At 38.1% G+C, this 70,473-nt stretch overlaps 7 protein-coding genes across 7 annotated transcripts; 3 read left to right on the forward strand and 4 right to left on the reverse strand.

Moving 5' to 3' along the window:
• The first annotated feature begins 11,610 nt into the window (after window positions 1-11,610).
• Window positions 11,611-12,721, forward strand: LOC133831944 (secreted RxLR effector protein 161-like). The gene is made up of 3 exons (XM_062262346.1): window positions 11,611-11,881; window positions 11,996-12,129; window positions 12,584-12,721. Exons 1-3 carry the CDS (start codon window positions 11,611-11,613, stop codon window positions 12,719-12,721), a joined length of 543 nt encoding a protein of 180 aa, XP_062118330.1.
• A 5,277-nt stretch (window positions 12,722-17,998) lies between these two features.
• Window positions 17,999-23,135, reverse strand: LOC133830062 (probable inactive purple acid phosphatase 27). Its single transcript, XM_062259965.1, has 12 exons — window positions 22,687-23,135; window positions 22,176-22,267; window positions 21,937-22,006; window positions 21,726-21,848; window positions 21,495-21,587; window positions 20,594-20,723; window positions 20,247-20,328; window positions 20,019-20,151; window positions 19,624-19,829; window positions 19,410-19,535; window positions 18,749-19,058; window positions 17,999-18,501 (listed from the first exon to the last, which is right to left on the reverse strand). Exons 1-12 carry the CDS (start codon window positions 22,864-22,866, stop codon window positions 18,196-18,198), a joined length of 1,851 nt encoding a protein of 616 aa, XP_062115949.1. The 5' UTR covers window positions 22,867-23,135; the 3' UTR covers window positions 17,999-18,195.
• A 343-nt stretch (window positions 23,136-23,478) lies between these two features.
• LOC133831945 (uncharacterized) lies at window positions 23,479-25,669 on the forward strand. Its single transcript, XM_062262347.1, has 2 exons — window positions 23,479-23,927; window positions 24,794-25,669. The coding sequence occupies exons 1-2, from the start codon at window positions 23,517-23,519 to the stop codon at window positions 25,667-25,669; spliced, it is 1,287 nt and encodes a 428-aa protein (XP_062118331.1). The 5' UTR covers window positions 23,479-23,516.
• On the forward strand, window positions 25,619-28,627 carry LOC133830063 (uncharacterized). Its single transcript, XM_062259966.1, has 6 exons — window positions 25,619-26,357; window positions 26,831-26,968; window positions 27,066-27,355; window positions 27,450-27,573; window positions 27,659-28,185; window positions 28,284-28,627. The coding sequence occupies exons 1-6, from the start codon at window positions 25,806-25,808 to the stop codon at window positions 28,501-28,503; spliced, it is 1,851 nt and encodes a 616-aa protein (XP_062115950.1). The 5' UTR covers window positions 25,619-25,805; the 3' UTR covers window positions 28,504-28,627.
• A 543-nt stretch (window positions 28,628-29,170) lies between these two features.
• Window positions 29,171-31,637, reverse strand: LOC133831946 (uncharacterized). Its single transcript, XM_062262348.1, has 3 exons — window positions 29,811-31,637; window positions 29,357-29,658; window positions 29,171-29,222 (listed from the first exon to the last, which is right to left on the reverse strand). The coding sequence occupies exons 1-3, from the start codon at window positions 31,635-31,637 to the stop codon at window positions 29,171-29,173; spliced, it is 2,181 nt and encodes a 726-aa protein (XP_062118332.1).
• A 1,686-nt stretch (window positions 31,638-33,323) lies between these two features.
• LOC133830064 (probable inactive purple acid phosphatase 27) lies at window positions 33,324-37,592 on the reverse strand. Its single transcript, XM_062259967.1, has 12 exons — window positions 37,046-37,592; window positions 36,817-36,908; window positions 36,657-36,723; window positions 36,465-36,584; window positions 36,283-36,375; window positions 35,747-35,876; window positions 35,464-35,545; window positions 35,240-35,372; window positions 34,958-35,163; window positions 34,735-34,860; window positions 34,337-34,640; window positions 33,324-33,791 (listed from the first exon to the last, which is right to left on the reverse strand). The coding sequence occupies exons 1-12, from the start codon at window positions 37,343-37,345 to the stop codon at window positions 33,486-33,488; spliced, it is 1,959 nt and encodes a 652-aa protein (XP_062115951.1). The 5' UTR covers window positions 37,346-37,592; the 3' UTR covers window positions 33,324-33,485.
• Window positions 37,593-37,712: 120 nt separating this feature from the next.
• Window positions 37,713-40,452, reverse strand: LOC133830065 (uncharacterized). The gene is made up of 6 exons (XM_062259969.1): window positions 40,009-40,452; window positions 39,552-39,800; window positions 39,341-39,376; window positions 39,116-39,203; window positions 38,132-38,210; window positions 37,713-38,022 (listed from the first exon to the last, which is right to left on the reverse strand). Exons 1-6 carry the CDS (start codon window positions 40,321-40,323, stop codon window positions 37,962-37,964), a joined length of 828 nt encoding a protein of 275 aa, XP_062115953.1. The 5' UTR covers window positions 40,324-40,452; the 3' UTR covers window positions 37,713-37,961.
• Between the last annotated feature and the right edge of the window lie 30,021 nt (window positions 40,453-70,473).

The following is a 70,473-nucleotide window of genomic DNA, read 5'->3' on the forward strand; positions in this document are numbered from 1 at the left end:
ATCGTTGTATTGGTGTCCAGGGATGAAGAGAGATGTAGTGGAATATGTGGCTAAGTGCTTAACTTGTCAACAGGTCAAGGTTGAGCATCAGAGGCCGGCAAGGTTATTGCAGCCTCTGGATATCCCAAAGTGGAAATGGGAAGACATCACAATGGACTTTGTGGTGGGCTTACCCAGGACTGTTGGTCAGCATGATTCTATTTTGGTGATAGTGGATCGCTACACCAAGTCAGCTCACTTCTTGCCAGTGAGGACTACTTATACAGTTGACCAGTATGCAGATCTCTATGTGAGAGAGATCGTGCGCCTCCATGGAGCACCTAGGTCGATCGTGTCAGATCGGGACCCTACTTTTACTTCCAAGTTTTGGGGGAGTTTGCAGAAGGCCATGGGGACACAGCTGAAGTTTAGTATTGCTTATCATCCTCAGACAGATGGGCAATCTGAGAGGACGATCCAGATTCTGGAAGACATGCTGAGAGCATGTGTGCTGGACTTTGGTGGATTTTGGAGTAAGTATCTACCTTTGATAGAGTTTTCCTATAACAACAATTATCAGTCTACCATTGGAGTTGCACCTTATGAGATGTTGTATGGTAGGAAATGCAGATCTCTCATTCATTGGGATGAGACAGGTGAAAGGAGATACTTAGGTCCTGAGGCAGTTCAGAGGACCAATGAGGCCATTGAAAAGATTAGAGCTCGGATGCTCACTTCTCAGAGTAGACAGAAGAGCTCTGCAGATCCCAAGCGCAGGAACGTGGAGTTCCAAGTGGGAGACTATGTTTTCCTTAGAGTCTCGCCATGGAAAGGGGTGAGAAGGTTTGGGAAGAAGGGCAAGCTGAGTCCTAGATTTGTAGGTCCATTTGAGATCCTGGAGAGGATTGGTCAGGTGGCTTACAGATTGGCTTTGCCTCCGGCGTTGTCAGCCATGCATAATGTATTTCATGTATCAGCTCTTCGGAGGTATGTATCTGATGTGAGTCATATTTTGAGTTATGAAGATCTGGAGCTTGAACCAGATCTCTCCTTTGAGGAACAGCCAGTTCAGATACTTGGCAGAAAGGATAAAGTCCTCAGGAATAAGACGATACATTTGGTTAAGGTATTGTGGAGGAACAGCAAGGTCGAGGAAGCGACCTGGGAGCTAGAGTCAGTATCCCGAGTTGTTCAGGTAAATTTCGAGGACAAAATTTCTGTAAGGAGGGGATAGTTGTAATGCCCCAAATTCTCCGATATGGTTTAATGGCGGGATTAGTAGGCTGGGAGGGCCATACTTGCTTAATTATGCCATTAATTGATAGAATGCATGTATATGTAAATTATATTATAATATGATGTTAAATGCATGCATGTGGGTCCACATTTTAAATTACAAGGGTGTGATGATAATTTGGCCCGTTGAGGGTATAATTGTATATTTGTATGCATGTCGGTGATATATTGTTGAGACCACATTATAATGTGGGTTTGTTCGAGTTAATCAACATGAGACGATCTTGGAATATTGATTAGCGGTCTAGTCATAACAGGTTTAAGTTCGGGGCTCGGGATGAGTCTCGGGGTGATTATAATGATTAGAGCGTTACAGGGAGTTAAGGGGTAACGGGATGTGAATTATTAGTGTTTGAGATTATCGAGAATAGCGGGAATTGAAGAGCGTTAATTATGATTAATGAGATAGGTTGGAAAGGACAAATTTGCCCTTGGGAGCCTTTAGAAACCCTTAATTGACCTAGGGGTATAATGGTCTTTTTACCCCTAGGATAGATATAAACTACCTTTGGCTGTGAAACAGAGGGAAAATAGAGCAAGTTCTTGAGCTTACCCGTACCTTCCTTCTCCTTCATCTTCTTTGTGATTTTTGAGCACTTGTTGAGGATTCAAGCTTGGGAAGTAGACCTTGGGAGTTTGGGAGAGTGTTCTACCATTGAAGAGTATCACAACCTGAGTTTGAGGTAACTGCTAAGGGACCAAAAGGTTGATCGTTCTCAGGGGTCGTTCTTATATTAATTCTCGCTCGAACCTGAGGTAAGAAAACTGCACCCCATGAATATATGACATGAGTGATTGTTATTGAGGCATGTTGATTGATAAATGTGGACATGGATTTCCTATTAAATGCTAGCGAATGTTGTTTACTTGTATATGTACTGACTAGTCAGGGACACTGATCTAAGAGTAAAAAATGGCATAGCGTCATGAACGCAGGGCCAAATGAAGATTAGATCTAATCGATATCAGCGTTGAATGGCTCTAAGGCATTAACACTGGACCGACCCTAAGTTCGATGAACTTATAAGCGCTTGGCTAGTCTAAGACTAGTTACTAGAGTCAGGGCCTAAGGCCCAGGTGACCGTTTGTCACATGGCTAGGGAACGATGTTCTAAGGTTATGACTCTATGGTCATGAGGAGGGTTATGTTGGTGACTAGTCACCATGCACCTATCCTGTTTAAGCTTATAAAAGGTTCACCTATCTATTAAGCCTCGGTGACCCTATCGTCACAAGGCTAAAGGGAGCTAGACCCAACTTAGTGACTTTTGCGATTGTCACCTATTTGTTTGGACTGATAGTCCTGAATGATTATTATGATCATTGTTGATATTATATCATGTTTTATTGTGTTTTCTTGCTGGGCCTTGGCTCATGGGTGCTATGTGGTGCAGGTAAAGGGAAAGAAAAGCTCACCTAGCCTTGAGTGGAGAGCTTAGGTGGTGATCTGTACATATGCGGCTGCTTGACCACCACGGCCAAGGAGTTCTCAGAGGAACTAGGGTGTTTACCCTATTTTTGTCACTTAGGTCGGCGGGATTGTAATTTTGAAACAATAATGACCATTTTGAGTTGTAAATAACTTGTAAATGTTCTTGTGGGCCCATGAACAGTTTTATGTATTTAATAAAATATATCCTTCCCTTTTTATTGATTTTTTTCCACCTTAACCTGTTAATAACACTTAGAACACGTTTTTAACCAAAGGACTCGGGTAGCGGGTAAAATTTCCAGTTCACCATTCACCGTAACTGTTCTGGGGTAACCAGGGCGTAATAGTAACGGGGAACGTAGATTAGCCTAAAAATTTAGTAGGCAAATTAGTAATTTCAACTTACAGAATTTGTGAGAATGTCGTATATACCACATTTTCCTTCATCAAACACAATAATTGCATGTCTTCAAGTAAGGTCGAAAAATGTTGAGTATCTCCCTGTTGGAAATGGGAGAGCATATGGTGCAAGCGAAACATGTTGCCATAGGTGTGTTGGAATCTTGTCCCTCGTTGGGTCATAAGTATAAATCTCTATTTTGATATCGTCCAGTACTTTAAATGGGTTTATGTCCATAAGTTTGATTTTTTATTTGTGGCTTGGCCTCTATTTCACCCCGATGTTTTTGTAAGCTTAACGGGTAGTTTGATTCGATGCAATATCTTTTGCATTAAAATATTTATAAAAGTCATCTATTAGTAAGAGTAATCTCATCACGTTGTTCAGCACATAATCAAGTGTAACATTTGTAGGAGGTTAATATTAAAAATAACTTACCATTTGCTTAAAGTGACATATATATTTTGAACAAAGCCCATGGACCTTTTTTTATCTCCCTACATCAACAAGGGTAGAGATTTTTAGAACTTTTTAGGTAAATAATTGAAAGTAGTGTATACTGGGCTATGAAATTGAGGCCCACTTGACAAATAAAAGTATCATGGTAGTGACTAATCAATTTGCATGTATGATTAAAATGATGGGTTACCTTGTGTGAAATATTAGGACAATTGATTCATCACCGGAGGCATGAGTAGGGTGTTCGTGGTGCGGGTGGTGCGGTTTTTTGCCAATTTTTTTAACCAAACCGCACATGCGGTTTGAGCATTTTCCCAAACCGCACCCGCATCGCGTAGACCCTCAAACCGCACTACAAATTGCGGTTTGGTGCGGTGCGGTTTGGGCGATTTAGGCGGTTTATAGGTATCGCCAATTTGTTTATCATTAACATTAGAATACAATTTTCAACAAGCAATCTAATCAAGTTTCATACAACAAACTTATAAATTGTCAACAACATCATAAAGACATAACAAACTAATAATGATGCAACAAATAATAACACAATAAACTAAAAAAACTTTTAGAAAGATAATAAAATACAACAATCTGATAAAGTTTAGACAAACAATAATATATGATATATCAACTCTAACTTTCAGCTCCATCTTCTAGCAACCTATTCAAGGTTCACAATTTCAGATGTACTTGTTGAGTTATCTACAAAATGAAGAGAAAATATACATTAGATAGTAATGATTTGAAGAAAAAAATACAAATTAACAATAGTAAGTATATTTACCTAAATCAAAACATTGATATGCTTCTATCTCCTCTAATATTGAACTCATATCTAATGGCATAGAAGAAGATCTCAACCAATTCTGACAACATATCAAAGCTTGTACCATGGTAGGACTCAAAGAACTTCTAAAGGAATCAAGCACCCTCCCTCCAGGGCTAAAAGCAGACTCAGAAGCTACTGTTGAAACTTGAATAGCAAGAACATCACGAGCCATCTCTGCCAAGATAGGATATTTTGATGAATTCATTTTCCACCATACCAAGATATCAAAGTCCTTGTTTTTTCTATCCTCATTGCGTTCTACAAAGTACCTATCAAGCTCATTTTTCATATCTAAAGCATCATCTTCATCACACTCTTTATCAAAATCAGACTCAAACATGTTAACAGAATCATCATCATCTGAATCCACCATTGATACTTTTTCTTGAATGGATGAGCCACTTTGATTATTACTAACTTTTAGATTTTTCGATTTGAGTTCATTAGCATAGTGGCTAACTAGCTTTGACAAACAACTCTTCACAGACAAAATGATAATATCAACTTCATCCTCACTATATAGTTTCTTCAAACAACATGTTACAAATTTCAGCTTGTACCTAGGATCAAGAACAATAGCCACATAAAGAAGCAGATTTTGTTTTTCAATATTACCCCAATACTTGTCAAATTTGATCTTCATCCTAGTAGCCATATCCTTCAACATTGATTTGTCACTTGAACACCATTTCATTAGTTTCCCATGTATTAAACACACTTTGTGAAAATATGAATTAGAAGTAACAAACAAAGAGGCACTAAATTTTAGGGTGGCTTCATAAAATACTTTCAAAAACCTACAAAAAGTCACACAATTCTCCCAATCTTTAGAATTTGGTGGCCCTACTAATTTCCTTCCATTCCTATCTTCGTCACTAAAATAATGCATATAAAAATCATCTTCTTCTTCTAACAATTTGAAAGCATCAACATACTTTAATGCACGATCCAACATCATAAAGGTAGAGTTCCACCTTGTTGGCACATCCAAGCAAACAAAAGCCTTCTCCTCTTTAGAAGTATTTTTCACACAACTTTGAAATCTTGCCAACCTAGAGGGAGAAGCTCTAACATATCTAACTGCATTACGAACAGCTGCAATAGATTCATCCAAATCTTTCAATCCATCACCCACAATTAAATTAAGAATATGAGCTAAACACCTCATATGCAAGAATTCTCCATCACAAACAGCACTCTTCCAAATTTGCAATCTTTTCTTAATGTGAATAGTAGCCACATTATTAGAGGATGCATTATCAACTGTGATTGTAAACACCCTATCGATACCCCAATCTCTTAAACATGTCTCAATTGCTTTGCCTATTGTCTCTCCATTGTGATTAGCAATTTGACAAAAATTCAAAATCCTCAATTGCATTTTCCACTCATGATCTATAAAGTGTGATGTCAATACCATATAACAAACATTTTGAAGGGAAGTCCATGTGTCGGTGGTTAAGGAAACTCTTTGTGAATTTTTAACAAAGTAATCCCTCAATTTTTTCTTTTCATCATTATACAACTTCATAATATCCCTAGCAATTGTAATGCGTGAAGGAAGAACAAACTTGGGGCATGCAACACTACAAAATAACTTAAAACCTTCTTGCTCCACAAACCTAAAAGATAATTCGTCAATGATAATCATTTTTGTACACGCAAGCCTACAATCAGATTGACTAAATCCCATAGCCACCAAATTACTACCTCCTAACCTTTCAAATCCATTACAATTTTTCTTTTGAAAGCACAAAGTTTTTTGCTTTTTATCCTCCAATCTAAATGGATATTTTGGACACTGATTCATCAAATGACTCCTAATGGTACTAGTTCCATATTTTCTATGACCACCAGCATAATCCTTGTTACAGTAATTACAAATAGCTCTAGGATCAGTTGGGTCATCTTCATTTACAGTAAAATGCTCCCAAACATCAAAGGTTTGCCTAGAAGTTTTCTTAGAATTAGACTTAATAGGCAAAGGAGGTTTAGAAGTATTACTAGAATCAGGAGGAGTCGGGGACTGGTTTTCGCTTGTTTGGGTGATGGGAGTATCAATAGATTGTGAACTTTGCTCCATCTAAAAAAAACAAAATAGAATAGAACATTTAATATTAAAGTTAAAGACATTATTAATAAAAAAACATTAAATTTTGTCTAAATATATATATTTATAATTCTTTATTTCATATTATATATATTAAGTAGTAAGACAAAGTCAAGACTCAAAAATTGTTTAATTTCAACATATTACATATAAGTTATATAACATATTATATATAGTAAGACAAAGTCAAAAGCTGTGAACTTCATCTGTCTGTGTAACATTAATATTTTAAAAGTAAGACCTGAAAAGTTTACGAAGAAATTGTGTTAAATTGATTTTTTTAACAGTTTATTACAAATTATGATATTCACCAGTCAGTGTTGTTATTGGAACTCTTTAACAGTTTTACTGGTATGTTTTTATCTTCTTTTTGTTTTTTAGCTTCTCTTAAAATATTAAAATTTCTAAACAGTACTTAAGTCTCTTGTTATTCAGTGCTTATATATTTTACAAAGTCCATGGCATAATTTGACAATCTAATATCCTAAATAGCACCACATTCATTCTGATGTAAGAACGAAGAAGTAAGAAAAACATTATTGAAACACTATTCATCAAAAGAAGAAGTTTGAAGACACCATTTCAAATTCCAGGATGGAATAAACATGGTGTATACGTATATTTAAGTATATGATACAACATAATCTTTAATTTAAACATATTATATATATATACATATATACCTGCTCGTGAACCTGGAGCAGCAACTTGACGAATGTCTTGGAGCTCCTCGGCGGTGGCGAAAGAAACAACAAACAGCGAAGTGGGAGAAAGAGAAGGACAAAGAGAAGCCAAAAGTTGCAGAGGACGGTGAGGCTGAGGGTGAAGAAGGTTAGTAGTTCTTGAGGGAGTAGGAGTGTGTCGGCTAAGACTAAGAGACTAAGTGAAAAGACAGAGAACGTGAGTTTGAGACTTTGTTTCAGTAATAAGATGTTGCCCTAACAATAATGGGCTTGGATGTAATATTAAACATATATGGGTTGGGCTGGTGTGATATAAATAAAAACTATATTTAGAAAATTGGTATTTTTTTAAAGTGCGGTGCGGTTTGAAACCGCATTAATTAATTTCTAAACCACAAACCGCACCGCACCGCGCAGTTTGGAAAATATTCAAACCGCAACCACACCGCGAAAGGTTTCAAACCACATTTTGCGGTGTGGTGTGGTGCAGTGCGGTGTGGTGCGGTGCGGGCGGTTTATGCGGTGTAGGCGGTTTGATGAACACCCCTAGGCGTGAGCCTTGTTTGCAGAACTTGGTTTTGAAGACCATGTAGTACTCCAATGGAGAGGATTGTGTATTCATATTAATGGAGATTATTTATGCTCTTTTTGAGAAAGTTTTGAACCAAGTTTGTTGTATGATAATGAAAACTTTGCTGGTATAAATTAAGTTCAATAGTACACCTTCAAGTACCAGATACCAACCAATATTTATTGCTTCACTATTTTTTTGAATGCTTTTTGTCCATATGGTTAGGTGAACTGCTTCATGTAAATTTAATTGGTTGAGTTTAATATTAAAAGTTGATTTGGTATTTACTTGAGTTTCTTATTTTGAAATGTTGACTAAGTGTTGATGAGTTTGGTAATTTGTGTGCTCCTTCAATTTTTTTCTCTTTTTGTGTTTTATAAGTAATTGTTAGTTTAATAATTGACCAAGTACCACCTTCAACAAAGTTAGAATTATTATAGTGGTGAAATTGGTAAGAAATAGACAAGGGTTACAATAGTTGAAAAGAAGGGATTAAGTTCATTTTGTTTGCATTTGAAGTGACCTCACATACTTCTTCAGGAATTAGAAATTGAATTATTGAAGTGATGGTGTAACTCATTGAATTATTGAAGTGATGGTGTAACTCATTAAGTGACCTCACATACCCACCAATATTTATTGCTTCACTAATTTTTTTCAATGTGTTTTGTCCATACCTCATGCAAATTTAATTGGTTGAGTTTAATATTAAAATTTGTTTTGTTTTTTACTAATAAAATTTGAATTGGTATTTACCTAGGTTTCTTATTTTGAAACGATTACTATATTTTGATGAGTTTGCTAATTTGACTGCTACTTAATTTTATTTTTTTTGTGTTTTATAATTAATTTTAGTTTATTAATTGACCAAGTACGAGTTAAGAATTATTATAGTGGTGAAATTAGTAAGAACTAAACAAGGCTTACAATAGTTGAAAACAAGGGGGTAATTTAATTTTGTTTGCCTTTGCAGTGTTTAATTAAGTGGGCTCGCATACTTCTTTAGAAATTAGAAATCGAATTATTGAACTCATGGTGTAACACTTTGGGAATTGAGGGTGAAAAAACCATCAATATCTTGTTCATTTTTTAACCATGTTTGTGAAGGCCCTTTTTAAGAATAATAAGACATAAGATCATTTCCATTTACATTATTTTATGTTAAGCGACTTCATCGATGTTAGTGTCCCCAAAAAAATCAATTAATTACTCACTAGAGAACATTCATAGCACAAAATAAGAATTTTCTTAAAGACATTCATGAAAACAAATGCCTACTCGACTAATATTGGACATGATCACATACATGCATGTATGAGTTTCTGCCATTTCAAAAACACCAATTTAAGAAAATGGCCAACTTCATAGTTTTGTCCTATATAAAAAATGATATATTACAATAACAATTCACTTGCCTATTCAGAAAGTGCAGCTAAGACAAAATGACATCTTCACAAACATCCCTCACTTGTTTTTGGACGTCGGATGGGGTGGAGATGGGAGAACAACTTCCTTCATAATTGGTTTCTCCTGACAACATTGGCAACATCCTTTGTTCTTCAGCTCCTTCACATCAGTACAGAGATTGAACAACTATCACATACTTCAAGCACAAACTAAAGTCGAATAGAAATAGGCCAAGTTCAAAATTCTCCTTCGGCAGGGATGCTTTCAATTTGAACGCTCCCATCTTGTGGCCTTTGCTTTGTTCATATTTAGGAATCATATTCTGGAATGCCTTGTCCATTTTGCACAACTCTTTGTCTGTCCTTAGAATAACACGATCGATCTTCACGTTGTCATCGTCCTCTAATTCAAAAACCATTGAATGGTCCATGTTACCACACACACTTGGTGCAGACGCGATGACATCCTCAGCAACACCTTTACCCTTGCCCATTTATGCTTCTATGTTCTCCTTGTTAGCGGGTGGAAGTTTACAAGCATCCTCTTCCACACATTTCTCCTTTCGTATCATTATCTTCTCATTTTTTTAAAGAGGTTACGACGGTAGCAGAAATGTCTAAATCATTATAAGGTGCTGCATCATCAATAAAGTTCTCCAAAGTGGAAATTGTTGGTTCGCTGTCATTAGATTTGAAATCTTTTACATAAACCTTTGCATATGATGACCCTAATTCGTTAGGAAGTTGTACACCCAACTCAACCCACATTGGGTCAATTCGACAAGAAACCTGACTGCATTGCCTATTATCAATGGAAAAAATATTTCCCTGAATGGGGTCATTAATGGGTGTCCTTCCATGACCTAACTCAAAAGCCTTCTCACTACTATTAGCTGGTGAAACACCCTCCACCACCATTGATCTGACTGCACTAATAAAAGTAAGATGTAAACGATCAAATCCCATTTCCAACTGCAACTTCACATCCTCCTTAAATTTAACTATTTCATTATCCTTGGCAATCAATTTCTTCTCCAACGAACATACTATACCACACAAAGAGGAGATAGTGGCTGGCAACCTCAATGCATCCACACCTTCGTCCAATTCTAACATAGGTATCTGTAAATGAAGGGGAAACATATTATTAAATTCCACAAATATTGTTAGTCGATATAAGCATAGGATTATAAATTATGAAATGCATCCCATACTTACATTGTCTGACTCAAACCCCCTTGCTCGTCCACCCATTGAAGTACAGACTTGAAATTATCTTCACACCAAACGCTTAAAGGGCATATGGTCCTATCAACGTAGCCTTCCTTCCAAACAATATGGTGACAATAAAAAACCTACAACATTGACAGCGATTTTTATGCACCAATAACCAAAAACAAATGTGATTAATGAAAATAAGAATAAAGTATATACCTGAAAAAAAACATATGCATCCTCCTACGAACATGGCTAGTACGGCATAATGGTGCCGAATGCTCTTCCATAGATGCTTGTAGGCCAACAATGCCCAATTAACATGACAAATAGCGGGAATATCATTCAGGGACATTATACCACCCTCAAACTTCCGAGCAACATATAGAGATGTATTAGGCATTAAAAACACACTAGCTAAAAACAACAAGAATTGTCGAACAAGTGACATGTCCGCCAATTGACATTGTCTCAATTTTTCCTCCAACACTGGGACAGCAGTCCTTCCACCATTCTTGTTCAAATGACATTTATTGGTATCCACTAAATCTAGCACCCCCTCCCTAACACCCAACGTAGCACCAAAAACTTTACTGTCAAGTTTGAAGTGCTTCCCCTGAATATCCAAAGAGCCATCCTCAATGTTGAACCTAGACAAAAGCCATGATATAAGATTTCTTCGCACATTACAGTCTTTCATGCCAAGCAATGTCCCGAATCCTATTTCTTTCACCACCTCCTTTTGAGCCCCACTTAAATTGGAGATTAGGGCAACAAGCCTATGCGGTGAGCATCTATAATCTAGCTTCTTCCCTTCAACCATTTTGAGGCACCCTTTCGCGGAAGAATTTCACCAAACATTGACAAATCAGTGAGCAAACAATGATAAATAATCACCAAATTTACTTCATGTGAAAAGCCAAGAAACCAAATAAAAACACAGCAGCTACCACTCATATATACATATTACACTAAAACAAAGGAAAAATTATTTACTGCAATTACTTATCATTAAATAAAGCTTTCAATCAAATACAAAAAATATAGCCCGTAATTGGGAGTAACAGATCAGAAATTAATGTGTTAAAGAGGAAGCTCATGGAAGAATTTCATATTAAAGACCTAGGGACAGCTAAGAGAATTTTGGGTATTGTTATTCATAAAGTTGATAAACACACAATTATTCTATCATAGAAGGCCTAGTTACAAAAGGTATTGGACAAGTTCGGAATGAGTAACTCTAATACGGTATCTACACCTGTAGCTCAACACTTTAAGCTTTCTCTGTCACAACCTCCCAGTACTGATGCAGAAAGACAGATTATGGGTAAGATTCCCTATGCTAGTTGTGTTGGTGGCTTGATGTACTTGATGGTGTGTACAAGACCATATTTAGCTCATGCAATGAGTGTAGTAAGCAAGTTAATTGCAAATCCTAGAACACAACATTGGGCCGCATTAAAACGGATACTCAGGTATTTGAAGGGAACTCTTGAAACAAGTATACTATTCAGATGCAATGGCTCTTTTAAGGAATAAGTAACAGGTTATGTTGATTCAGATTTCGCTGGTAATCAACATACTAGAACATCTCTAATAGCGTATGTGTAAACAGTACTTGGAGGCTGTGTTAGTTGGAAATCAAACATGCAGAAAGTTGTTGCTCTCTCCTCCACTGAGGCAGAATATATGGATGCTACTGAGGCCATTACAGAAGCAATCTGGCTTAAAGGATTCACTACAAAGCTGGTATTCAATTCAAAAAACATCACAGTATACAATGATAATCAGAGTGCTCTACACCTCATGCAGAACCCAATGTTCCCTCAAAGGTCCAAACATATGGACATCAAGATGCATTTTATTCGACACATTATTTTCTCCAAACAAGTCTCTATCAAGATGATTAGTACTCGTGATAACCCAACATATATATTTACCAAGACTATAACCAGTGAAAAGTTTAGACATTCTCAAAACTTACTGAACATTGAGAAATGTTAAGTCTCTCATTGAGACACATACATTGGAATTAGGAATTAAGCCTCAGCAAGTTTTTAAACTCAAACAAGTTTGTTAATTAACTAAACCAGGTGGATTTTGTGGAGGTTTACTCAATTAACTAGAATTTGTTGCTAATAACCAAACCTATCAGCTCAGGACCGTTATTACAATTATACTTACTCAAGTCTATTTCATTCAGTCTATAAAAGGGAAAGGTGCCTCACTTCATGAACTAAGTTCCAAGTTGAGAGTTCTGGAGAGAAAGAAAATTGAGAGTTGTCCAAGTTTTGTAAAATTTGAGTGTACTTTGAGTTGGTGCAAGACACCTTACTTGTAATTCTATAATGAGTTTCTTCGATAAAGATTCTAAGCCACTGTCACTGTTTCCTCCCGTGGATGTAGGTGACCACCTACTCCTCTGTTTCCTATTTCCTATTATTCAGTCAATTAAATTTTATTTATCGAAATCCTGTAATATGAATGTACAATTACACACTAACTTCAACACTAAATCAATTCTATAAAATCCATTCTCAGATTCAAAATCTCAGCATAGCTTTTTCATTATTACTCATTCGGAAAATGCTTCTGCACCATAACCATTCATTTTATCAAGGCATTGCAAATCCAATGCCAACTTATGGAAAAATTAATATAACCTGGTTAAATTAAACATTCCTTAAATTATATGTTACCACATACCAATACATTCACTTCTCTATGTTACCTAATTAGTTCAAGTAATCTCTTCATTTCAGTTATTGCCTCACTATCTCCACTGTACCTTAATAATAAATCAAACAATCTCACCACACGGTGTAATAACAAACGAATGAGGCAGCAACTTTATTTCATCAAAAGATATACAAATACTTTAAACTATTCATTTCTCAAACCGGTTCCAACATCATGCATCAAAAACAAAGTTCGAAACTTACCAATATGCAATTGAACTGCAGTCGCGCTCCAATCAACCCACTACAAAATAATACCAAAATTACTAACTAAGAAACAGAACGACTGAAACCCACGACCGAAACCCAGGGAATCAAAAAATAAAATCATTGTAACCAACCTCCGGCGTAGAGACACTAAAACCTTCCCACCCTAGCAAACGAACAAGCCCGACGAAATCAAGCAATGGGGAGGGAGACAAACACAGAGGAACGTTCAACCCATGCCTTCCAAGCTCTACCAAAACCTTTTCGTCTCAACCCTCTCATTACACAATAAATATTTCCCCCTTTCTTTCTTCCAATAAAATAAACTTGAAGGAGTTGGAGTCGGAGTCGGAGTCGGAGGGAAACAAGGTTAATAGAAGAAGGAGTCAGAGTCGGAGTCGGAGGGAAAGACAGAGTCGGAGTCGGAGGGAAGAAGGAGTCTGTTTCTTTCTTTTTTTTGGCCAGTAACTCATAAAAAATAATGAAAGTAAAAAATTAAAAGTGCAACCGGTAGCCATTTACTAAGGGGTACAAAGGAGTATACTTGTATTTTAACACATTGTCAATATTACCTTCAATCTTACCGTTCACCAACAATCCAACGGCTCACACTAGATGATGGACTAAAACTTTCAAATCAAGTGAAGGACTTTAAAAATGCCCTTAAAAAAATATCATTTTATTTGTAAAAATTAAAAAATAATATTTTTTTTCTTTATTTATCTTGGTCTCACCCATAGTCACGCCCCCACTCTAGAGATAATTTGTATATTGGCTTATAATGCAATGATGCAATGATATCTTTGAAGAAAAATTCAAAGAACTGAAAAGAAAAAAAAGGAACAAATTGTCAATCTTTAATCGAACAATTAATATAAATATAAAATTCCTTAAACATTATTGAATATAATCTGATTATACATATATATTTATTTGATTAATTATGACCTGATCAGATTCAGAGGATGTTATCTATTTTTATTTTCAAGTTCCTTATACGAAAGGAATCGATCAGATTAAGTTGTACCTTGTTCTTCTTATTTAATCATTTATAAATATAGTACAGATAAATCGATCTTCATTTATAAATATAAACTTAGTACAGATAATTAATTAAAAATACAAAGACAAAAGTTTTTGTCCCCTATTTCGGGCGGCTAATAAGAAAATTATATAAAGCCATCACTAAAAGTTTATAGTCTAGAAGACTAAGTGCACCTTTACAAACATTTATTCTAGCCTAGCCATCATACTATTTTAATAAAAAAACTACACAATTATTGAACCTTTATGTGATATTAATAGCAGGTAGTGCAAGTTGTTTGAACAAAGAGTATATTTAAATATTTAAACTAAAATATGTCAGATTTTATAATTAAATTGTACATATTATTATATGTTGTGTCATGTAGTGTTATCCAGTATTTTAATATTTAAATATAGTGAGCAAAATTATTGTATTATTATATATTTTGAAAATGTAAAATTGTTGAATTCTGGATCTTGGACTTCATCAATGAAAAACTTTGTGAAAGAAAAGATAAAAAAATAAAATATTTTTTTAACAAAATTATATATGATACTTTTTATTTAGTACATATATATTTAACATATTTATACTATAAGAGAGGGTTTCTATATTTTTATTTGAATTCAATTCAATTATAATAAGAGAGAATAAAAAATTTCATAATTCATTTTTTCCCCAATACAAATTTAAGATGCTGAGATAAAGAAAAAATATATTTTTCAAAAATATATAAAAGAAAATGAACCCTTTTGTCATTGTTCGCACTATTATAATTAATTTCATAAAGCTTAACCATTCCAATTATCATAATCTTAAACACGGGTCCCACAAATAATTATTATACCAGCTCAACATATATAAAACAAAATTACTGATTTTATTGGACTTTTTGCAACGTGAATGTGCAACTAATAATAAATTTATATCTTAAAGTGATTTGCTTGCAAAATACTCCTTTCACTTACTCAAAATATGAATTGACACTTAACTACTTAAGCTAGTGTGGCAAAAAGAATTATTTTGAAAAAAAATTATAAAACAAAGTGTTTACTACGAGTATTTAATGAAAATAAAATTTTAAAACATCACTTTACAAAATAATTATATATTAAAAAATATTTTGTAAAACACACCATGCCATATGAATATGTTTTAAAAAAACTACTTAAAAAATTTACGTAAAATATTTTATAATACACTTCATTTCTAATATTATTTTCCAACAATCGCCAAACACAAATTTTAAAAATATTTATTTTGCAAAAGAATCCATATATCTATCTAGTAGTGATACATTTGACTTTCGATAGAAATTAAAATAATATATAGATTTTATAATATAACGTCAACTTGTATATATATAAGCATGGAGTACGTAGTTATTTTATTGACATTGACATTATTGGTTACATCATCCCAATTTTTAATTTGTCTTATTAATGTCTATTTTTCTAAACTTCTCAAATTGAATACTTCCTAAAAATTAAATTTTCAAACAGCCTTTTAATAAATATTCTCCCTTCGTCACAAGATACATTGCAAATTAGCATTTTTTTTTCAGAGTGTATTTTCAAAAGAAACGTTAAGAAAATGTAAAAGAGACTTGATATATATCTATTCCTAAACAAATATTAAATAATATCGGATATAGACTACTTTATTAAGATATATCTTTTTGCAAATTGATAAGATGGGTCCAACACTACAAAATAATGTTAGTGAAACTTTAAATTCTTGTTAACAAAAAACATGTCAAATATAATTTGCCGGGTTAAAAAAAACATAATATAATATTAGTGCACTTTAAAATTTGTATACTTCAATAGAGATTGTCGCGTGCATCAACGTACTAACTTAACATATGATAATCTTCGGTTATACTAAAGAGTAATGATATGTGCACTCAAACATTACACACAGTCACAGTGATGTGGCAGTTTAGTCTAGCCAATCACATTTATTAAAACTGAGACCTATTATTTTAAAAAATTTAATATTTGGGTGCATATTTTGGATGCACATATCATTACTCTATATTAAAATGGTAATAGGATAAAAATTTTACGCCAAAAAAATTACTTATTAAAAAAAAATTATATTGGTTATAGACTTTTGTTGCAAATTTATCTTTAAAATCTATACACAGACTCAAATAATAACTTAGAATACTACTAAAAAAATATTTCATGACCAAAGTGATGGTTTTAGCGATTAGAATTTATGCATAAATTCTCTTGGAAAATTCTTAAAAATTTCTTACAGTTTTTTTCTGCAGAGGCCAATGAGAGGATCCGCCTTATGTGGCTTCTGTGTTCTTTCTGCCTCTTGCTATTTGAAACGCATAGCTTCTATTATATGCAAAAAGAAATGGTTTTTGGCCGAATATTTTGGGCATGTTTTGATGATGAATGAACTCCTGAGATCAAAGTGAAGTAAAGCCCTATTCTTTTTTTTTTCTTTTTCTTTAGGTAGATAATAATTTGATATGTTGTGTTTTTATAAAGTATTATTTTAATACTTTCTGTTTACAATAATGTTTATTTGGTACATTGTTATTTTGAAATCGCACGTATTTAGTACCCTAAACTCAAATTTAATCAAATTGTTCTCAATTATATAAGTTTTAAATTCAAATTTAATTACTTAATTACATATAACTGATAACAGTTTTGTCAAATCTAAATTTAAGATACTAAATATGTATGATTTTAAGATACTTTATTTCATACCAGCATTATTGAAAGAAAAAAATAGTATTAAAATAATATTTTCCAAAATCATAAAATAACAAGCAAGTAAATTTTCTTCTCTAATGGGGCTCATTGGATTAACGAACTGTATCTAGGATACCAACAACACTTTGAACAGGAGAAAGTAGAAAGCTTTTAAACAAAATCATTGGAATTGGAAATCACTTTTGATTTTTGGCCATCATTTTGTTTGTCAGTGTGAGATTGTGTAAGGTTTGATAAAATGAAAGGTAATTATATTTGTACCCCAAAACTTTATAATTACATTCCACTACTAATTAAGTTTATCTTACTTTATTTATCAAAATATTTTTTTAAGGAGAATATCCATCTCTATTTACTAAATGGGGTCTTATTTGAAAAACAAAACACCTCAAATTTTTTAAACATTTTAATTGCTCTACATTAGATGATTCTTCTATAAATAAAAGGTCATTTCTTTTCTTTTTTTCCTTAAATACCCCTGTTTTGACGGTAAAATAAACAAAATAAGCCATAAGTATGGTAGTTGCAATTATATATTGGGGTTAGGATTTTAATTGCCAAAGTATGTGCAAAAGGTTAAGCTGATTGGGTTTTTTTTTTACAGCAAATAGCCTATTTATATTTTTTTATTCAATCATGCATAATCATCACATTCTGAGAAAAAAGAAGAAAAAAAAAAGTAAAAAATTACAACAAAATATTGGTCGAATAATAATAACGCATCTGCAAAGTAAGAATATGTTTATCACGTGTTCTAATCACGTGGTTTTGTATCCAACTTCTAAAATATGGCTGCACCTGCATTGTCATTTTATTCACACGTGTTTTACTGGAGGAGACATGTTTTACTGGAGGAGAAAGCAGTTGAAAAGATAACGATAAAGAAACCAATATAGTGGTTTAGGTAATGAAAACAAAACAAAATATTTTATTTTTATTTTTATTTTTTTATGAATAAATGAAGGATTGGTATATTTTATTATGAAGCATGAGTTTCATGCTGTAGATAATAATATTTTTGTCTTGACCTTAACCTAACCATTACCACTCACTTTGTACACGTTATTAAATGTTATCCAATAAATAAAGATAAAAAAATATCTGTTCAAGATGCCAAAGTAGATGCTTCACAACCATCAGGGACACAAGCCAAGACATCTCTGTAATCTCTTGATATTGTGAAAGAGTCGTAGACCCTTCCATCTCGGCTTTTCTTGTATTCGAAGAGCAATGAAGAGTGATTAAAGGCTGTCATTTTGACAAATCCCCAATCATAATCTCTGTATAAACTCCACTTGGGTCTCACTTGGCTGAACTCAGACAAGTGACTCCCAGCTCCTCCAACCACAACATGAATAGTCCCATTCACAACTCCTGAGTAATGGGATTTTCCTGTTTTTACACATTGGCTCTGCAAAAATATAGATTAGAGATTAACATGTATGATGAGTTGATTGAAAACACTTTGGTTTGATTAGTGGACTTTATAATAAACAAAACAGAAATACCCCAGATGATTAATATGGGATTAGATTAATCAAATGCACTTTTGATGAGAGTATAATAAGATGTCAGTGTTTATGGAATAAAGAAAAACCTAGATGATGAGGTATTAGACCTAATCAAATTGACATTTAATAGGAAAATATTATATGCACCTGGTAAATGGGGCATGTTCTTTCGTAGTTATGGACATGGCCATAGAAAGCAATGTCCACTTTGTATTTTTGCCAAAGTTTCTGCAAACTCTCTCTTCCCATGGGCTCTTCAAACGAGCCCTCCTGGCCATACCAGTAGTCGGAGGAATACCCGAGCACGCGATGAGCAGCAAAGATTAACCAAGGTTGTTTCTGTCTATCTACAGATGCAAGGCATTTCTCTATGAACTGGTATTGCTCTGATCCCTCTCTCCAGTCATGCTCACTGTCAGCTATACAGAAGTGAAACATGCCATAATCTGTTGAGTACCTGTATAGGGATGGAAAATAAATAACACTTCATGTGTAAGGGTATATCAAACTTGATGTAATTACGCTTCTGTGTGAGATTTATTAAGTTAACTAATGATGCATTTAGTGACCGGAAAAAGGAGAGTCAATTGACAAGGCTTTGCAAACTTTTTGCTTATATGGGACAACTCTTTTGTAATGATAAGCAAAGTCTAGTATGACCCCTTTTTGTTGTTCAAATTTTTCATGATGATTTCTTAATAATCAATTTTTAGGCATCTATTTGTCACGGGAAATGTTGAGCCTCATCCTATTAGTTTAACAACAGTATAAATGAGTAGAAATAATGATAACAAGTTATGAATTTTACCAAAATTTAGCTCGATTTTCCGCTGGAACGTAGTACATGGTTTCAGCTAACACGCCACATTCCCCGCCTGAATCCGTCTTGTCATAGAAGGACCCCGAATTTGGCCAATCACGTTCGTGGTTACCACTAGAGGAGACAAACTAGAAAATCAGTATCCGTAATCCAGATTATTCAACAAATGCATGAATACATGTATAAATGATTTCACACAAACCTTGCAACCATATAAGGTACAGTTGATGCAATGGGCTCCACTTGTGCTGTGAACTGATCCCACTGGGAAATGTATCCATTTGCGTATGTTATATCTCCAATATGAAAAACTATGTCTATGTTTGGTAAGTCCCTGATCAGTTGATCCGTAGTGTTAAGTGCACCTGGTTGATAGTTACTATACTCATTTGAACCATCACGCTCTGCCTGAAAGATACAACAGAGCTATTAATCTTTCAGGTCCAAACATCATAGTTTAATATTCTCAAGACCTTGTAATACGAGGGGTTTATCTATGCTATAGGAGAAGAAACGCAAATAGTAAAGCAACCATAATAGAACTTGAATCAGTACATGCGAGCTCAAATAGTAGATAAGTTTGAATTTGTTAACTACCTTTCCCATGTCCCCAAATATTATAACACGCTGTAATGAATCTTGTCCAGGGTATGGAGATGACTTGAAGGAATAGATTTTGCTCCAAATATATTTACCATTAGATAAAAGGTGACCCATCTTGTATGTGTACCTGAGTGCCCGTCGTAACAAACATTTCCCAACAGACATTGTTAATACTTTATAACACGTAACAAATGAATAAATAAATCTCTTTCTAATACATACACTTTATTTGGCCACAAATCTTTTAGGAAACTTGTGTGTATGAAACCAGGATCACGCCATCCAACTGTTCTAGCAGGTGAACCTGAAGAACAATGTAAATCTAATTATGCAACATGCCTACTTGCTCCATAATAATCCATCAAATACATATAAGTGGAATGTGTGTTATAAAGGGGATTGGAAAAAAATTAAAAGGAAAGCTTGTCTTATTTAGAAATAAAGAATAAGCAAGGATTTAGGATTATCTTGTTACAGCTTTTCTGAGTTAAGCAGAGTAAACAGCATTAATGGATAATAGAGTTGCTAAATGAATGTAGTACAATCTATAATATTGAATTGAATCATACCACACATGCTGTTTCGACCAAACGTCAATGTTCCAGCTGGGGATCTCACTTGATTTTCTCCCTTCAGACCCCACTCAACAAATGGAACTGTATCATCTATGTTGTAGCCACTTGTCCAGGTAACTGTCATCTGCACAACATATGAAAAAGTTGTAAGATTACAGCTTGTACAGACTCTTGTACCCAATAATGAATGTAAGAAATGGAGAATCACATAAACTCTAAAACTCTGGTAGTGAAACATAATCATCAATAATTATTCAGTGATCCATGTCTACACATGATACAGGTTCCACAACAAGGTTGTGGGTTTGTTGTTTCATCATCTTGTTGGCTTTCTATTGATTGCATTCGTAATCGGTGAACTTTTCTGCCTTGAATAAAATTCCTTAAAAGGTAATGCTAATTATGTCCGATTGTGAATACTAGGTCGTCTTATCCTCATTCAAATATCTCCCACCTAACGTGGACGTTCTCCTAAAACATATTTATTTGAATTTGATTGAACTGAAGTCTTAGAAACAAAAGAAGGTAACATTATTATAGGTATAAAATGAAATTATCCTCTCAGCATGACCAGTAGAGATGCAAGGGATCCTCTCCATTTCGAAACCAAAAGTCATATATGTTGTTTTGTCAGTTCTGTGAGTGAGACCGAGCAGGTACCTTTTTGTGGTTTATTGGATACTGTTTACAGGCTGCTTTTTTTTTTTGGAACTGAGCTCCTCGCTCTTTTTATGGGCTACTTCAGGATTAAACCAGTACAAAACTCGAAACAAATTATAAGAAACAAATCCTAATCAGAAGAACAATGTCTGATTTCAAGCTTATAACACTAACAATACTCCTAATTGCCATGAAAACAGTATGCCAAGAAGTCTCAGCTAAATAGAAAACTTACTTCATCCCAAGACTTCCCCTGAGCAAGCCGTGGATAGAGTGGTGCTTTTGGATTGGCAAATGATATAAAATTTGAGACTGCCACCACTTTTGGCTGCAATATTGTACTAAAGAATTAGTCATGTGTACAAAAGTTCTATAATCAAGATGGTACATGGAAGAGTGTGCGTGAATGATAAGTGGATAAGAACATATCTATCATGAAATACAGCAGACAGGATTACAAACTCACATTTGACAGCCCACCCGAAAATAATGCAAAAGATAAATCTGCTCGCTGATTTATCAGCTGGAACCTCAAAGAAGCTTTGCCAGTTTTTGTATAATGTGAGTTGGATTCATTTGCATACTTGTACTGAAAAAAAAGGCACAAAACATCAGATATGTTAGATAATTTTTCTCCAAAGTACCTTAATGTTCAAGACTCAAATTTTTTTACATACCTTGATCGGGGCAGAACATATGTATGGAGTCTGCTCTTTTGGGTCATTTACAGGTGGGCAAGTTGATGAGCTGACATATTAAAGCAGAACTACATCAGTTTTCACCAATGTGAAGTAATATGAAGACATAACAAATTAGAATATTCTGTAATTGTCTATTAACAGTACTTGTCTCGTTCAACAGAATTTTTGAATAAATATGAAAAGAGTTTACAATTAAAAAGTGACATGTAAATTACTTGAACTTTGCAGGAGAAAAGACAGCAACCCAATCATCAGCCGAAGGTTCATTGTATTCCAAATCCACAGTTACCCATTGGGTATCTTCCCCCTGTAGTTGTACAACAAAAAATCCATGCATCATCAACTCTGAGTCACTAGAGTCCAAAAAACCAGAAAAATATTAAATCTAAAAGGTTTTAGGATAAAGTGAATGCTACTTATAAGTATAACACTATTAAATCGACCTAGGGAATAAACAATATGCATGCAAAAAAAAAAAGGTAATTAACAATTATATGGAATTCACTACATCTTTTAAAAATAAAAAAGACAATTCATTGCATCATCAAAATCCAACTACTCTACAAAACATGGTATGCAAATTAAGTAGTAATATCTCAAATTTTCACATGATAATAGTTTAACTGATAAATCAATTTTTGAATAAATCAGAGAGACCCATTTAAAAGAAACAAATATATATAAACTTTAAGCAAAAAAAAATTGTAAAAGAAGTAACATTGATACCTTTAAACCAAGAAGAGTAGGGTAAGCTTTAATAGAGGCAGAGTCACGAAGAGCAAAGGTGGCTTTGTGTATGGCAATCTTGGATAGTGGCTGCTCCCCAAATCCATTCCCGTGAGCCCAAACCGATCCAAAGTTCGCCAAAACTAACAAGTATACTAAAACTCTACACATTCTCTCCATTTCCCAAAATTAAAAATCTCCACACAACTACCAATTTTTTTCTTCAGTATTACCAGAGTCAATACCAAGTATTGATTTTTTTTTTCCTTTTTCTTTTTTCAATTTGATATTTATCAATGAAACCAATGCAAAATCGTGAACGAGAATCGAATCAAAGAGAGATCGTTAGAAGGGTTTGTAAATTAAAATACTCACGCTCTCTCCCTCTCTATAGCTTTGAGTCTGAGTCTGAGTCTGAGTTTTGACTGGTAGAAGAATTTATTGTTAATTGAGTTTACGTATGAATTCAAAATCAGCCGCATATTTTTATGCTTTTTATAGATTCCTCTGCCAGAATCAAGAGTGCCGGCCCATTAGGCTTTTGTTTGTTTGTTTGTTTTTTAATTATTAATAGAGAAAATTACATAATACACCGTATAAAGCAAAAAAATTTGAAATATACGGTTGCCTACTTTTATACAGTTTTTTATTTCAAATATACGGTTTTTTATAAAGTCTTTTTTTCAAATTTCAAACCCCGAAGTTTTTTTGTATTCTCTTTCTCTTTCATCTATTTCATTCTCCGTTTCTCATTTTTTCTTTGGCCGAGTCCGAAAACCTAACTGAGTTTCTTCATTTTTTTGCAATTTTTGGCATTGACTGGTTAAACAATGGTTGTCACTCGTGCGGGGTCTGCATCTCCTGCTCGGTCGGGTGCTGCGTTCTCTGGCCCAGCATCCTCGAAGCATTCCGACGATCAAGAGTCTTCCGAAACGAAGGGGAAACTTCTGAAGAGTAATCTTTCTCCTTTGTCTAAAGGGAAAGCTGTTTTGAAGTATTCATTGGATTCTCCCCTTCCTAATGTGATCGAGGATGATGTTGGTGGTTCAAATGAGTTGAAGGAGGGCGACATGCATGCGAGTGTTGACTTAATTGGGAAAAAGTTGAAGCGAAAACATGTTGCATTGTCAAAGAGCAAAGTCAGTGCTAAGAAACTATCTATTGGAGGTTCTAGTCGAGTAAAGTGCAAGGCTAACAGAAAAATTGCGAAGAAGAATGTTGGTTTACTGGATAAACCGAAGGTATTTATGTTTGTGTCGTTTAAATTCGTTTTGTTCTTTTTTTTCTGTTTTTTATGGGTCTATTTGTCTTGTTGCTGTTAACAATTGTTATTTTTTTGTATCAAAGTGTTACAGGTTTGTTAATGGTATTTCCGATGTTTGTAACCTTGTTTTCCATTTTTGTAAACATATGTTACAAGTCATAATTTGGTAGTTTTGTAACGAAGTGTTACAAGTTTGTTAATGTTCTTTCCGATGTTGTAAATATGTTTTTCTTTTCTGTAAACTTATGTTACAGGTTCTAATTTGGTAGTTTGTGTATTTTATATATTAGGTTTTATATTCTTGAAATATGTTTTCTATGTTGTTCATGCTCTGATCTGATTTATGTTTTTAATTTTGTTAATTTTTGTTAGGTTTTTGTACCTATATGTTACATGTTTGTTAATGGTATTACTGATCTTGTAACCATGTTTTTGTTTTTTTGTAAACATATGTTACAGGTCCTATATTGTTAGTTTTGTAACCAAGTGTTACAAGGTTGTTAATGTTCTTTCTGATGTTGTAAATATGTTTTTCTTTTTCTGTAAACATATGTTACAAGTTCCTATTGTTAGTTTTGTAACCAAGTGTTACAAGGTTGTTAATGTTCTTTCCGATGTTGTAAATATGTTTTTCTTTTCTGTAAACATATGTTACAAGTTCCAATTTGTTAGTTTTTGTATTTAAAGATAATAGGTTTTATATTATTGAAATATGTTTTCATTTTTTGAAGTTTTGATTGTATCTGTTTTAATTTCATTTCATCAATTTGTGTTTTTCTTGTCATCTAATCATTTGATTTGTCTTGTTTTAAAATTTTGTTGGTTGTCTATTATTCTATGCAGCATATGGAATGTTTTATCAAACATGAGGATCATTATAGAGCAAGAGTCAATTTTCACTGTGGTTTTGAGAAGATCAATGTGATCTCAGAAAAATTGACTGACTCTCAAAAGGTTTTGTTTAGTAAGACTTGCTTTGGTCATTTTCTAAACCTTAAATCTTATGCTAATCAAGCTAAATTGGTTCACCATGTTTTGTTGAGAGAAGTTAGCCAACCAAACTTAAATGAAATGTGGTTTAAAGTTTGTGGAAAGCTGATTAGGTTTTCTTTGGGTGAATTTGGGTTATTGTCTGGGTTAAATGTGTTTGGTGACATTGATAGAGGTGGAATTAAGAATAGTAATCCTATTGGATTGTATTCTAAATTTTTTGGTGACCATACAAGGGGCATTTCAAGAATTATTGTTGAAGAAAGGTTTAAGGCTGCCAATTTTGATAATGATGATGAGGCTGTTAGGATGGCTGTACTTTACCTGATCACTAACTTTTTGTATGCTTGGCAAAAAGAGAAGAACATTGAAAAAACTGACTTGTATCTTTGTGATAGTGGTGGTTTTAATCATTTTCCATGGGGAAAGGATATTTTTAATGTGACTCTCTCATCTTTGAGAGATGCTTTAAGGGAAAATGAAGTTGTTATTACTCGGCAAGGTTCTTACCCAACCTATAAGTTGAATGGTTTGCCATTTGTTTTCCAAGTTTTCATTTACGAATCAATTCCTAGTTTAGAGGGAACTTATTGTGAGAAGGTTAGTTGTGGTCTGCCTAGGATTATAAATTGGTCATCTGCTGCAATCCCATCTCATAAGGAGCTTGAGAGGAATGTGTTTTCATTACTTAAGGTAATTTTTATTCTTTTTGCTTTTCTTTATATATGAATTTATTTGATTTTTTTAATATTGTAAACTGATTTTTCTGTGTTGTTATTTGCAGACCAAAATTGTTAAAGTTTTGCCCACTGATGAAGAGAACAATGCCTTCAAGCTTGAAGGTTTTTTCCAGTGCAACAAGGATATGAATGTTGCTGATTTTGAGGATGATGATTTTGTTGCTCCTCCAAAGAAACCAACCAGTGAGGCTCCTTCCTCATCCTATGTTCCTTGTGTGACATTTGGTTTTTCTGATATGAAAATTATTGTGGATGAATGTCAGAAGAAGTGTAACATTATGTCTAAGGAAATTGCATTTTTAAAGTCTGCTAGTGAATCTAGACATAGGGCATTGATGGAGATGTTGGTTAATTTGAAAAACGATCAAGATTTAAAACACAAGGCAGTTATGGAAATGTTAGGTGAGTTGAGGCCAAAATCATGTGGTATTAATGATGATATTGATCATGTTGATGTTGGTTTTGTGGGAGCTGATGTTGGTGATACTTCTGGTGGTGGTGGTGTTTCAAAGGAAAAGGATAAGTTTTTTGAGAATGAAAGTTTTACCCAAGTTTTTGATGAATGCATTCAAGCAATGCAAGAAGATGCTGCTGGAGATATGGTAATTGCAGATGATAAGAATGATACAGTAAATGAGAATGAGAAGACTACTGGGAATGATGTTGAAGAAACAATGGTATGTATTCTTATCTAAATATTAATTTTATTGCTTGGTTGGTTTGTTATTTTTTATTTTATATTTTATAGATGTTTATATTTCTGTTAATATATATAATTAATATTTTCTTTTTATTAATTTTTGTTTTCCCTTTTTGATAGGAATCTGATTTTGTTTCCATTGGAGTATGAGAAGTGGAAGAGAAAGTTTAGAATTCTTGTTTTGTAAACCTCTTGTTATTAATTTGTAAACTTTTTATTTCTAAGTTAGTTTTGTACAAGACTTTTCCAGAGCATGTATAAACTCTGTTATGTTTTTGTAAACTTATGAATTTTGGAATTTTTTGTTTGGCAATTATTATTTTTTATTATATATACAACTTTTTTTTCCAGAGCTATGACCAGGTTATTTTGGTTTCATGATTTGTATTTTTTTAAGGTAATGTATTCATGTATTTCTGTATTAATTTATAAAATTTTGTTTTTCCATAGAATATTGTCAAACCTCATGATGATGTAGCTGATGTTGTTAAAGATCTAGAAGAAGAGGCTCATATTTTTAACAACATGAATGTGGAGATTTTTGATAAAGTTGTTCATGCAGCTGTTGGTGATTTGGCAAAGAAAAAGGTAACTAAACAAGGCAGATATTGTATTTTGTTTTCTCTTTTTGCAATATGTTCCAATAGTTGTATTATTGAGTTTTTCATATTATTTTTGTTTCTAGGAAGTTATTATGGCAACACCCATTGCTGGTTCTTTGATGAATCCAGTAGTTGTGTCTACTCCTGTTGTTGGCAAAAGGAATCCAAAGCCTGCTACAGTTTTGCAATCTCCTTTTGTTAACCAATTTGGATCATCTTCTTCTGAGGATATGAAACATTTGGAGGTTGTGAAGTCTAAAAGGAAGGTTGTGGGACGATATGCTTTTGGAGACAATCTTTTTGATCTGCCTAATCAAATTGACCAAGACTCTTTTAACAAGTGGTTTTCTCTGGGGCTGAGAAAAAATAATAAGTATGCTTCTATTTTTTAATTGTTTTTTTATTTATTTTGTATTTCAGTTTCTGTTTCACCATAATTCACTTTTAAATGTTTATAATTGTTATAGGTATAAGAAATTTGATGATAATAATAGTATCATTAAGGAGCCATTTCAGTTTTGTGTAACTGAGATTGAGAGAAAAATTTGGTTTTATGATTTAGTTAAAGATGGGAGGGATTTGGACAATGAGGTATTTTTTTCCCTTATTATTATTAAGTTGTTTTAGTTTTACTGTTTTCATTATTCTTATTATGGTTTGCTTCTTGTTTTTTCAGCATATTAATGTGGCATTTTATTACCTTAGAAAAAAAGCCAAGTATTGTGAGTTGATAAATGTTAGAGTTACTACTACAGATAACTCTTTTGATCAAGTTATCACTGCTCTGTATGATGTGTATCTGTCAAGTGACTGTGATCGATCTGTTATATCGCATAACAGTGTTATTTTTGAGTATATTTGTGGTTATAAAATGCTTTGTAACACCCCTTGGTCGCTAGTAGATTTCATTTTATTCCCTATTAATATGACTGTTGTTGGCTGTAATCATTGGATTCTTGGGGAGTTCAACGTGAAGCAGAGATTTTTTAAAGTCTACAACTCAATGAGGAATAGAGTTATGGATAAGAAAGTGTTGAAAGTTGTTGAAGCATATTCTACTTTGTTGCCCTTGTTTCTTTCTTTAAATAATTTTTATGAGTCAAGGGAAGATATTGATCTAAATGCACAAGCATTCAAGGGCATTGATATGTGTCACCCGTTGGACATTGTGTTTGATGATGAGGTTCCACAACAGAGTAACAAGTAAGTGGTTTTTTTTAGTTATTGTTATTTTTTGGTTGCATTATTTTGTTTATATGCATTTATGTGTTACTGATTTTGTTGTTTTTTTTTTTTTGTAGCGATTGTGGGATTTTTATCATAAAGTTTGCTGAATTTCTTATGCATGGACTTATTGAAAATATCCCCAATCCTCTGAATGTTAGTTTCCAGAGAAACAAAATTGCAGTCGAGCTATATGTCCATGCTAAAAGAAAGAAAGATGAAGGCTATCTATCTGATGGGGAGTTCAGAGGAAGAATGAGCAAGAAGATGTTGAATGTTAATGCAATGGAAGTATGAGAGCATCAAAGTAGTTAACATTTTGGCTTTTATCTTGTAAAGAAGATACATACTTATGGCAAGATAACTTTTGTGTCTTTGTTTTGCAAACTTTCAAGCAAGTATCATGTTTGAATATTTTGAATACTGTCGCATATCAATGAATTTTGATATTAGCCCTTTTTTATGAGGAATGTTGTACAGAGGTGTCTCAAGTTTGTAACTTGAGTTCATAACTTTATTTTTATATTTCATGTTTTAGGTAACATCTGTTAAAAGTTTGTAACCTAAGTTCATGCAAAATTGCGTAGCATTACTTAACGTCTATTAATAGTCACGATAACTTCAGTTTCAAATATGTATCAAATCGTTTCAAACTTTTGAAGTTAATCCTTTTAAATGGACTGGAAATTTTCAAATGAAAATCAAATATTTTTGTTTCAAAACTGTAACATAAGCTGATAAAAGAACTTATTTCACATTTATTTGATGTTGGAAGTGTCTGTGAGAAACTAGTAACATATCTGTAACAATTATGTAACAAATTGTTACATTAATATTCATTTCAGATATATCTGTATCAAATATGTAACAAAAATTTACAGATAACGCCCTGAACATTAATTCTGATATATTGATGCAAATTTTTTCCTAAGTTTTTATAATATTCCATATATTCAATAAAATTTCATAATTCTTTATCACAAGTAATAGTGATAAGTAATGTTCCAATCACCGTACTGAAACATACAAAGTTTCAAAATTCAAATAAAAAGTATTTTCAATCTATAAGCTTTGAGTGCTTTTTTGTTTTTTTGTTCTCAATAGAGGCTGGTTTGTGCAGGTTTTTCGGTTGTGCCCAAGCTCTCCACACCTTCCACATTTAAGCTGATAAGACCCTTCTCTTGCTGAGACAAACCTTTTTTTCCTTGGCCTTCCACTTTTTCTGTTTCCCTTTGGAGGTAGTACTTCTATTTCCTCAACATCAGGCGGAACTCTCCATGTTTTTGGATCTCCCAATGGATGTATTGATGCATTATAGGTGTTCAACATGGCTTGTTTTGTGAAATAATATGAGCAATATTTTTTATACTGAAGGTTCATCTTTCTAATGACTGCCATGGCATGTTCACAAGGTAATTCATCCAAATCAAACTTGTTACAAGAGCAAGATTTCTTTGCAATGTCAACAATGTTTGTTGTTAAACCATTGTGTACACTGTAAATGAGTGTGCTAGCTGGTTCTACTTGCAATGAAATTATAATAATGAACAAGGAAGTATATTAATACAGAGGTATTTATAAATAAAGGAAATAGTTGTACTTACAGTCATTCTTAATGACTTGACAAAGTTCTTTCTTAAGTATTCCTCTTGTTTCTTTGGCAATTCTGTAAATGTTGCTTCTGCTTCTTTTTTGTTGTTGTAGCTCCATTTTTGAATCAGGTTTCTAAGGCACTCGAGTAATGTTGTTACTGGAAGCTCTCTCATTTCTTTTAGTGCTGCATTAATGGATTCAGCTATGTTTGAAGTCATAGCTGCATATCTACGACTTTTGGAGTGGATTCTTGCCCACTTTTCATATTTAACCTCATTGGCCAGAAAAGGACGGATTCCTTCATGTAAACTGTCCAAGTCCTTCATGTATTTTTCAAAATCTTCCATGTTATAAGCTTTTGCAGCAGCATGAAATGCAATACTGGTTGCCTCTGCGTCTGTTTTAAACTTGGTCTTTATGTTGCAGAAAAGATGGTAGGAGCACACTCCATGAGTTACATTTGGAAAGACATTTTTTATAGCATTCTCTATGCTTTCGTGTCTATCTGAAACTATACACAACTCTTCTCTTTCTCCATAACATTCTTTTATTTTTCTGAAGAACCACTCCCATGAATCATTGTTTTCCGAATCTGTTATAGCAAAAGCCAATGGGAAGATGTGTCTATTTGCATCTTGTGTTGAAGCTGTGAGAAGTGTACCGCCAAATGCAGCTTTTAGGAATGTTCCATCAACAACAATTACTGGAATGCAATGTTTCCAACCTAGAATTGATTGTCCCATAGCCATATAAAGATATTTAAATCTGTTTAGACTATCAATTTGCAAATCTGTTACAGTACCTAGATTTTTGTGCTTCAAAATGTGCAGATATCGTGGAATGTCTCGGTAGGAATCTTGACTTGAACCATGTACATAATTAACTGCTTTTTCCTTAGATCGCCATGCTTTTTGGTAACTCATGGAAACTCCATATCTGTCCAACATGTCTTTAGCTATATCTTTAGGTCTATAATTTGTTTTTGGATCTGTGAACTTGGTCTTCACAACATTCCCAACCATACTACTTGAAGCCTGTCGGTGATCTCCAAGAATAATGTCCAAGGAACATGTGTGGGCACGATTGAACTTCCTAAGTTGGAACATATCTGTCTTTCCATATCTTGCAGCACGAAATGACCACGTACATTCTGAATCAAGGCACTTCAACTGATATTCTTTTTTGCAAGATTTGTGGACCTTGAACTGAAAATTGTTTTTTATGGCATAGAGACCAATTGTTGTTGTAAGAACCTCTTTGTTTTTGTATACCTGTTTTTCTCTTATTCCATCAGAAATTGCATGAGTTATAATTGTAGTTTCTGTTCCGATATGTTCAGGAATTGATTCATGTCGTTCCTTCTCCAAAATCAAATCTGTAATTTGATCTGCCAACTGAATAAAATTTGGTAGTCCTTGAGGTTCATCTATAGAGAATGTCGATGTGTCCGAAATATCATTCTCTATATTATTACTACTTGAAGCAACAGTAGAACTCATCTTTTGAAGTGCTCCACAGGTAATTGTTTGGTTGTTCTCTGTTACAGAAACTATCAAAGGGTATTTTGTGAGTGTTTTGTCATTTCTTTTGCACTCCAAGTAGAATTGTATAGAGCTATCACTTTTGATCTTCAATGGAGGCAATGTTTCTGCAATCTGGTACTCAATTGTTGCATTTTCTGTTGACAGAATGGTAGACAACTCTGTAGACAAGATATTCATTAGTGTTGTAAATGAGCAATCTAATGGTATTAACACTCCCAGCATTTTGAAATCCTCATACACATTATTTTCATTCCAATGACCATCATAATATACCAAAGATGTTATTGGATTCATGGCTGCAGATGAATAAAAAGAAAAATTAGATTGATATGTAGAAATTTTATATTTTCATTATAAAACAAAATAGGATATAAACTACCTTATGGGTTAAAAACTACCCAATCCAGCACAAGCTATTCAATAACACATCCCCCAACAAAATGAGAATTTAGCATATAAACTCGTCCCTTTATTGGTTTTTAAATGACCAAATTCTGCACAAGGAAGAGCAAATAACTTAAAGATGAGACAATCTAAGAAACATCTTTATAATATTGTAACAGTTTCTTTTTTTTATAAAAGGTTTTCAGGATTTTCAAATGTTTCTATGGTAAATTTTGTTTATGATTCTGTGGAGATATGTGTTAAAATATATGTTTTTGCTATAATTATCTTAATGATTTCCGAAAGCTATAAATTATGTTCCAAGAACAAAATAGAAGACCCATCGATTCAAGGAAACTTACCACAAAACAGATATCGTGTAATTTGTTTTGTAGACCCATCGATTCAAAAAATTTGCAGTAGATTGCAGAAGAAAATTTCTCATTTTTTCCCTGTTTTCTCGGTTTTGTAAGCTGAAATCCATGGAAATGTTGAGTACAGCATGTTACAAAAACTTTGGCCGAGTTGTGATGGTTGGGTTGGGTCTTCGGTATATAATGGTGGGAAATGTTGGGTCTTCCGTATTGGGTTGGGTCTTCCGTGAATTGTGGGCTTCACTTTTACCGTAATATTGTAAGAAGTATGTATTACCGTATTTTTCGAATTCTTTTGGTGAAATGCCGTATTTATAAAATTTTCCCTTATTAATATAGTTTACATAATTTCTTTGGGTTTTAAAAACAAAATAAATCCTAGTAGATAAAATTCTATTGACGAAAAAGACAAATTTATTTTGTTTGGGAACAATTTTTAAATATAAGCATAAATTAAAAAGGGTTTATACTTTTTTGTACCTATTTTTTTTTTCATTACCTATTTAGATTATATGTTTTGATAAATTATTTTTTGGACCCTATATTTTATAAAATTGTTAAAATAGAACCATAAACCCGATTTTGGTCAATGTTTTCTCAACTAAAATTACAAATAATTTACCAAACTAACAATTCAGAACAAAAATAAAATCATTCTACTTAAAAACTGTGTTGTTATACTTAATTTTTTCTTCATCAAAATTGAATTTAGGGTTCTATTTTAACTATTTTATAAAACATATAGTCCAAAAAGTAAATTGTCAAAACACAGGGTCCAAACAAATAATGGGAAAAATACAAGGTCCAAAAAAGTATAAACCCAATTAAAAACACAGATAAAATAAGTTTGGAAAAACAAATCAAGAGGGATTTCATTCTTATTGGCTAATATCTCAAGACAATATATATCATATATAAAAAAAATGTTTTTTTTTTCTTCAGGTAATATGAAAAAACCTAAATACTCTTACATATTTTTATCATATCAATATTTAGATCATTACTAATAATTTTATAGGTTCATTTAAATTACTAGTTTTTGCTTCAATTTTAAAATCAATCCTAGTCTTCCTCTAGTTCTCCTTCCCCAAAAAGTCCATCATAATTGAAAAACTACATGAAATTATAATTTTTTTTTTGCAGCAAATTCTTTTTTATTTAGTATCATACCCAATCATGAAATGAACACATGTTTAACATGTAATACACCCCCATTATTTTGTTCAATGAAATACTTTTATTTATTTTTTAAATGAAAACCTCCAATACACTCATAACTATAAGAAAATAATTTGCATCTAAAAAAAAAACTTATTTTCAACTTAAAACATCATATCATACCCAACTCTTTTTTTTTTTTTTGCCTTTTTCTTCTAGAAATTGTTCATGAAGTAAAGGTTGTGGGTTCACAACCATCATAAACACAAGCCAAAACATCTCTATAGTCTCTTGAGATGGTAAAGGAATCATAGACATTGCCATCACTGCTCTTCTTGTACTCAAACAAAAGCCATGAGTGGTTGAATGCTGTGAGTTTGACAAAACCAAAGTCAACGTCTCTGTAAATACTCCATGCTGGTTGCGTCGGCCCAAATTTGGACAAGTGACTTCCACCGCCTCCGACCACAACGTGAATTGTTCCATTCACCGTGCCAGAATAATGTGATTTTTCTTTCTTCATACATTGATTCTGCATTGCAATTATGAAAACAAATATATGTAATATAGTTAGACAAGAAAATTTGGTTAAATTTGTAATATCTTAAATTATATATATTTTTTTTTAAAATTAACAATATATACCATCATCAACTCCACAAATACAGAAATACTGATTCGAAAAACTGAAGATTCCATTTTAATAATGTGGGCAAACTCTAAGAATGTCGTTCCTGAGGTTGTTTTCTTCCACGCCAGATCATTTGTATACGACACATTACATATCAAGTAGACACCATTGTTGTTTTTCAGAGACTTGGGATTCACACATATCGTCGTTTTCAAGGTTTAAAAACTGACTCTATAATGATTATTATTATTTATTTCTTCAAAAATGTCCTTTTATATACTAACTTTATACACTTCCCTCCCGTTTAATATCATACATTGAGGAGTTTATTATACGACATGTCGTTCTAAGTAGTTTTCCGCCTATATTTGTTGATACGAAATGTCGTATTAAGCTTTTCCTACATATAGTCGCTTTTAAGTGCTATAGATTTATAGCGTACGTACCTGGTAAATGGGACAAGTCCTCTCATAATTATGGATATGGCCAAAGAAAGCAATGTCCACCTTGTACTTCTGCCATAGCTTTTGTAAGCTCTCCCTTCCCATGGGCTCCCCAAACGACCCATCTTTCCAATACGACGAAGAATAACCCAAAACCCGATGAGCTGCAAAGATCAACCAAGGCTGTTTTTGCCTGTCTGCTGAGGCAAGGCATTTCTCTATGAACTTGTACTGTTCTGAACCTTCTCTCCAGTCATGCTCACTATCAGCTATACAGAAGTGAAACATACCAAACTTTGTTGAGTACCTGAAAAGATAACACTCACAACACGCTTTTCAAAATCCCATATAAGAAAACTGTGTTAGATTGTTAAGATGAGAAACATATCGATCTACTTTACCAGAACTTGGCTCTGTTCTCAGCAGGAACATGGAACATGTTCTCAGCTAGCACGCCGCATTCACCGCCTGAATCATTGCCATCGTAGAATGATCCTGACCCCGGTACATCACGCTCATGATTTCCACTGTATTTGGAGTACTCAACAGCACGTAAGTTCAAGAAGAAAGTCAATAAATAATTGGAAATTTATAGACTAGTGTGAATAAACAAGGATATCAAACCTTGCTATCATATATGGCAAAGTTGATGCAATAGGCTCTACTTGAGCTGTGAATTGGTCCCATTGTGAGATGTATCCATTTGCATATGAGATATCTCCAATGTGGAAAACTATGTCTATGTTGTCCAAGTCCTTGATGAGTTGATCTGTGGTGTTAAGTGCGCCTGGTTGATAGTTACTATACTCATTTGAACCATCTTGCTCTGCCTACAAAATGAAGAAAAAAAAACTAAGTAAAAGACCATAGCTTCATAGTTGTTTTATACTTGTTTTCTTGGCATACCTTTCCCATGTCACCAAATATAACCACACGCTGTAATGAGTTCTGTCCAGGATATGGGGGTGATTTAAAATAGTAGGACTTGCTCCAGATAATGGTACCATTAAGTAACATATGTCCAAGCTTGTAAGAGTACCTGAGCAAACGAAATCAGTCATAACCATAAGAACAATAATGTCAATTGATGTTTTGCAGAAGAAATCATTTCTAGTACTGAAGAATTTTACTTAGAGTTAGGCCACAAATCCATCAGAAAACTTGTATGGATAAAACCAGGATCACGCCAACCAAATGTCCGTGCTGGTGTGCCTGCAAACTTAAGAGAGCTCGGTTACTACAATGGTTTCAATTGCAATATCCTATTCAGATTCTACAAGCTAATTGCGAAATCAACTCTATATGAGAGATTCTTCCACTAGGCTTCTGATTTGGAAAGTAAATAATCAAGAGATAAAAGAAAAGAGTAAATATCCATTGCTTTAAAAGGGACATAAATGAAATGAATAGTACCACACATGCTGTTTCGACCAAAAGTCAATGTTCCTGCTGGTGACTGAATTTGAGGCCTTCCTTTGAAACCCCACTCAACAAAGGGTACAGCTTCATTAATGTCATAGCCACTTGTCCAGGTTACTGACATCTGCATCAAAATAAAACATCATTAGAAGAAACTTAATAGAATAAGATAACAAATAACCCCTTTACACTAATTTTCCATAGCGTCATAATTGCATGTTATGGATGAAAATTGAAAACAGTAACCAAATGGTCTGGTATGGGTTACTCAAGGTTGTCTCAATGCAATTTCAGCAACCAAATGGTCTGGTGTCGGTTACTTAGAGCTGTCCTAGTAAGTAACAAATCGTCTAGTGTGCGTTACTCATGGTTGTGCATTTTGAGCAACTAAATTGTTTGTGTGGGATACTCAAGGCTATCCTAGTCCATTTCTGCAACTAAAAAACAAAAAAACAACGGGCATCCTAATAATGTCCCAAATGATATTTTAAACAGGACTTCACAAATCACACTAATACAAATGAACTTACTTCATTCCAAGACATCCCTTGTGCAAGACGTGGATAAAGGGGGACCTTTGGATTTGCAAAGCTTATAACATTTGAAACTGCCACCAATTTTGGCTGTGAATTCAAAACATAAGAGTTAGGCAATGAGTAAATAAAAAGACACTGAATATAAAAAGATGAAAGAGAAGAGTAACACGACATACATTTGATAACCCGCCTGAGAACAATGCGAATGAGATATCTTCTCTTTGATTGATCAACCGAAACTTCAAAGTGGCCTTGCCCGTCTTGGTATAGTCATTGGAATCATTTGCAAACTTGTACTGAAACAAAAACAACAAGGTCAATGTAGTTCTTAAAAAAACATTGAAATAACTCAATGCAATAACTCGTACCTTAATTGGAGCCGAACATATATATGGAACTTCTTCCATAATGTCTGTAGCTGGACAAGTAGAAGAGCTGCCGTAATAGAACAAACAAATCTTTTATTTACAACCACCCTTACAAGAAAGTTAAACAAAACAACAAAAAAGTCAACCAGAGAGACAAAACTTGAAATTTGCTGGAGAAAACACAGCAATCCAATCATCATCACTAGGCTTAGGTGATTCAAATTTAACATCGACCCATTGAAAATCTTCCCCCTGCAAAATAATCCCATCACCTAAAATCATCTTAGTCGAAGTTTCACATATAATTATCATCATAGCATCTAAAATAATAAACATATATATATATACATATATTTTCATATAGATGTGTAGTTATACAAGTACAAAACCTTGGTGCCAAGAACAAGTGGTAGTGCCTTGACAGAAGCGTTTTCATTAAGCTCAAAAACGGCTCTGTGGATAGCAATCTTAGACAATGGCTGAACTCCATCTCCACCATGGCTGCCTCTGGTGTGGGCCTTTGGGAAATGTACTAATACTAATATTAGTACTGTAATTTTCAGCGATGAATAGCTAAAGCCCTTCATTTTTTTCAGCTGAACTCTCATATTGTTGCAGATAACCTGTAATGGTACACTAATGTTGTAGACATTGGACATTTTTATAGGCCGGCCATTTGTTACTTCCATAGCTCCGTCCTCTGCTCTTGGTTTCTAGTCAACTTTTTGGCTCTATTCTATCTCTGTCTTGTTTTATTTTTTATTTTTTCCTTTTGTTTATTCATATTTATTTTTTCAAAGATTATGATACCCAATTAACAAATAAAGGATTAATAAATTATGGTCAATAAATTATTATTTTTAAGGAGAAAATGAAAACTCCATATTTGTTTCCCAGTTCTTAATTACTTTAAAAGAACCATACGATACACCTTTGACTAATCTGAAATCTGAATGCAATTAAACAAAGATACTAAGTGATAAGTAATATTTCAGAACTCGTTTAGTCAATGAAACCCAAATAATAAACTAAACTAAATCTATTATAATAATCTAATAAAGACTAAATTTCTCTTTATGATTCGTTATTCAAAATATTCTGGATAGGGGCAATTTCAGTCCAGGAGGGGGGGAAATTGAGTACAACTAGATATGGCATTCAGTCAGCCTCATAATGCTTTTTAAATTTACAGAGAGGCTAAATACAAACTTTGGGAACAATTTTTCTAGGTTCAATGTATAAGATCATCAAACAACTGGACCTTGGAAACCATTTACATGCTGCTAGTGGCTGTTTCAAAATTCTTCATTTAATTAGGTCTTGATGCTTCAAAGATTGGGATAGCAACTTCTCCAACTCCACTAAACTGGTAGGACATTAACATAATCAGCAAGTAAATGAAAGGTGATAATTTTTTTAAAAATCAAATGCAAACCAAAAAAATAAAAACAAACAAGACTATGTGCTCGGTATACATCTCGTATTTCTGAAATGCTTCCTTTTGCTTGGCCAAATATGCATCACTATCTTTCGGTAGATCGATTGCAGAGTTCCCTGCAAAATGAAGAAAGCAAAAGTAGGTGGAACCATATAAAATGATTCATAGCAAATATTTATTCGGAAAGGTGATATTAAGGCTCTTAATAAGCTTAGAAAACAAATGATAAAAAAGGAGGGGAAAAAATCAATACCCTTGAACAAATGAAAGATTCGCATAATCGATTACAAATGAGTCAAATAAATTAATTGACCAATGTTTATTATTTGAGAAGCAGATGGTTTAGACAAGAATCATGTGTTCAAATTTGTTATTATCAATCTTTCTAAAGATTTAGCTGATTGGAGGTCAGCCAATATTTATTCTTATATTCTAACAAAGTTGGATATAACATAAAATAAAACCCAAGAAAAATAGCTATTGATCAAAGAAAGTCATAAGCATCTATTGTAATTAGTCATTAAGACAGATGGATGAGAAAAAAAGTGACATGCCAACTTCAAACTCCTGTGAAGAAGTAATTAAGTATCCTCTGTTAAGTATTTATAAACACAAGTATACTTTCTAACTTGAGTACAACTTATAATACAGAGTCCATAGGCTTATTAAAAAATCAATCATACTTTTTGACTTGAAGATATACCAATCACTTGAAAATAACTGGATGCACTTACCAAAGGATAGATAGACAACTAGCAAAAAGTTTTTACGGTTAACCAAAGGTGGGACATACAACCCACAAAACCATTGAAAATACGTTTATATGTGTGTGTGTGTGTCAGCTTCTCCTTTTAAAAAATCTTACTCCAAACCCAAAATAAACGGAGGTGTGTGAAAAAGTGATCCTGTGACTGCACATGGCCTTTTGAGTTATGAAAAAAACTAAATGCAAAATTTATTTCTAAAATCACCATTCAAACATGACCTGTAACATTTAAAGTATCAATGCAAATAGCCATACTTAGATGCACGGCTGGACTGGTTGGTTGTTTCATCACCACATCTTTGTTAACCTTTAGGGAAACTGGTTTCTCAAACTGCTGCAACCCCTGTTCATAGAATTAGCAAGCCTTAATTGACAGCATCATAAATTACCCATAGCAGAAGTACATTTTTAAGACAACAATCATCTACGGGTGCACTGATGAACTAGATACTGAAAATTCAAATGCCCATTTTTGTTAACCTTTTGAGATGCTGGTTTATCAGTCTGCTGAATCCCCTGTTTATAAAAATCACACACTATAATCAGAAGCAGTTTGAAATACACATAACAGAAGTTTATAAGATAAGGATCATTTAAGTAGTGCATTAATGCACCAGAAACTAAAATTTGAAGTCCCCAACACTTGAATGAAAGCTAAATATAAAGAGCTACAGTGAAAATGTTATCACACCTTCCTCTTATCCCTCCTCTTGAGTATCTTCATATGACACTTTTTTATGTAATGCATCAAATGATACCGAGAATGTCTAGAGCACAACTGTTCCTGGACCTCTGGGTTCTCAGCAAGCCAATCAGAAATATCTTTAGACTTAACCACCTCATCTTTGTCCAAAGATTCTAACCATGAATAAACTGGTCTCCACTGATCAGTGCGTTGAAATCTAGCGTGTGGGATATCAACTTGATTATCTTCTTTTTCCTGCTTAACAAGGAAGAACACAAGAATCACCACATTCAGCTCCATTTCAGGTCTCGCTGAAGCAAGTGAAACAACTCACAAAACCCAATTCACCTAAGAATCAGAGTCCCCAGAATAACAACAACGACCTAGTTTTCAAAATATTAAAAATTTAATTCACATAAACCATAAACACCACTAACAAGTATGAGATTTCAGAAACTGGGACCTGAATGGGGGTGGGAGCAATGGGGAGTCTGATGCAACTTTGAATAGAAATAAGTCTTTGACAAAGATCAGGACGAGGCATTGACTTGATGCCTTCCGGAATAGAATCAAGGTTAGAGTCAATCCAAGCCTCGACTTCCGCCATGGACACAGCTTTGGCTTCGGCGAAGGAGCAGAGCCAAGCTCGAGCCATGGTGGCCCACTCGTGTGATAGGTCACCATTGTCATCGTTATCAGAGCTTCTCTGTACAGCTCCTTCTCCATCTTCTCCTCCTTTTTCCACTTCTGCTAGGGTTTCCTCTGCATTATTCGACATTTTTCTTTATTTATTTATTTTTTAATATTAATATTTATTTATTAATTTCTTCTACTGCACTGCACTGCACTGCACTACTTGCTGTGCCGCCGAGACGAGAAGGGTATAATATCGTTGTCAGGTGGGTTCTTGTTTTCATAACAATTAAGAAAAGTAATTAATTTTAGGAAAATTTATATAGGGGAATTCTCCAATATGCTTTATTTTAAGTCTTGCCGGTAGGGCTCTCAGTATTCTCAACGTGAACAATTTTTTGTGCGACTTTTTTTTATGACCGTGCATATTGTAGCTATTTAGAGCATCCTGCAAATTTTCAGAAAATTCCAAATAGTTTACAATACCGAAAACTAGGTTCAAACATGTTGTTGCATGTGTGACTAATTTTTTTTATGCGTGTGAAAAATAATATGTTTGAACCTAGTTTTCGATACTGTAAACTATTCGAAATTTTCTGAAAATTTGCAGGATGCTCTAAATAGCTATAATATACATGGTCATAAAAAAAAGTCGCGCCGAAAACTGTTCACAGGTCGAGAAACACTGAGAGCCCTACCGGTAAGGCTTAATGTAACGCCCCGGTTACCCCAAAACAGTTACGGTGAACCGGAAATTTGACTCATTGCCTGATTCCTTTGGTTAAAAACATGATCTAAGTGTTATTAACAAGTTAAGGTGAAAACCAGTAAAAAGGAAATGATATGTTTTATTGACACATAAAACTGTTCATAGGCCCACAAGAGCACTTACAAGTTATTTACAACTCAAAAAAGTCATTACTGTTCCAAAATTTCAAATCTCGCCAACCTAAGCGGCAAAAATAGGGTAAACCCCCTAGTTCCTCTGAGAACTCCTTGGCCATGGTGGTTAAGCGGTCGCATATGTACACATCACCACCTAAGCTCTTCACTCAAGGCTGGGTGAGTTTTTCTTTCCCTTTACTTGCACCACATAGCACCCATGAGCCAAAGCCCAGCAAGAAAACATTGCATTATATGTAAACATCATCAAATGATTATCATTATAATCACACAGAGTTCAAAGCTTTCAAACAGATGAGTGAATATCACTTGAGGTTCTGGTAAACCATATTGAATGACTAACAAGCAGGTCACTAATTCAAATGGAAGAGTGGCTGCTAGGTAAGCCACTAGCCTTCAACAAATGAGAGACTGATGGGTAAGTCTCTATTTTAACAAGTGAGTGACTGATGGGTAAGCCACACAAGCGCTTATAATATTCATCGAACTTGAGGTCGGTCCAGCATTAATGCTCTTTAAGTCATCTAATGCAGAAAGTCGATTAGTTCTAATCTTTATTGGCTTGCGTTGAACACGCTAAGGCCGTCCTGACTAATGAGTCAGCGCAATGTGACCAGTGCCCAATACCACTGCCGAACCTAACTAATGAGTCACAGCTTTACAGTTGATACTAGCACCTTTGCCAAATCTGACTAATGAGTCAATACCATGCACAAGTGAGCAAGATTTGCTAAGTATTCCACAATCAATTCATGTCCACATTTATACAACCAACATGCCTCATGAATAACCATGCATGTCACAGATGGGGTGCAGTTTTCTTACCTCTGATTCGAGCTAGAATGAACAAAAGAACGACCCTTGAGAACGGTTTAGCTTTTAGTCCTTTAGTGGTTACCTAATCATAACACATTATAGGATACCATCAATAACATGATAATCAAAGGTTCTCAAAACAATATCTAGCCTCCGATAGATCAATCCAAACTAATCCAAGTAGTAGGGACACTCTCGAGGCCTAAAACCATGATCCCGGGGTCAAAACATGCAAATGGGCTTAACTCTGCTTAAGAGCCGTGGCCCTGAAACCTTGTGTCGCGGCCCCCAGAAATTCCAGAGGCAAGCGCCGCGGCGCCTAACCCAAGGGCCGCGACGCCCAGCGCAAACAGAAACCCCCTCATTCAACCTCGAGCTAGGGCCGCGGCGCCCAAGAACAGGGTCGCGGCCCCCAACCCTGGGCCATTCCCAAACGCGTTTTTAACTTCTCAAAACCTCCTAAATCATACCTAAATATTCCCCAATCATCAAAACAAGGTTCCCAAGCTTCCCCATGCATCAAAACCCAAGGTTCAAACGAATTGAAAACTCAACAATTCACAAAGTCCAATTCAAAGCTTAGAAACTCTAAAAACTCAAAACTTTAAACTTAGATTACCTTCGATTAGGTTGTTTTCTGTCGAATCCTTCAGTCAATAAGCTTCTAATCTTTCCTAGGATCACTATGCCTCGATCCTCGCTTGATTCCGACTCCTAGAACTCAAGATTTCTTCGAAAAGGCTTAAACGGTAAAACAGACTTTGAAAAGGGAGAACGGGTGGTTTTCTATCGTACATTCTTATCTGACAGCTATTTCAAGCTTAAGTAACCTCAAATAAAACCTAGTGCTCGGGGTCCCGAAAATACCCCCAGGGACATTATAGCCAAAACTTCCAGAATTTCACCCTGATCTCAAATATTCCCAATTTATCATCAAATAGACATTCCTATTACCCCAAAATTGACCCCGTTATGACAAAACCGCTAATCCACTAAAAATGACCGTCTCATGCCGAATAGCTCGAATATATCTCTATAATGATGGAATCTCATTCACAAATCACATCATGCACCCAAACACACAAATTTACCCTCAATGGCCCAAATTATCAAATCAATTCAATTAACATAAATGTGGACTCACATGCATGAATATAACATCATATCATAGTATAATTCACATATACATGCATATTATCATTTAATGGCTTAATTAAACAAGTATGGCCCTCCCAGCCTACTAATCCCGCCATTAAATCATATCGGATAATTCGGGGCATTACACTTAAAGTGAAGTCCCAATAAAAATTTGTCATATATATATATATATGTATGAACAAAAAAAGGATATAATATGGCATTAATTATTTATGTTAGCAAAGTGTGCGGCAAGAGATTTGCTTAAATTAAATATACATATTTATAATAATTATAATTAGTTTCTTATTATTTGTAAAAAAAAATAATTAGTTTCTTATTGATTTTCATTTTTTGATAATTTCTTATTAATTTTGTAATAAAAATTAGAAGGAAAAAATAATTTTGGATGTTTTTTTTTTTTGAATATGTAATTGGATCTTGTGTTTTGTTAAATAACAATTCGGATCATGTGTTTTATAAAATGATTCAAAATATTATCAATTATAAGATTAATTTTTAGGTGTTGGGGGATTGGGTTGTTCATTGGTCAGTTTAGTCAGGTTATAATATATTTTAATCAACTCAATGTAAAAATTGGTTTGCAAAAATACAACTCCAACTCATCCAATTAAGAAAAAAATAAATTTAACCGACCAAACCAATCTTAAGTTTTTTTTTTTAAATATTCAAATAATTAGATTCAACAAACTAAAAGTATAGTATATGTTTACCAAAAAACGACTCCCGATGACGTGGCAAAAACTTCTTACACGTGGTTGGCACGTGGCAGTTATGAGTGAAGGGATTCTGTTCGACTATCGACTAGATGATTATTGCTTCATCAAGTCTCGCGTTTGGGTGCTACCAGTCTGGTCGCATACTTCTATTTACTTCTTTTGAGATACGCAATCTTGTAAAAATTACATTCATTATATTTCTTTTTATTACCTTGATACGCTGATCCTAATGGGATTAAAGGCCCATCAGCCCATGTAACCTCCTTGAGCCTATAAATAAGAATGAGAAGGCTCAAGGAATGGACTTTTGACTTTTGAACTTTTAATCTTTGGATTCAGAGAGAAAAGCATAATGTGATTATCCATCGAAAATTGTAATTCTCCTAAGACTGGTGAAACTCAAGAACCCTAGTTTTTTTATCACAGTATTGGGATTCAATATCAATAAGAACACTAAGTGGACGTAGGTCATTACCACCTAGTTGGGGCCAAACCACTATAAATTGCTTGTGTCACTTTCTTTCCATTTGATTATCTTCTTGATTTCCTTTTTGTTCTTTGTCGTTATTTTGACTCTGTGTTGTAGACCGAATCAAGGGTCAACATTTTGGTGCTTTCATTGAGAGATTAAACAAAAAACTCAAGAAGATCATATGGCGAAGACATCCAAGAGAGTTGGACAGACTGCTGGCGCTGCATCCTCTCAACCTCCTCCTCTGAATGTGGCTAAAAATGAGCCACATTTGGATTTTGAGGAGGAAGAAATGGATTATGAGACGCTTAGGACAACACTGAGTGTGTTGCGGGACGAGTTGGCCAATCTGAGGGCCAATCAGGAGAATGCGGCAGAGACCTTGGCGCTACAACAGAGGGAGATTAAGCATCAGCGTCAGGAGCTGAATGAGTGGCAGGCGGACATGGACCATCGGCAGAGAGATGCCACGACCGCTCTTGAAGCAGCCATTCAATTGGCCCGAGGACAAGCTGCGCCGGCCTCTCAACCGGATTAGCCACCAAATGCACCACCACAACGGGCCCCGAATCCGAGTCCTCCACTCCAGCTAACTAGTCCTTAAAGACCGGAGCAGCCGCCTGTTGCTTAGGAGGATGTCCCAGTTCAGGATCCTGAGCAACATCCGCCCTCTCAGGCTGGTCGCGGCAATCCCCAGCGCCAGAGGCAGAATAGGGTCGGGCAGCCTCCCCACAGCCCTAGATGCCCAGGGGACGATGAGCCAAATCCATCGAGCAGGGGGCAGCGTCCTTCTGCTAACATAAGGCACAACGAGTCAGGCTCTGCGGTCAGGGGCCCCTCACGGCATAATAATGCACGGGGAGCCACCGATCAACGCATGCCTCCCCCTAACGCTCAAGAAATGCCAGCTAGAGGAGGAAACAGCGTGACCAGCCGGTCACAGTTTAGGGACGGCCATGACTATAATGAGGCCAATTCCGACAGAAGGAATGCTGGTCGAGGGCGTGAGGAAAGAGGTGGAGACAGAAACCCCCCACCGAGAGAAAATAGGCCTATGAGCCATAACGCTGGGGGGCAGCCCAAACAACATAATGTCTTTGATTGGCTGGGCACTAGCGAACAAAGGCGCAGAGATGATGACCTGAGGGACTTGCTCAACGACAGGCGCGAGAGGCACGATGAGTACGCTCCTCCAGCACCAGTCGCCTCAGCGATCCCAGACGCGGTTCAGGCTCAAATTGATGCTCTGAATCAGGCGGTACAGCAGCTGGTCGGGAGCCGGACATCCCACATTGAGTACGATCGGAGGAGAGGCACTATGTTTGTACAGAGGATTGTTGTGGCAGAAACCCCCAGCAAGTTTAAGATGTCAGTGCTGCCGTACTTCGATGGGTACGGGGACCCAGTATCTCATGTAAATAAATTTGAGATATAGATGGATATTCAGAAGGTGTCGGACGACGCCTGCTGTAGCATCTTCCCCGCCGCCCTATCTGACACTGCTCAGTAGTGGTTTTTTAAGTTCGCTCCTGCTAGTATAGTATCATGGGAAATATTCGTAAAGGAATTTTACGGACAATTCTACGCAGGTCAAGTACACCCCACTGAAGCCAACCAGTTGGTGGAGATACGCCAAAAGGAGGGAGAGCCCTTAAAGGAATACGTCCAGCATTTCATACGAGCAGCGGCTGGAGCCAAAACAATGGGCAATGAGGGAAAGATGATGGCCCTAACTACTGGGGTTAGGAGTCATTTTCCTCTCTGGAACAACCTAAGAAAGAATGGGGTAAGAAGTACCCAGGAGTTTCTTGATCGAGCTGATCGATACATCAAGCTCGAGGACGCGATTGCCAACGAGGGGAAATCGCCTACGAAAGACAAGGGACCAAAGGAAGATCCTGCCAAAGCCGCCAATCGGTCGGATAAACCAAATGGCAATGACAAAGGCAACGGGAACGGAAATGGTAAGAATGGTGGAAAAAGGGCAAATAATGAGCCATCTACGTCCGAAAATAAATGCCCCAAAGGCAATAGATACGAGCTGAGATTCACCAATTATATGACCCTTGTCGAAAGTAGAGCAGAGGTTTAGCAGGTTACCAATGCCAATGTCCCTTATAAGCGACCAACACCTATAAGAAATGATATCTCCAAGAGAGATACAACAAAATTCTATCATTTTCACAACGACTATGGACATGACACCAATGAGTGTAACCAGTTGAAGGACGAGATTGAGTTCCTAATCAGACAGGGACACCGAAGGAGATATGTACGAGCCGCAGGAGGGTCTCAGTGAGAGGCTCAAGGAGGCAACGAGCAGGCGCCTGCACGCCAACGCTCGCCACCTTCATAACCAACTCTTGTGGCAAGTACGTTACTCACCATCTGTGGCGGCCCACACCTTGCAGGAGATAGTGGGAAGGCAAGGGAGCGGTATGCTCGGACCTTACGCCACGACCAGGACATCGAGATGATGAGTGTGGAGGATCGAGCACCTAAAAAAGCTCGAACAGAGGAGGAGTTGATAACCTTCTCTGAAGATGATGCCCAACATGTCCGATTCCCACATTCAAATCCGCTAGTCATGGACGTCCAGATTGCCAATATGATGGTTAAGAGGGTGTTGGTTAACACAGGGAGCTCAATCAACATCTTGTATAAGTCTTCACTAGAGAGGATGAAGTTGTCCATCAAGGACCTGGAGCCGTGCAACCAAACCATATATGGTTTTTCTGGCGATGGGCTCGCGCCAACAGGGTTGATTAGGCTCCCCGTTACAGCAGGAACTACGCCCGCAAACGGGACATTACTCACTACTTTCATAGTAGTTGATTGTCCTTCTGCGTATAATGCTGTAATTGGGAGGCCTATTCTGGTCGACCTGCGAGCTGTAACCTCGGTTTGGCACCTTGCCATGAAATTCCCAACTAACGCAAGGGTAGGATGCATATTGGGAAACCAACGAGAGGCGAGGGAGTGCTACAACGCCTCGATATCTAAGGCAAAGAAAGGTGAATCGAGGGAAACTGCCGGAAAAGAGTTGCAATCGGCCAATGATGTACAAGCCCAATCAGGTGATTGTGTCACCAAATAGGGTGTTGCCCAAAGGGAGGATAGGGATTTGGATCCTCGCTTTGGGGATTTTGATGAAGAAGTAGAACCCATCGAGGACCTTGAAGAGGTCCAAGTCGATGAAGCAGATCCGACCAGGGTTGTGAAATTCGGTAAAAACTTAGAAACAACAAAAAAAAACAAAAACTGGTGGAATTTTTTAGGAAGAATCAGGAAGTCTTTGCCTGGTCGCATAAAGACATGGTTGGGATAGACCCGATAGTTATCAGCCATGTCCTGAACATAGACAAAAGTTTTCCACCAATTAACAGAAAAGAAGACTGCTCGACAAAGACAGATCAAAAGCTCTGAAAGAAGAAGTCGAGAAGCTAAAGGAGAATGGATTCATCAGGGTAGCATTTTATCCATCGTGGGTCTCTAATCCCGTACTAGTTCCCAGGCTGAATGGCAAGTGGAGAACGTGCGTGGATTTCACAGACCTTAATAAAGCATGCCCTAAAGATTGTTTCCCACTCCCTAGGATCGACCAGTTGGCCAATGCCACTGCAGGACACGAGATCCTGTCATTCATGGATGCATACTCTGGGTACAATCAAATCAATATGCATCCACCTGATGAGGATCAAACCAGCTTTCGGACCGACATAGGGCTTTACTGTTACAAAGTAGTGCCCTTCAGTTTGAAAAACGCTGGTGCGACTTACTAGCGACTAGTCAATCACATGTTCAAGGAGTTGATCGGTACAAACATGGAAGTATATGTTGATGACATGCTGGTTAAATCGAAAAAGGCAGATGGACACATAGGGGACTTGAGGCCAATCCTGAGAAGATCAAAGCCCTGCTCGATATGAAATCGCCAATGAAGATCAAAGATGTTCAAAGTTTAACCGGAAGGATTGCTGCTCTAAGTAGATTTATCTCCAAATCGATGGACAAATGCGTCCCATTTTTTAATCTACTTAGAGGCAACAAGAAGTTCGAATGGACGGAGGAGTGCGAGCAGGCTTTTCAAGCTTTAAAGACGCACATATCGCAACCACCGATTCTATCAAAGCCGGTTGATAAAGAAACCATGTTCATCTACTTGGCGATCACAGAATATGTTGCTAGTGCTGTTCTAGTAAGAGAGGAGGAGAATGTGCAAAAGGTCGTGTATTATGTAAGCAAAAGGCTAATGGGAGCAGAACTGCGATATCCTCCTATTGAAAAGTTAGCCTACTGTCTAATCTTAGCCTCCAGGAATCTGCGGCCGTACTTCCAAGCTCATCCAATCACAGTTTTGACCGACCAACCTCTACGGCAAGTTCTGCAGAAGCCAGAAGTCGCGGGCTGATTATTGAAATGGGCGGTTGAACTTGGGCAGTTTGATATCTCTTACTTACCACGAGCAGCGGTAAAAGGACAAGTTCTGGCCGACTTTGTCGCAGAACTCACTAAGCTTCCAGAAAACGAACAGCCAGAAGGGACAGAAGAACCTGAACCTCAAAGCCAAACTCCTTCTTGGAAGTTTTTTACAAACGGTTCTTCTAATGAGCACCATGCTGGAGCCAGAGTGATTTTGATAACGCCTGAAGGGTATCGATTCCACTGTGCAATCAGATTCGACTTCACTGCTTCTAACAACGAAGCAGAGTATGAAGCACTACTCGCCAAATTATGATTAGCCAGAGACATGAACATAAAGTCACTAGAAATCTACAGTGACTCCCAGTTGGTGGTTAATCAGATCATTGGAGAATATCAAGCCCGGGGCCTGAAGATGGTCGCCTACTTGGGTAAAGCAAAGGATTTGTTGGCACAGTTTGAAAAATATACTCTCCAGCAAGTACCTCGCGACCAAAATTCAAACATTGATGCTTTGACCAAATTAGCGAGTACCAAGGATGCTGACACCCTAAATATAGTACCTGTTGAGCGGCTGTCCGCACCAAGCATCCAAGTAGAAGAAACCTCTCTAGTGATTCATGCGGCAAACACTTGGATGGCACCTTACATAGAGTACCTAACGCATGGTGTGTTGCCGACGGACATAAAGAAGTCAGGGCTCATCAACGACAAGCTGCTAGGTATATCCTGGTTGATGGAATCCTGTACTGAAGGGGATACTCAATGCCACTCCTTAGGTGTATTTCAAAGGAGAAGGCCAAAGGATTAATGAGAAAGTTCCACGAAGGCTTTTGTGGGGATCACGTTGGGGGGCAGAGTTTATCGAAGAAGATCCTAAGGCAAGGATACTTCTGGCCAACAATGAATGAAGATTCAATGGAATTTGTGCGGAAATGCGACAAGTGCCAAAGATTCTCTAAGATTCCACGAGCAACCCCTAATGAGCTAAAACAGATGCAAAGTTTGTGGTCGTTCACAGTGTGGGGTATATACCTGATTGGATCTTTGCCCACTGGGAAAGGCGGCGTCAAGTACGCCGTAGTGGCGGTCGATTACTTTACAAAGTGGGTCGAATGTGAGCCACTTGCAACCATAACGACCAAGAAAGTGCTGGATTTCGTGGTCAAAAACATAGTATGTCACTACGGATTGCCAAGAAAGATTGTCTCAGACAACGACACGCAGTTCGATAGTGATCTATTCACGGATTTTTGCGAGTGGCATAGAATTATCAAAACCTTTTCTTCAGTTGCACACCCTTAAGCAAACGAACAAGTCGGGGTAGTCAACAAGACGCTAAAAGATACTCTGAAGAAAAGACTTGAAGAAGCAAAGGGGGCATGGCCAGAGCAATTGCCTGAAGTCCTCTGGTCGTATAGAACATCCCATCGAACAGCAACAAGCCATACTCCATTCTCCTTGACTTATGGATATGAAGCTATGTTTCCTGTTGAGTTAGATCTGCCATCACATCGGAGGATGATGTACAATCAAGGCTCTAATAGCCAATTATTAATGGAATCTTTGGATTTGGTCGATGAATGGCATGAGCAAGCCCAGCTCCAAGTAGCACCCTACCAGCAAAAGGTTGCCCGATATTTCAATTCTAAAGTACGTGAAAGGAAATTTAATGTGGGAGATCTCATACTTAGAAAAGTTTTCCTCAACACCCACGATCAGGCTGCTGGAATGCTCGAACCTAACTGGGAAGGACCGTACCAAATTGAAGAAGTCCTCCATCCAGGAACTTACAAACTTGCTCGCTTAAATGGAGATCTCATTCCTCGCTATTGGAATGGAGAACACCTACGCAAGTACTATCAATAAACAATTCTTCTTAAAGAATTGGCTTGTATTAGTTTTACTTTTTACAAGTTTATGAACAAGGGTTAGTCATTTTTGTGACTGATCGCTTATAATTGTAAGATCATTTTAGTGATCACTCGTACAGACACGATTGTCCATCTATTACGAGAAATAAAAGGAACTGTGCGCAGCCAGTCAATCTTGCCAAACTATTGTATTTATTACAAGTATTTGCTCATTACGTGTGTTGTTTTGCTATATTATCATATTAAAATTTCTACTACGAGCAGGAATGTTCGAACATGTCCTAGTCAAGGCAAGTGACCGAGGACCTAAAGCTCCTCAATCACTTGGGGGGCATATAAGGTATCTAGTAAGCAAAGCATATCAAAAGGTATGTAAACACATGAGCAAAATAAGTGAAAGCATGCTAGGGTACTTAGAGTATTTTTCAAAATTTTGTTATTTTGTTAAATCAAACCAAAGTACTATGCTAAGTTCGGTCATGCGAACTGATGTTATAATAAAATGCAAGTATTATAATATAAAAAAATGAATCCCTTTACACCACGAGCAGTTACTGCTCGGATGTAATTGTCTATTAAAAGAAAAGTTGCCCGTGCAGCAATAAAAATATAAATTGTCTTGACTACAAGATAAAATTAAAAGAAAAACAAAAATACTACGAGGCAGGAAGGTCTTGAGGATTGTCCTGGTCGATAGTGGTTCCAACTTCATTTTTCGCGCCTTCAATTCCAGTGGCTAGGGAGATTTCTGGGGAGGCATGAACGTTGGTTCTCTCTTCTTCCTTTAGGCAAGCAGTACACCGGGCTATTTCAATTCGCCTCAGGCGATCAGAAAGATAATTAAAGTTGGCCCCGTGATTGTGCTTCCAAAACTCATAAAAGCAATGGTGGGAGCCCCCCTATACCTTTCCAAGTTGCTGGCATGAGTCTCCTCGAGCTCCTTGACACGCCCCTCCAGATCCTCGGTCTCCTTTCTGCTTGCGATCAGATCAGCCTCAAGCTGTTTGGCCTCTTGATAGTTAAGTTTAGCACACTCCCTAAACTTCTTTTTGTCTTCATTGGCTTTGGTCAGGGTAGTCTGAAACTGTTGAAGCTCTTCGGCCAGCATGGAGTTTTGCTCGAGCAGTTCAATGTTTTTCCTAAGCAACTCAATGTTTTTACCCTCGAGCACCTTAACCCCCTCAGTGTGCTTGGAGTCAGATTCTTTGGTCTGGGTGACCAAAGCCCCCGTGCGGCGCCAGCCGGTAGTTATAGTCAACATTCCCTACAATCAGATAAAGAGATAAGATGATGGCAGAAAATGACAAAGTAAAGTAAATAAAACTCAGCAATAGAAAACAACTTACACTGGCTATCTCATTCAGTCCTCGGTTTATTATCTGATCAACCTCCACAGAGTCTGTACCGATGATGGCCTCTCGGCTGTGTTTGTGCTTTGAGAGTTTGTATATTCTCTCTTTGGCCGCGGTGACCACGGTACTTGTCAGGACATCTCCAGGTTGATCGTGAGGTGGCTGGTCGGCAGATGCCGAAGGGATAGGATTCTGGTCGACCGGGGCAGGGGAAGATGGCTGGTTAAGTGGAGACGGAGGGGCATTGTTTCTTTTGAGGGAGCAGCAGCTAGAGGATCCTCAGTTCGAGCCTTTTTGGTTGAAGGAGCCTTGCTGCTCTCTCCACGGTGTCACTTGCTCTCGTTCTTCTTGCTCGAAGGAGCAACAAGTGCAGTGTAGCGGTCAAACATCTCTCCAGATGACATATCTGCAAGTAAGGAAGCATTGCGAGCAGTTAGACGATATGTATAGATGGAGTTAAAAATGATAACAAGGAAATTAAAAGTAGAGTACCCGAGCTATAACTATTGGTCGCTGCATTACTTACTGAACTACTGCTACACTCACTTACTGCCTGGAAGAAATCTGAATTTAAATTGGGAGTGTACTTAAAGTTGTCGTCCCCATCAAATAAATGACATGGAATGGGCAAACTATCTAAAAGTGAGAAGACAGTACCGTTCTCGTCTGAAAACTCTTCGATTGGTGCAGGGGGTTCGGAAACTTTCTTTTTTCCCTTTCCCAAAGTGGCAGGGGGAGCAGCTACTCGCAGGGTGCTGGAGGGTTCCCTGATTGTCACCCCAGTTGTCCTCCTCCTTGGAAGTTGTGACACGTCTTGGTGCTTCTCGGGAACTTCTTCACCAGTGGCACTCCCCGCCGTTGACTCCCTCACATCCTGATGAGGTGCCAGAAGGCCGACCAGCCTTAGGTTGGCTTCCGTGACCAGCTGTTTGACGCTTTTCTCTACGTCGATCATGCTGGGCAGGGATGCTGCTCGAATCTCCATTTCTGGAGTAGGAGCTGATCGTTGCCATGGACCTGAAGAGTGCTAATTTTATAAAGAGGATGTAAATAAAATAAAAAGAAATAGGCGACCAGAGAATGAAGTAATTAGCTCCTTGGGTGAAGACTAGGTTGTTGGCAACCAGATCAATAGTTAAAAAGTACTCCAGGAAGTACTTTCCTACATTGGACTTGTAGGTAGTCTCACTCAGGAAGATGTGAGTCGATTCCTTGTGACAGAGATGAAAAAACCCCGTGTTGTCTTGGTTGGGGTTGGATTTAAGATCAAACAGGTAGTTGATCTCATGAGGCGTAGGACAGACCACTTTTTATGGCTATAAAGGATATAGAGTGCAGAGAGCATTCTATACCCGTTCGGAGTTATTTGGAAAAGAGCGACCTCAAAATAATTTGCCACTCCCTGGAAAAAAGGATGAAGAGGCAAGATTGCTCCTACCTCAATATGGTACCTCGACCAGGCGCTGAAGGTGCCGCCAGGCAGGTTTGCCCACTGGTCGTTGGTCGGTTTGAATAAAGTTACCCTAGAAAGTCTGTACTTCTTGAGGTAATTGGTTAGCATCCTAGCAGTGATTTGGCTAGGAGGAGCAACGTACCATTCGACGTCTGGTCGAAGGACGTCCCGGGGTTGGGCCTGTGTTTGGATTTCGGGATCAATGTTTTCGGTTCGACCATTGGTCGAAGGAATTTCAGCCCGAGGAGCAGGTTGATTTACAGAAGGTTTGGTTGGTTTCTTTTTCTAGGCGGTGGATTTTACTCTACCCATGTCTGACGGACTGGTTGAAGGTCTGTTGGATGGGGTACGGGAAAAAGGAATCTCCGGTATGAGTAACGACGGTTGTTCTTCGTCCACGAGCAGCTGGGCAAGCAGGACGTCGTCGATTGGCCTCTCACCTCCCCACGGATCTTGCATGAAAATCTGCGAACAGAGAAGGGGAGATGAGAATCTATGGCCCAAAAGACCAAAAGGTGTTAAGAGTTGGAATAACGTTGCTCGTGTATAAAATTTAAGCTTTTATACGACTAACAGCATTCTGACAAAAACACTAAATCCTATGTGAACTGTAATGCCCCAAATTTCCTAATAAGGTTTAGGACCTTGATTGGGAGGTCGGGAGGGCCATAATTGATTTATTATGTTATTAAATTATTATATGCATGTTTATGTGAATTATATTATTATATAATGGTAAATGCATGCATATGGGTTCATTTTTAATTATAAGGGCATTTTGATAATTTGGCCTGTTGATGGCGTGATTGTGTATTTTCATGCATGTGGGTGAATTACAAATAATATCACATTATATATGGATGCATCATCATCCTATCTCACCTCTCTCCCGTACCTCTCCTGCCCTTCTTTTCCTTTTCTGATTTTTGAACCTTGAAGAACCAAGCCAGGAAATCAAGGTTTGAGGCTTAGAACTTTGATTCTTCCATTGGAGAGGACTTAAATCCAACTTGAGGTGACCACTAAAGGATAAAATTATTGATCGTTCTCAAGGGTCGTTCTTTTATTAATTCTTGCTCGAACCCGATGTAAGAAAACTGCACCCTGTGTATATGACATGCATGGTTATTCTTGATGCATGTTGGATGTTTAAATGTGATGCATGTGATACACGAGAAACATGTGATTAGGGCATGCCATGAATATTGAATATGAGATTGTTCAGAGCTTGAGTCTATGTGATTGTGCATGATCCTAGTTATGCTAGTAATTGTTAAGTAAGCATGATGGATGCCCTGTGTTGGATATTTGACATATGATATATGTTTGGTAGCATTGCTTACTTATGCAAGGCCCTGATCATTCAAGTTTGGCATTGGTCGCGTGTTATTGACCTAAGAGCCAGAAACGGCATAAGCATCATGAACGCAGAGCCGATAAAAGATTAGATCTAATCGACATCTGCATTGGATGACTCAACATGAGCATTAATGCCAAACTGACCTCAAGTTCAATGAAAACTAAAAGCGCTTGTGTGACTTACACATCAGTCACTCATCTTGTAACGCCCTGATAGCCAAGACCGCTACACTGTGTGTTTGTAAAGTGCCAGACTTGCTAATCAAGTCTTTTAAATAAAATCATGTCATTAAAACTACAAAGGAACTAGGGTTAAAAAGTGTTTTGGTCTCAAAAGCCACATTTTCATTAAGAAGTATTATCTGTTACATGGGATCCCAAAAATATTAAGTTCAAAGACCGTTTACAAAAGACACAAGGTTTATGTACAACAACCGCCATACTAAGGCAAAACAAGCAGTTAGGTGATCCCTGTCCTGGTCCACTCCTCGACCGTGGCGATCGAACCGCAGGCTATGTACATTTCACCTCGGAGCTCTCCACCTCAGGCTTGGTCCAGCTTGCCCTTGCCTTTACCTGCACCACGTAGCACCCGTGAGCCAAGGCCCAGTAAGAAAACACAACAACAACAGAACGTAAGCGTTAAGCAGTCAAGTCAATATCTCACATTGCATCACATAGCCTCAGTCAAACAACCATTCAATATAGTCAAGTATTCCTCATACTAGGCATATCAATTCATAACATACACAGTTTATAACGATAACCAGGGCTAGCGCTCACAGGCTGCTCCCTCTGTTATCCCAGTGTTCATGGCTCTCAGTGGCCAAATCGCGCTCTACGCGCTATTAGTATGTACGACACCCTTATGCCGCTTTTACATGTCCCATGGCGTGATACCAACATTGACACGATACAACTCACGGGAGCACTTAGTCCCATCACAATCATATAACCAGGTGCATTTTTCTTACCTTTAGCTTTCAGATGAATTAGCTACGGGCGACACTCCTTGAGCGCGATCCGATCCTCGAGTCCTAGCTAGACACCTAGTCACAACCATGAGGAAAGACACCATTAACAACCTTAAATGAGTTTCCAAGCCAAGTTCTAGTACTCGGAACATTGAACTTCACCAAGCATAGTAAAAGACTCAAGCCCGAGCACCCTAGGTTAAATTTCCAAGCCTAAAATCTTAAAATCCCTTATGCGCCGTGGCATAGGCCACCCATGCCGCGGCATGGCCCCCAAACAGAACTTCCAACAGCACAAAAACAGGTAAGGGCCGCGGCATTGCTTGGGCCATGCCGCGGCCCGCCCTTCTTCTTCAGCATGCAACAACTTCGAAGGGCCGCGGCTCACCAAGATCCATGCCGCGGCTCGACCCTTCGAACCCAGAAAAAACCACCATTTCCAATCCCTAAACCTCACCTTAAGCCACCCCAAATCCCCTAACTCAAAACCAATTAATAATAACAACATTAGAATAATTAAAACAACGTAATCCAACCAGAAATCCAGCCTAAGACTCACTAAAATCCCAATTCTAATTTCTGAAATTTCAAACCCACAGAACTCAAAACCAGCCATGAAAACTCTCAAATTCAACCATCAAACTTTAAATTAAACCTTACCTCAGCTGTAGAATCGATTCTCCAAGAGTCCCCTGTCCTATCTTCAAAGTTTCAAGCCTCAATTTCCTCCTTGAATGTCAAAACCATAACCATTTAAAACTCAGCCATTTCTTTAAGTTCCTAACCCCAAAAACGAAAATTCAAAACTTACCTTAGCACTAGCTCAGACCTTGATCAGTTCCTGAGCTAATCCTCCTAATTATTCCCTTCAATTCCCAAAGACACAGCTCAATTCCAGCTATTTCCTCTCAAATTCCAGTAGTTTTCCTTTGCTAAGAGAGAGAAGAAAGAGAAATAGAGATAGGGTCGGTTTACACTTTTCTGTCTAGTATTTTCCTAAGTCTTCCAAGTATACCCTTAGATTATTAGACTAATCCCAAAGCTCGGGGTGCCGGAAACGTCCCCGAGGCCAAAACGGTAAAATTCCCCAATAATCCTGCCTAGACACCCTAACCTCAAATATATCTCCAATTATTTATTTTCATCACCCGATACTCTAAATCACTACCTGATACCTGAAATACCCCTGACCCAAAGTCAATTATAATACCCCGTTGTGACTTTTCCCGCTATCTAGCCCTAGGATCGCCTCAAGTCGCCGGCTGCAGAATTATCCACATCATAATGTGGTTCTCGCATATATCTCAAACATTTATATCACATCATCATATAATATCATCAATTATCATAAACACACAATTAATCATATATTTACGCATTTAAATCAATAACATTCATTCTAATCCCAGTTATGCCCTCCCGGCACACTAATCAAGGCCCTTAAGCCTTATTAGCGAGTTTGGGTCGTTACACATCTGTTTAAGCTAGTGACTTACCCATCAATCACTCATCTGATTAGAGCCAATGTAGGAAAGCCCAAGTGACGATTCCGTCACACGACTATGGGTGATGAATCCCATAGTGACTTGCTTGTCAGTCACTCATTATGGTTTAACAGAACCTCAAAGTGATATTCACTCATCTGTTTAAGGCTATAAGCTCTGTATGATCATTCTGATCATCATTTGCATGGCTTTAGGTACTGAGCCCCGTAGTGACTTGCTTGTTGATCACTTAGTATGGTTTACCAGAACCTCTAGTGTTTAATCACTCATCTGATTATGATTGACTTGATAGTCATCCAATCAGGAGGGCAGGATTTCTTATCCTCGATTCCCCAGCATTATCTGAGATTATTTGCATGCTTGAATTGAGCTATATTTGCTAGGCATGCCAGATATGATTTGATGTCATGATATGACTGTTCATGAGCATATTGAGTTTTCTTGCTGGGCTTCGGCTCACGGGTGCTATGTGGTGCAAGTAAAGGCAAAAGAAAGCTGGACCATCCTTGAGTTGGAGAGCTTAGGTGGCGATGTGTACATATGTGGCTGCTCAACCGCCACGGCCGAGGGTTGAAAGAGGAACTATGGTTAAACCTTGTTTTGCCGCTTAGATCGGCTGGTTGTAAATATTTTCTTGTAATAGACCTTTAAATTATATTTTTGGGATCCTAATGTATACAGTAGATGTTCTAGTGAAACATTATACCTTAACCAAAATTTTTAATCCTGATACCGCTAATCATACTTAGTTACACGTTTATGGACAAATGACTCAATTAGCGAGTTTAGTACTATTTATAATGCACATCGTAACGGTCCCTGGAGTTTAGGGCGTTACACAAACAGTTTGGAAAACATATCAAAAAGCAGAAGTAAAAAGTTTTTTCAAGAGAAACTTTTTCGACTTTGAAGGGGCGGAAAAAAATCAGTTTTTCTACAGGCTTAAAAATTGAATTTTTACTTTGATTTTACGCCCTAAATTTATTATCCTAACTACCAAACTAATTCCTAGCCCCAGCAAAGCGTCTTTTTCCTACCCTATTAAACGTAGATCGGTATACCCATTTACCCTGAAGCAATGTGTTGACCGCGTTTTTGGCCAACGACGTGAGAACGTTAAAAACGACAAACCTTCAAGAGAATTCAAACGACACAGGCGGTTTAATAAAGAAAATAAAGAACACACGCAATTTTATAGTGGTTCAGCCCCAATACGTTGGTAATAGCCTAATCCACTTAAAGATTTGATTAATTTATCTACACTCAAGATCAAATGAACCTTAGTCAACTAAGTTTCTTCAGTGTAAATTCTCAGAATACAAAAGAGTTCTCTCTCAAGAAAACACACTTTCTCTCTCTAGAAAACTCAGACCAAAACTTCAAATTGCCAAAAGTCCTTTTCTGATCCCATCAGCCATCTATTTATAGGCCTGGGATCATACACTGATATCCCCCTAGGATCGGGATATTTTATTATTCGTATTATATTTAAATTACAAAAGATATTCAAAATGCAACTGAATCCCCAATTTGAGCGAAGAATGAGAGATTCCTGCGTATGCCCAGACCGATTCTTTGTGAAGCCATTTCAGGGAATTTGATGTAGTCTGCTCTTATCTGGTTGATTAATATCACCTTCGGGTCGGCCATAGTGCTCTTGTCTAGCATGCCATTTCTCTATTTGGACAACCATGCACTTGTTGGACCTACGCATAAGGACCAGACCTTTGTCTCTCCTCGGACATGTGTCTGACCACGTCCTTAGCCTCTCCTCGGACATGTGTCCGACCACGCCCTTGGACTCTCCTCGGACCAAAGTCCGACCAAGCCCTTGGACTCTCCTCGGACCAAAGTCCGACCACGCCTCAGGCCTCTCCTCAGACATGAGTCCGACCACACTTGGAATGCTCCTCGGACTAGTGTCCGACCACACTTGGAATGCTCCTCGGACCAATGTCCGACCAGACACATGGACTTCTCCTCGGATGCACTTGGCTCGGACATGCCAGTGCTAGTCAGCAAAGTCACTCCTGGTTAGATGTAACTTACCCGATTGGTCATGACACCTCTCAAGCAGTCAAAAACTCTTCATTGATGTAAGCCAGATCACCCAATCATTCAGTGCCACTTGTCATTTCTATTGCCACATCATCATTTTCAAATTTTGGGATAACATTTGCCCCCCAAGTTTATTATATGATACTTCACATAATAAACTTTTTTCTCCACAGTTGACGGCATTATAAAAAATAACCGTTTATCTTCCCGCCATGCAGCAGACCACAACTTACAGACCACGATCACTGCAAATAACTGTCCATGATCGTGGGGAGAAAAAATAGCCCAAGAATTCCAAGGGTCCAAAAATAAGTGATAACTTCCACTTTTTTCCTTTAAATAACCCCTACACTTACACATTCTTCTTTACACAAGAAAATCAAAATTTTAAAACCCTTCTTCTTCTTTCTTCTCTCTTGGCCGAAACCCCAAAGCTTCTCCTTCCTTTGGGCGAATCTTCAAGGGACTTCAAGAGGAAGCTCTCCATTTTCTCAAGCAATCTCCAAGAAAACCAAGGGTTCTCCAAAGTTGGGTAAGTCTTCTTCTCCATGCCTTCATCTTGTTGTTATTTTTTCAAAAATCTTCATGAAAAAACCATGTTGTGGCCGAAACCCCATTGAGAGCTTTTTTCTTGAATTTGCTCATGAATCTCATAAGAATGTTTGTATAATGTGTTGGGTGGCTGTTTTGAGGATGTTTGTATTATGGGTAACCCAACATTACCCTCAATTTCATAGGAATTTCAATAAAAATAGGTCAATTTGGTATAAACCATTATTATGGGTTTTGGGGTTTTTGATAGCATAGAGGGTTTCAAGAACATGAAAAACTTTTCAACTTCCCTATTTTGATCTTGTGTTTGTATGTTTGGATGAGATATCATGTTTATGTTAGGGAATCTAGGACCTTGCTTTTTCGGATTGGGTTTTATGGTTAGAGTTTTTGGGTATGAAAAATGGGTAAGTTTAGGGAAGTGGCCGATCGGCCACTATTTTTTCTGGGCAAACAGGTGGTCCGATCAGACCACATGTGCACTCCTTGGACTTCATAGGCGCTCTTCGGATCATATGGAACCCATCTCCTCAGACCCCCTGATGTCCGATCGGAGTCCTTGGGCTGTTGGCATTGGTTCCTCGAGTGCACTCGGCTCGGATGCAGAAGGATAGCACCACGCCAAGCTTGGTCCGCTTGGACCAAACTCGCACGTCTCCTCCTCGGTCACATGGTATTCGATCGGATACCTCATGACTCTTCGCACACGCTGGCCAAGCGTCTCCTCAGACACGCCCTTAGCCCAAGTACGTGCCTAGATGCATGCGGCTGGGGCACACTTCTCCTCGGGCCTACAGTGTTTGACCGGACACACATGCCTAGCCCTCGTACGCGCCTCGTCAGATGCACAAGCTTTCCTTGCACTAGGCACAATTTTAAGACCAATCATGGCATCCTTCATGCTATATTTTTTAAACACTTCTTAGGCACCTTTAGGCACCAAAAATCTTTTTTCCATGCATGCTATATTTTTACCACTTAGATAAAATTTTCTAAGTATAAAAATAAATTTTGTTCTTTGTTGAATTTTATCTATATGGTTACTCACCTCCCCATTTTTTATTTATTTTTGTAGATGAATCGCTTTGATTATAGGGGAGGTGACAACCATACGGACTCCGATACATCTATCCCGCAGTCAATCGAGACTCCTCAAAATAGCGATTCCTCATCAAAATCTTCCACCAGTTGTACTCCCGAGGATCGCCTTCGTCGCTTCAAGCGGATCCTTCCCCGCTCAGCCTTGTATTTCCTACCCGAGGAACAATTTCTTCAATAAGCTTCACAGTCGACGATGAGGGTGAAGAAATCTAATAGACTTCCCCAGGAAAAAGATCCAAAAGTTGCCCGTAGAGCGGTGCAAAAGGTGGTGGAACGCAGTGACACCCGCACTGCAACTTCTTCAGGATCACCCTCTCAGGAATTTGCCACCGAGGTCCAGAACTTGGCTATTGAAAAGCCCGGAAGGGGAGAGAAGAAGCACCTTCCTGGTTCTCTGCCCAGCCTTCAAAACTCAATCCCAAGACGTTCCACAAACACATCAAATCTTTGGGTTTGAGTGGGGTGAACGTGATATGCCCGGGCCCTCATCAGAGAGCCAACAGGCCCGGCGGAGCATACTGCGCCTGGTCCAAGCACCACATTCATGCAGGAGCGACACTCCCACTACACCCCTATTTCCGGTCTATAGCAGATTACTTCAATGTCTCCCCATTCCAGATCGCACCGAATGGGATCCAGGCATTGTCCGCGCTGTATATTCTTTACTTTCTCCGAGGTTGGGACGAGCCCACTCCTCATGAGGTACACTATTTGTTCGACTTCAGGACTAACCCCAGCCACAAGAACACGGGCTTCTTTCACCTCTATCACAGGCAAAAGGGGATTACATACCTTAGCGGTATTGCACACAAGTCAAACCCCGGGAAATATTACAGAGAATATTTCCTCACATCAGACATCAAGGCCAACAACTTGGCCTTTACACATGCGGGTCCGTTCCAGCGACCCTTTCCTACTCAAGGGATGTTCAATCGAACGGAGGCGTTGGCTAGCATGAGTGCCGAGGAGAAAGACGTGAAACGATTGGTCACTGTAGACTGCCTTCAGATGGTGGGCCTGATACCGTGTGACAAAAATATGACGGTGGATAGTACCACTGGGGAGAACAACACGACTGATCAGTCTAATATGGGCACGGAGGTAGTGACTGACCAGTTTTCTCCTGGGCCATCTTCGCTTTCTTATAGGCCTGGCGACCTCGTCATTAGGGAGCCTCAGTCTGAGCCTCAGCACAGATCTGTTATTCCTACTCGGTCCAGGAAAGGAAAAGCCATCCAGATTGAGAGAGAACTTAGCTCATCTTCAGATGATGAGGATGACTTCATTGATCAGATTCTCAACTCGGGTCTAGTAGTCATAGGAATATGTTTAATAACTTGATGATTCGAGACTAATAAAATTGTATTAGTAATATACTTATCTACATTTTATTATATATATATATTTTTTCTAACGAATCTCATGTTTTCCTCTATTGCAGACTCATAGATGTTTAGACATTGCATCGTTCCTCCTGCTCTAAAAAGGAAGTCTGGCGAAGGAAGTGGTCTCACTCCCCCGAGGAAGGTCCCGAGGGCAATGCCACCGAGCCAGGGGAGACAACCTGAGGGGTCAGTTACGATCCCGCAGTTGACCCTTCGTCACTTCCTCCATCAGCGAGCCTAACTCCCCCAGGCCCATCCGGCCCAAGCGAGGCACTCCGAGCTGCTGATACCAAACTCAGGGGGGCAGCTGATCAGACCCTCCATGACGCATCAACGATTCAAGGCTTTGAATCTTTTCCTCGACTCAGTGTTGATGTTGTCCTAGATAGAGGGATTGCTCAGGTGACAAATGTAAGTACTCTACCACAAGATAGATTGTTACTTATGTTAATGCTTTGTAGTAACTTTTTGTTTTTCATGCAGACGCTTATGACCTTCTGTCACGCCCAGCAACGATCAGTTGATTACAAGGAGTTGATCAAGGTTCTAAATGATCAACTTGTGGAGGCTCGAGCAAAAACGAACGCTCTTCAGTCCAAGCTGGAACAGGCGGAGACGACTGTAACTGAGCAAAATGAGTCTCTCAAAGGGTTGGCTGATGGGAATGATCAGCTAACCCAAGCCAACAAATCCTTGACTGATCGGCTAGACAGACTGGCTCGTGAGAATGAAGGATTAGCTCGCGAGAACGAGGGACTAATTAACAAGAATGAAGAGCTGAAGCAAGAGAAGGAGGCTGATCTAACCCGTTACGAGGAGACCTGCTTCAACTGCTTCTACCAAGTGTGGAAGCTAAATAAACCCCTCAAGCTCGACTTTCTGACCGATGAGATCTAGGCAGAGGAGCTCACCAGATGTGAGGCCAAGGCTGCTGAGGAAGCTGCCAATCCTACTGGCCCTACACCCGCCTCCTCTACATTATCATTCCGAGCGAGAGGAGCAGCTGAAGCCAAGGAGGGGGTTGATCAGCCTACCAGAGCAGCACGCCAGTGACTCCTCATCCTACCAGAGCACTCCTGCATGACCAGTTGTAGTCCTACCAGTTTTTATCATAGTTTGTTTTATTTTTTATACTTTTGCTCATATGATTGAGCTTTTTGGCACTTGCACTTTAATTTTCTTTTTTGGCTAGCTTGAAACTTTTCAGTCTTTTTACATTTAAGACGTTACAAGTTTATTGTGAATGGTAAAGTTTCTATATGCCTTAAACCTTCACATGAGTATTTAGTTTTCTAATTTAGAAATTCTAAACATTTCATAAGTCCATACTAAATATACTTCCTCATGCTCTTATTGCTCTAACATTTTATGAGCATAACTTTTATTATCACACGAATATCTGTTTCTATCTTAAAATTTTAAAAATTCCAAGTTACTTAAGCTTTGTCAAACAAGTTAGCTTAATGGCTTTTTTAGACTTCTAAATTTACAAGTCAGCCCAAAAACAGATATCTTTGCTCGTGCTCTTATTGCCTGTGTTGAAGTGCACGCCAGTATACTCTATGTGCCCCCCAAGTGATTGAGGGTTAAAAAATCCTTGATCACTTGCTACTTGACCGAATTTTTCCGAGCAGTGACTACTCGTGAAACACAAAGAATATACAAACATATTTCAACAGTTAACCACTACAAAAACATGCAACTATTTAAATGTTGGTCTTTCATCTCATGATACCGACCAGTTGAACACTGTCCGGTATATATGTATTTTCAGTTTTTTAGAAGACCTGTTTTGTTTAAATCATAATGACAGTTGAACACTGCCAAGCAAGAATAATCAACACATATGCAAAATTTGTAGCAAGATTTGACCACGCTGCGCGTGATCTCTTTTATTACTCGTAATAATAAATGACAAAACATGTCTAATAACGAGTTTCAAACAAAATAACATTGTTCAAAATAACATGACTGGTTAGCAAATAGCCAGTTCACAAACAAAAAACTTAAATAACAAGTTAAGCACTTGATACAAAGCTACTACTCTGTAAGCAGTATTTATTGATAATATTTCCTCAAGTGCTCGCCATTCCAGTAATTCATGATCAGCTCTCCATTTAACCGAGCTAGCTTGTAGGTGCCGTGTGGCAAGACTTGCTCAATTTGATATGGTCCTTCCCAGTTTGGTCCTCGCACACCAGCTGCTGGGTCTCTGACAAACACCTTTCTGAGGACCGAATCTCCGACCTGGAACTTTCGATCTCGGACTTTGGAATTGAAGTAGCGCACCACTTTTTGCTGGTGAGCAGCAACTCTCAAGTTTGCCTCCTCTCTTCTCTCCTTGAGGAAGTCCAAGGATTCTGCTAACAATTGATGATTCCCCTCTTGGTTGTACATGGTCCTTCTATGAGATGGTGGGTCTATCTCCACAGGTATCATGGCTTCATACCCATATGCCAAAGAAAATGGGGTATGTCCAGTTGTTGTCCGAGCAGTAGTCCTGTATGACCAAAGGACTTCTGGTAATTCTTCCGCCCAAGCATCCTTAGCTCGCTCCAGGCGCTTTTTCAGAGTGTCCTTCAGTGTCTTGTTTACCGCTTCAACCTGCCCATTGGCCTGTGGATGGGCTACCGAGGAGAAATTTTTTTTGATGCCATGCCGAGTGCAAAAATTGGTAAATATGTCGCTGTCAAATTGGGTGTCGTTGTCAGACACTATCTTCTTAGGCAGACCATAGCAACATATTATGTTCTTAACCACAAAGTCCAACACTTTCTTCGATGTGATCATGGCTAATGGTTCGGCCTCAGTCCACTTAGTTAAATAATCTACTGCAACCACTGCAAATTGCACTCCTCCTTTCCCTTTGGGCAATTTCCCGATCAGATCAATACCCCACACTGCAAAAGGCCATGGACTTTGCATTTGCTTCAAGACATTTGGGGGTGCTCTGGGCACTTTAGAAAATCTTTGGTATTTGTCACACCTCTTCACATATTCCATAGAGTCCTCGTTCATGGTAGGCCAGAAAAATCCTTGCCGCAAGATCTTTTTAGATAGACTTTGCCCCCCAGCATGATCTCCACAGAACCCCTCATGCACTTCAGCTAATAAATTATTTGACTGGTCGGGTGTTATGCACCTGAGTAGAGGTAAGGAATACCCTCTTCTATACAACACCCCATCCATCATGGTGTACCTAGCATCTTGCCTCATAATCTTCCTTGCTTCATTACGCTCATCTAGGAGGGTCCCTTGCTCAAGATAAGCAATGATGGGAGTCATCCAGGTGTCAGCTATCGTGATCGGCATGGCCTCTTGTTCATAAATGCTCGGCTCCGCCAAGTATTCTACCGGTACTATATTCAGAGTTTCGGCATCTTTTGCACTAGCTAGCTTTGCTAGAGCATCTGCATTAGAGTTCTGCTCCCGTGGTACTAGTTTGATGGTATACTCCTCGAATTGTGCTAGCAGATCTTTGGTCTTATTTAAGTATGCCACCATGCGTAGGCCCCTTGCCTGGTATTCCCCCAAGACTTGGTAGACCACCAATTGGGAATAATTATTTATTTCCACCGACCGGGCACATACATCTCTGGCCAGTCGCAAGCCTGCTAGGAGGGCTTCATACTCCGCCTCATTGTTAAAAGCATTGAATCTGAATCTCAATGCACAATGAATTCGGTGCTTCTCTGGTGTGACTAATATAATTCCAGCACCTGAATGATGCTCATTCGACGACCCATCAACAAAAAGTTGCCAAGTAGGAAGCTCTTCTTTTTGCCCAGTGACACTCTCTTGCTGGTCGGGAGCATTAGCGATCCCGGTACATTCAGCGATGAAATCTGCCAAAGTTTGGCCCTTAATAGCAGTCCTCGGCTGGTACTTGATTTCAAATTGACCTAACTCAACTACCCATTTAAGTAGCCGACCAGACGACTCCGGCTTCTGTAAGACTTGGCATAGAGGCTTGTCAGTAAGGACCTTAATGGGGTGTGCTTGGAAGTATGGCCGCAATTTTCGTGATGCGAGTACCAAGCAGTAAGCCAACTTCTCGATCACGAGATATCGGGACTCTGCTCCTATCAATCGTTTGTTAACATAGTACACCGAGTGCTGCACGCTATCCTCCTCTCGTACTAAGGCAGCACTAATAGCATGCTTCGTGACTGCTAGGTACAAAAAGAGGTCTTCTCCATCAACTGGCTTGGAAAGAATAGGAGGTTGGGCCAAATGCTCCTTTATGGCCTGGAAAGCTTGCTCACATTCTACCATCCACTCAAACTTCTTGCCTCCTCTAAGCAGGTTAAAAAACGGGACGCACTTGTCTGTTGATTTCGAAACAAACCTGCTTAGAGCTGCAATCCGCCCAATCAAGCTTTGTACATCCTTTCTTCTAGCTGGAGACTTCATTTCTATGAGAGCCTTTATATTTTCTGGGTTTGCCTCTCTTCCTCGAGAGTTCACAATAAACCCAAGAAATTTTCCAGAACCCACTCCAAATGAGCACTTAAGGGGGTTTAACTTCATGATGTACTTTCTGAGTATTGCGAAGCACTCCTCTAAGTCTCGCACATACCCTTCAGCTTCCTTTGACTTAACCAGCATATCGTCTACGTACACCTCCATGCTCTTGCCGATTAAGTCACGAAACATATCGTTCACCAAATGCTGATAGGTAGCCCCTGCATTCTTCAGTCCGAAGGGCATGACCCTATAGCAGTATAGTCCTATATCTGTTCGGAAGCTGGTATGCTCTTCATCAGGAGGATGCATGCTGATCTGGTTGTACCCCCGAATATGCATCCATGAAGGACAATGTCTCATGACCAGAGGTTGCATCTACCAACTAGTCTATTCTTGGTAAAGGAAAGCAATCCTTTGGGCATGCTTTGTTCAGATCAGTAAAATCTACACAAGTCCTCCACTTTCCATTGGGTTTGGGCACCAACACTGGGTTTGAAACCCAGGCAGGGTAGTATGCCTCCCTGATAAACCCATTCTCCTTCAACCGCTCTACTTCCTCCTTAAGAGCTTTTGCTCGATCCTTGTCAAGCAATCTCCTATTCTGCTGCATTGCTGGATAGCTTTCATCCACGTTGAGCACGTGGCTGATCACAGTTGGTGAGATACCCACCATATCCTTGTGAGACCAGGCGAAGACATCTTGATTCCTTCGCAAAAATTCTATCAGCTGTGCTCTCACCTCTGCTTTCAACTTTTTTCCAATTTTGACCCCTCTCGTCGGGTCATTCTCATCTATAAGGACCTCCTCTAACTCCTCGGACGGTCCCACATCACTTTCATAATCCCCAAAGCGAGGATCAAAGTCCCTTCCCTTGCTTTGGGCAACACCCTATTTGGTGACTTCATCACCGGATGGGGTCTTCTGCTCTTTTAAACCAAGAGTACTCTCTTGGCCAAACTCCTCTAACATCTCTTCATCGGTTACAACTGCAAGACTCTAGTCGACATCCATCTCGTCCACCTCCTCTCTCTCAACACATACAATCATGTTGCTCTCCTTGGCCCCCTTCTTTGCCTTAGCTACCGAGGCATTATAACACTCCCTAGCCTCCCTCTGGTCTCCTTAGACACAGCCTATGCCAGCACTGGTCGGGAACTTCATAGAAAGGTGCCAGATTGAAACTACCGCATGTAAGTTTATGAGCAATGGTCAACCAATAACCACATTGTAAGCGGAGGGGCAGTCAACAATTAAAAACTCGGTCATTACGGTTTCATGTTTGGGAGCTTCCCCCATCGTGACTGGCAACTTAATTGTCCCAGCTGGTGACAATCCTTCTCCAGTAAACCCATAAATGACTTGAGAGCACGGCTTCAAGTCATTGATAGATAGCTTCATCCTCTCGAAGGATGTTTTATAAATAATGTTTACAGAGCTCCCTATATCGACCAGACATCTCTTCACTTTCATATTAGCTACTTGGACTGTCATAACAAGAGGGTCATTGTGAGGATACCTCACGTGTCGAGCATCTTCTTCAGTGAAAGTGAGGGACTCACTTTCATATCTTGGGTTCTTTGGTGGTCGCTCCTCTACTGTCATAATTTCGGAGGTGGATGCCGCACCCAACTCATGACGAAGGGTGCGAGCATACCTCTCTTTCGCCTTGTTGCTATCTCCAGCAAGATGTGGTCCTCCACATATAGTATCTAGTGTGAAGTCCACAGGTTCAGGTTGCAAAGGTGGGGATCGTTGCCGCTTGAACCCAGGATTGTTGTTGCTCCCCTCTCCTTGGGTCTTCTCTGATCGATACTTTTTTAGCTTCCCCAACCGGAGGAGAAACTCTATCTCATATTTGAGATGATTACACTCATTCGTGTCGTGACCATAGTCTCCATGGAAGCGACAGAACTTGTTCATATCTCTCTTACTCATCTCCTTCTTGATTGGTGGGGGTTTCCGGTAAGGGACCTCTTGATGATCGGCCAAGTAGATCTCTGCTCGACTCGCCGAAAGAGTGGTGTAGTTGGTGAATCGAGGTTCATACTTAGTTGGCTTGTCATTTGGTCCCGACTTAGCCTTCTTCTCATTGTGGCGGTCAGACCCGTTATTCCCACGTTTCTTACCACCACTTGATCATTCGCACAATTCTTGGGGGGATCATTCGACCCGCTCGGATTGTTCAATCCATTTTCTCCCTTCTCAATTGCATCATCCAACTTCATATACTTATCTGCCCGGTCTAAAAATTGTTGTAATGTTGAAATTGGATGACGATGGATGCTGTCCCATAAAGGACTTCAATAGATAATGCTGGAAAAGATCGCCACCATCTTCCCCTCATCTCCAACCATAGTAGCTCAGTTAGCTTCTCTCATGAACCTTTGAATGTAGTTCTTGAGAGACTCATCTTTTCCCTGCATAATATCCACCAAGTGATTGGCATAAATAGGAGGGGTTCGAGCAGTACTAAACTGTCTGCAAAACTCCTTCCTAAAACTTTCCCAAGAAGTGATGGAGTCTGGTTTAAATTTCCAGTACCACTCCTGGGCAGTGTCTGACAATGTGGTGGGGAAGACTCTGCAGCGATAGTCATCACTTACCCCGAGCAGCTCCATCTGATCTTCAAACTTCCCAATTACCGAGTCTTCCTTTTCTGTATAAACTGGCAGTACCGGTGCTTTGTATTTCGCTGGTGGTTGAGCTGCTCTAATTCGAGCACAAAAAAGGCTGCCACTTCTATGGTCTACTAGATCAATCGCAGCTGGTTGTTTTGACAAACTCTGGACTACTGTTGTCAAAGCATCAAGCTGGGCTTGGATGCCTAGGGCCACTGTTGGGGACTCACTTTCGGGACCGCTCGGTCGGGTGTTCCTATCCGGCAAATCATCATCGAGTATTTCTACTCGACTGGCAGGACGGATTGGCTCTTGTCCTTCGACCGGGACGGTCCTCCTTCTATCACCAATGATGTCCCTCAAGTCCTTTTGAGTAGTGTGCTTTCCCAACCTATCGAACACCGTACTCCGAGTCTTCTAAGGTTTGCTGGGTGGAACATGCTCCTTGCCACTGCGCTGGTTGGGATGCCGTGGTGGCCTTCCTGTCTGGGCTGGTGGATCCTCTCCTCCTCGATGGTTATTATTATTCTTCTCCTTCGAATGGCTAGTGTGATGACTGTCAGCTTCATCACGCCCATGCCATCTTTGAAGTGGGAAGTCTCATTGCCACGAGGAGGTCTATTGTGCTCCTGCTCAGGAGGTGTTTTCTTGCTGCCTGACTTGTGACTCCCTGATCTAGAAGTCTCTGATCGGTGGCTCCTTGAGGGGGTTTTGGAGTTCCCCCTTTGAGTTGAGGTAGTGCGCGATCGGACTCCATCCTCCTCATGACCAGGTGGGTTACTACCACCTCTGCCTGGTCTATCAGTTTTCTTACGACCAGCTTCTGTGGTCCTTGCCTCTGGGGTGGCTGCCACCCCAGGCACAGCCTGGGCATTGGCTCGGGTCAGCTGCGTAGCTGCCTCCAGAGCGAGTGCAGCTTCGCGATGTCGCCTGTCGGCCTCTTCCTGCTGTCGACGGATCTCCTCACTCCTAGCGTCCATCTCCCGTTTCTGCTGCTCGAATGCGGCATTCTGCCTAGCCATTTCCTTAGCGAACTCCTCCTGCCTAGCGTTGAACTAAGCCATCTCCTCCTGGAAGGCGCTCATGGCTTCCTGGAGCTCTTCAAC

Source organism: Humulus lupulus, chromosome 4, assembly GCF_963169125.1.
Source record: "Humulus lupulus chromosome 4, drHumLupu1.1, whole genome shotgun sequence".
In the NCBI taxonomy this organism is placed as follows: Eukaryota; Viridiplantae; Streptophyta; class Magnoliopsida; order Rosales; family Cannabaceae; genus Humulus; species Humulus lupulus.

What these genes read in the sequence shown, in the direction of transcription:
- LOC133831945 (XM_062262347.1), top strand. Translation starts at nt 23,517, where the DNA reads ATGGTTGTCACTCGTGCGGGGTCTGCATCTCCTGCTCGGTCGGGTGCT. An exon ending in GTTTACTGGATAAACCGAAG is followed by an intron (nt 23,928 to 24,793) that starts GTATTTATGTTT and finishes TATTCTATGCAG; the next exon opens with CATATGGAATGTTTTATCAA.
- LOC133830064 (XM_062259967.1), bottom strand. Translation starts at nt 37,345, where the DNA reads ATGGAAGTAACAAATGGCCGGCCTATAAAAATGTCCAATGTCTACAAC. An exon ending in CACTTGTTCTTGGCACCAAG is followed by an intron (nt 36,909 to 37,045) that starts GTTTTGTACTTG and finishes ATTATTTTGCAG; the next exon opens with GGGGAAGATTTTCAATGGGT. An exon ending in TGGTCGAAACAGCATGTGTG is followed by an intron (nt 35,546 to 35,746) that starts GTACTATTCATT and finishes TTAAGTTTGCAG; the next exon opens with GCACACCAGCACGGACATTT.
- LOC133831946 (XM_062262348.1), bottom strand. Translation starts at nt 31,637, where the DNA reads ATGAATCCAATAACATCTTTGGTATATTATGATGGTCATTGGAATGAA. An exon ending in TCAAGTCATTAAGAATGACT is followed by an intron (nt 29,659 to 29,810) that starts GTAAGTACAACT and finishes GACATTGCAAAG; the next exon opens with AAATCTTGCTCTTGTAACAA. An exon ending in TATCAGCTTAAATGTGGAAG is followed by an intron (nt 29,223 to 29,356) that starts GTGTGGAGAGCT and finishes TGTATGTTTCAG; the next exon opens with TACGGTGATTGGAACATTAC.
- LOC133830062 (XM_062259965.1), bottom strand. Translation starts at nt 22,866, where the DNA reads ATGGAGAGAATGTGTAGAGTTTTAGTATACTTGTTAGTTTTGGCGAAC. An exon ending in CTACTCTTCTTGGTTTAAAG is followed by an intron (nt 22,268 to 22,686) that starts GTATCAATGTTA and finishes GTACAACTACAG; the next exon opens with GGGGAAGATACCCAATGGGT. An exon ending in TTTCGGGTGGGCTGTCAAAT is followed by an intron (nt 21,588 to 21,725) that starts GTGAGTTTGTAA and finishes ACAATATTGCAG; the next exon opens with CCAAAAGTGGTGGCAGTCTC.
- LOC133831944 (XM_062262346.1), top strand. Translation starts at nt 11,611, where the DNA reads ATGAGTAACTCTAATACGGTATCTACACCTGTAGCTCAACACTTTAAG. An exon ending in GAAGGGAACTCTTGAAACAA is followed by an intron (nt 11,882 to 11,995) that starts GTATACTATTCA and finishes ATGTGTAAACAG; the next exon opens with TACTTGGAGGCTGTGTTAGT. An exon ending in AAGGATTCACTACAAAGCTG is followed by an intron (nt 12,130 to 12,583) that starts GTATTCAATTCA and finishes TATTTCATTCAG; the next exon opens with TCTATAAAAGGGAAAGGTGC.
- LOC133830065 (XM_062259969.1), bottom strand. Translation starts at nt 40,323, where the DNA reads ATGTCGAATAATGCAGAGGAAACCCTAGCAGAAGTGGAAAAAGGAGGA. An exon ending in CAGTCCAGCCGTGCATCTAA is followed by an intron (nt 38,211 to 39,115) that starts GTATGGCTATTT and finishes TTCATTTTGCAG; the next exon opens with GGAACTCTGCAATCGATCTA. An exon ending in GCATTTCAGAAATACGAGAT is followed by an intron (nt 38,023 to 38,131) that starts GTATACCGAGCA and finishes ATGTCCTACCAG; the next exon opens with TTTAGTGGAGTTGGAGAAGT.
- LOC133830063 (XM_062259966.1), top strand. Translation starts at nt 25,806, where the DNA reads ATGAATGTTGCTGATTTTGAGGATGATGATTTTGTTGCTCCTCCAAAG. An exon ending in GTGATTTGGCAAAGAAAAAG is followed by an intron (nt 26,969 to 27,065) that starts GTAACTAAACAA and finishes TTTTGTTTCTAG; the next exon opens with GAAGTTATTATGGCAACACC. An exon ending in GGAGGGATTTGGACAATGAG is followed by an intron (nt 27,574 to 27,658) that starts GTATTTTTTTCC and finishes TTGTTTTTTCAG; the next exon opens with CATATTAATGTGGCATTTTA.